Consider the following 72,089-nt stretch of genomic DNA (forward strand, 5'->3'; position numbering starts at 1 on the left):
ATGTAAACAATGCAGAATAGGGACACTGAGCATAAAGTTTTACTGTGGAACAAAGAGACAACCCACAAAGTTACTTCTTCAAATCACCAACATAGTTATTTTTTCCAATATAATTCATTTTTCTAATGGCTCTACAGAAAACAAAATGAATTTTTTTCCATAAAGATGATAATACAGCAGGGACATAAGACGTTCTAAGCTTACTATGTCCACGTATATTTACAGTAAAGAGTCAACAATCCTTTTTACAGCTTAAATAGAAGCATGCTTTTCTATCCATAAATAACACTAATCATCCATTCAAGCACATTAAGCACTTCTGATATCTCATGCACTAGGCAGGGAGGCAACGAGTCCACAGTGAAGCTGAAGAGACAATATGTAACATCTCCTTTCTTTAGTAATAAGGCCATCTGCATAAATTCTGCTGGACTTCCAGAAGAGAAGCTCCCAAACCCAGGTCCTAAAGATTAGCTGGCAGAGATGTTCAGCAGCTAATATGAAATGAGGTTTTTATTGTTGTTGCCTTCACTCAGAAAATGAAGTTAATGGATAGAATTTCCTCTTATTAAAGTATTTTCATGCTCTATGGATAACAGTTTAGTGGTAGAACACTTGCGAGCATGTGTGAGGTCCTGGGCTGTAGAAGTACCACACCAAATATTGTTTTCCTCAGTATTGAAAAAAAAAAGACTTAAACACAAACATTTGCATTAGTAAACTGCTTAACACATGCAATGAAGTTAATTATGTGAGTATTCCACGGCATTCTCTAAGCTTTACCTGAAAAGGTCTGTGCATTTTTAGAATACAGATACATTTTGGTCCTGAGTGATCTTAGAAGACAACAATGCCATATTTTCTGAGATAAAAGTTAGCAATTTGTATGACTTTAGTACTATTAGTAACTAATGGCCCATCATTAATAAAATCTCAAAATGATATTCACTGTATGATTCCTGTTAAAGAATGAAGGCAAATTTGTAATAAAGTCTAAAAAATTTCTAAAAATTGATTTAAAAGATTTAGGCGCTTAAGAGAACTAATGTTCTGAAAAAGGTAACCTTATGCAGTACCTTACTTCAGGAGGGAGGTATATATCTGGCTATTAATGAATGAATCATTGCCTTTTGTTACCTCTAATGTGTGTGTTTCATGAAATATGCTTTTTTCATGACAGAAACAGTATGTGCATATATATTCTTAAGACAAAAGCTTCACATCAGTCAGCTGGCTTTCTGAATTTCCCAGGGCTGAACTGCTACCCCACAAGACCAACTATGGTTCTTTAGAGCTCAAAAGTCTCTTTCTAAATTCTGGGAAATCTTTGTTTGTGCAGCCATTCTCACTAGACTACCAAGTTGTTTGTGTACTCAAGAGGTAGCTTAGGGGGAGATGGAAAGCAAAGATTATTAGGTGTTTAATCCTGCCAACAGAGAGAAACATACTAGGTGCTGGTGAGGACAGAGTATGGCTCAGGGTTCAATGTTCTTGCAGCATAAAGGAAGGAAGAGGTCTACCCTGGAAGAGTTCTAAGCTGCAAAGCTCTAGGAAGTAGGAAGTAGATTTGCTGAAGTTCTGTGGTGATCTGTTAGAGGATTTAGTTTAGTTCTCAAGTTCACCTCTAACTGCCTGAGCTCACATGCTGCTATGGGAGATTTTTCCTGCAGCATACTCTATATAACAAGGCTAGGATGTTGTAAGGGTGTGGACCTACACTATGAAAAAGGTAATACTTGTGCAGCAAACTGTCTTATTATAACACAGGCCTTATCTACTGTTCATTTACTTGGTATCACTTCTTTTTGCTTCCATGTTAGCAGATAGTTTCATAGAATTGTAATCAGAGTGTAGAATAACACCATTAAACTTTAAAATACTTTTCAAACAAGATAAAAACAAGAGTTATAAAACCAAGAGCACCTGCTCTATATTCCATTTAACCAAGGTCTAGCCTCCCTCAATCACTGATGTGTGTGTGTGTGTGTGTGTGTGTGTGTGTGTGTGTCTACACATGCCTGCTTGTACGCATGCCTGCCTACAAGCGTGTGCGACAGGGTCTTGCTATGTGGCCAGTGCTGGTCTGTAACCCAACTATATAGCTAAAGATGATGGCCTTGAATTCATGATCTTTTAAGTAGCCTACCAAACACATACAGTAAAGTATTGGAATTATAGGTGTGCACCACTACATCATCTTAATTGCACTTTTTCAGTACATTTTACCTGGATAGGCAAGTTGGTTTCAAATACTAGTAGAATGACACGACGCATCGACATGCCTACAAGCACACGCTTTTCTGCTTTTCCTTTTTACTATTTCAAATGCTATATAGTCATACAAAAATGGAAATTTGCATGAATGAATTTTCACTTGTTTACAAATTATTCAACAAACATTCAGAGTTTTCACATTCAATCTTTCAGAGTAGAATGTAGTCAGGAATTATGTTTTTCATTTCCTCCATTTGTCTTTTACAGAGTTTTTGGATTCTCTAGATATTAGGAGCTCAAAGAGGTTGGCCAAGATGTTTTAAGGAAACACTTTACATTTCATACCTAGTAAGAATTTCAATGGCAACAGATATTACCATGTAGCTATACTTTTTAATTCTGTTGGATAAGAGCAAATATTACCGTGCTGTAACCATCCAGAGTCCCAGTGTCACATTGGCAGCCAAAAGTACACTGCCACCAAGCAGGATGAAAAATCCTATTAGATCTTTGACATCGTTGTCTCCAATCACTGAAGTCAGGGTAGCATCCAGGAAAGAGTTTAAAATCCATTGACCGTCCAGGGCAAAGCAGGGCACTGCATTAACAATAGCCAGGGCTCCAGAAAGAGAAATCAGGTATCTGGGTAACAATCAGTTAAGGAGCTAGCTCTGAGATACAAGTGGAAATCATCTTTTAAGAAGTCAGAAGACACTGGACCAGTAGGCGAAATTACTGTAGGTTTCTCTATTTTAAGTCTGTAACATTCTTTCTTATTCCCTTCCCCCAATAAAAAACCAAAACTAAACAATGCAACAACAACAACAACAACAACAACAACAACAACAAGAACAACAGAAGAAACCCAAAGCAAACCAAAAGAAAACACTTAAAGCTGGGCAGTGGTGGCCTTTAATCCCAGCACTCAGGAGGCAGAGGCATTTAGAGGCCAGCCTGGTCTGCAGATCTAATTACGGGACAGCCAGGGCTACATAGAAAAGCCACTGTTTCCAAAAACAAAACAAAACACCCACCACTACCACCACCAAAAAACCAAAACATGAGAAGCCAAACAAAACAAAATCCAAAACATTCTTTTCTTTTTTTTTTTTTTCCGAGCTGGGGACCAAACCCAGGGCCTTGCACTTGCTAGGCAAGCGCTTTACCACTGAGCTAAATCCCCAACTCCCATAACATTCTTTCTTATACCTCGATTTTTAAAACTTTCTGTAGAAAAGCAAACTACAAAAAGACAGACTAACAAATCTACAATGGATTTCTAAGAAGTTATGCTTTTGTAATCCTTTAATGATACAACAAAGAAAGGAATGCGAAGGACTAAAAAATAAAGGAAAAAAGTGCCCAAATCTTAGGTTTTTGTGCACACCAGGCAATGTTCTTGCACTGAACTATAATACTAGCCCCCAAATTAGTATTTTAAATTTTGAGACTGGATCTTGCTGCACAGGCTGGTGATAATCTTGTTTTCAGCCTCCCAAGTGATAGGATTATAAGCATGCACCAATACACCAGTCCCAAATTTACTTCAAATATATTTATTTTTATTTATTTGTATATATGTGCTTGTGTAAATGTGCACCAAATGTGTGCAGAAACCCATGGAGGTCAGAACAGATGTTGGATACACTGGAACTGGCAGTACAGATAGTTGTAAGCCACTATGTGAATGCTGGAAGTAGAACCTGGGACCTCTGGGAGAGCAGTTAGTGCTCTTAATTGCTGAGCCATTTCTTCAGTACCCAAAACTTACTTTTAAAAAGGTATTTACTCTATTATTTATTTGTGTGTGTGCATGTACACGTATGTGGGTACCTGTGTAGGCCCTATCTTCTGGAGCTGGAATTATAGGGACTGTGAACTACTCAATGTAGGTGTTGGAAACCAAACTCAGATCCTGTGAAAGAACAGCAAGTGCTTTTAAATAAGGAGTCATCTCTCCAACCCACAAAATTACTTTTGATAGCACATTTTATTTTATATTAAGTAATAACATTTTTTGACTCTTGGGCTTTGTTGAATTTTACTATAATCTATAAGATTTTCTGTGACAAAGTCACAGACAAGGTACAATCTTGATTATACATACTGTTCAGTAACTGGTTATTTATTTTGTTGGAAATAGGGAAAAAAAATACTGGTAAAGACCAAAGAAGTGTTTTTCTTTTAGTTTGCTCTTTTATAATGGAAATTGGGGCTGTAGAGATGGCTCAGCGGTTAAGAACACCGGGTGCTCTTCCAGAGGTCCTGAGTTCAATTCCCAGCCACCACATCTTTACGGCCATCTTTAATGGGATCTGATACCCTCTTCTACTGAGTCTGAAAACAGCTACAATGTCCTTATATATAATAAATAAATAACATCTTTCAAAAAAAGGAAATTGATTTGTTCTTCCTTAGGCAGTCCTCCCTCAGAACAGTTCAGTAGGTTTCTGTGTGTGTGAGACTTACCCTTCAGTTGCTGAGATTTTTTAATAAGCTTAAGTTGGGCAGAATCTATCACCTCACAATTTAACTGAAACTTCACCATTTATAAACTTCTTATAAATTAAATTTTCAAGTTTTAAAAATTTCAAATTTTTAAATTAAATTTCAACTGGTTTCTCTTGCAGAGGATCTGGGTTCGATTCAAGTACCCACATGACAGCTCACAATCATATGTGGGTACTTCATGCACATGGCAAGCAGACATACTTGAGGTGCATTGGCAGAAGACTGCCCCTTGGAATTCTGAGGAAGCTGGCAGAGCAGTGGAGACAGTGCTTCTGTGTGTGCTTCAGGCACTTCCAGGCAGCCAGGCCATTGTGATGCCAGCTGCTCTTCCTCCAAGATCCTCCTCCCTGTATCCTAATCTTTGTCTATAGCTGATGGAGTTTCCTTCACTGACTTTCCCCTCATACGTAAAACCTGACCTCTTTCATCCTTTATGCCTCTTTTTTGGTTGTAAGCAATTAAACGATAAGGCCTCTGTAATGCTCTATTCGTGGTAAAAAGGATAAAGCTACAAACGGCATACTTCTAAAGCATTTTTTCAAACCATAAAGGATACTTGACAAATGTCTCCACAATCACTGGCAGATCTATGCTTAGAAAGTTGAAACGTGGGATAAAACTTGTAATGCTCACTAAAAATGAAAAACAAGGAATAAATATTATTTATAGCACAATAAACAACAACATTATACATTCACCATATAGTCAAAAATTGTACGAGTCTATTAAAATGGCATAGCAAACCTTTCCAACATACATGCAAGAATGCTATCTACCAAATACCAGGCCTTTAATTCCATTACCTGGAGGGCAGAGGCAAAAGGATGTTTGTGAGTCTAGCCTGATCTACACAGCAAGTTCTAGGCCAGCCAGAGCTATATAGCAAGACATTTCAAAACAAAAAAGAGGGAGTGAGGAAAGAAGAGAAGCAGTTATCATCAAACATACACTAAAAATAATATAATGAAAAAACTCATGTCTTAATGTACACTTGCATTTTGAGGTTATAAGATAAAGCAGACTACATACTAATTAAACTACCAAATACAACACGTGACTTGAAAATATAAGTTATATCAAAAACATTCTTATCCTTTCAAAGAAATGTATTATAAAAATTGCATCTGTTCCAATTATTATGCTATTTAACGATTGCTTCCTTATTGCTAAGATAAAGATTAACATGAGTTAAACTCCCTGAACTCTGTGGACTCCATAACCCTGTTTTGGTTCAAAGTATCTAAAATGTATCCTGTCATTAGGTAAAACTCATAGTCCACATTGCTAAATTAAACCCAACCAGAACCATCTTTGCATTTATGGAGATTTTACTCAATAGCTGCATCCCGGAGTTACACTTACCATCCAGCAAACCAATAGACAAGGAAAATGATACAGGTGGCTTGCACTATCTAGTTAGAAAGCAAGCCACCATGCTGGGACACCTTTAATCCCACCACCTGGGAGGCAGAGGCAGAGGCAGGTGCAACTTGAGTTAGAGGCCAGGGTGGTCTACAAAGTGAGTTCCAAGATAGCTAGGGCTACACAGTGAGACCATGTCTTGACAAACAAACAACCCCAAAACTATATTTATTGTGTGGTAGTGTGTGCCTGTAGTCCTGACACTCAGGAGTCAGCCACAGGCATATCTCTATGAGTTTGAGGTAAGCCAAGTGTCTATAGCATGTTCCAGGCCAGCCAGGGCTACATGGTGAGTTTCTGTCTAAAAGCAAAGGCAAAATAAATACAGAGCAATGCTTTTTAAAGGTAACATAAGATAAAAATATTCATCTACTGATAAATGAAAAAGGAAACTATGGTCAGCCATGGATAAACCTTGAAAATATTATGTTAATGAAATAAGCAACTTGTAAATATTCAATTTATATGAAATTAGGGAATAGACACATTGATAAAACAGCCTATTAGTGGCTGCCATGGGCAAGGGATGTTGGGGAGACATAGCAAGTGATACTTACGTACCTCTGGATATACTAAAAAGTACCAAATTATATACTTTAAGTAAGCATATGTTACTTTTGAAAAATAGCAACCCAATTTTCAAAAGTAACATGGAATACTGTACAATAAAAGGAGTAGGACCATATAATAGTTCAGTATGTGGAGAAGTTATGTATTTAGAACAATCAACATGTCACTATGAAATGATTATAAAATTATTCATATTGGGCTGAGGATAAAGCTCAGGTGGTAGAGTGGTTGCCTGGGATGCATGACGCCCTAGGTTTTATCTCCAGGAACATATAAAACAGGGAGTGGTGGTGTAACCCCTATAACCCCAGCTTTCAAACAGGAGGCTCAGCAGGTCAAGACTGTCTGCAGTACAGAGAGTTTCAGGCCAGTCTTGGCTACATGAGACCCTATCTCAAAAGACAAAACATACATGTGCACTTTTATATATTCTGGTAATGACAAGAGCACACCACAGTTCCCACTGTCTTGGAGAAGTTCGATACAATCTGTGAGCTCTTGGAAAATATCTGAGAGATTATCTATCTGACTTGAGCGAAAATTATAGGGAAGAAAAAAGAAGTGTCATTTTCCATAGGCTGATTATTTTTCTTTTACTTTACTTCCACTTAATGCTTAAGAACAAGTTAATGAAATGTTGATAAGTGACCAAATTTATAATAAATGGAATCAAAGCAACTGAGCCTATATGTGATCCTAATGACATCTGCAGAACTACCCCAGTAATACTCACCTGTGTAGTGAAGGTGCAGTGGGTGCCCTACATAGAGCATATCAATCTGTGGGGGGTGTTTCACCTTTATTAACCGAGTGTGAGTTTCCAAGGATGGCACTATACAGAAGCTTGAGCTGGAGCTGCTTTTGCAATCTTTATTGCTTCTACAAACTTGAGTGGCTTCAACTGCTTTCCGGGCAGGTAGACACGTATGCTAAAAATACAGTATTAGTCAATGTGAAAAAGTAGTTATTAACAAGAAAAATCTAGCTTGTATTCCTTCATGCTTTTCTTGTCACCTAGCAGATTAGGAATGACCTTGATATTAAAACATGCTATTAATGTGTACCTACTATAAGTAAAATTTCAATACTCCATGTTCTGCTATATAGGATATCCTACCACTATGCATTTGTAGATTCTCAGATAAAATGTGGCATCTGAAACATGGAGGTTTTAATTCAGTGACACAAAGTAGATAAAGACAGAAGGTATTATAGCCTTTGTTTTAGCTTTATATATTTATTGCAATAATCATATCAGACAAGTAAGATTGTCTTTGGAATAACTTACCAAACGTTTATTAAAATTATTTCTGTAGGAAAAGCACACATCTGTGAGGCTGTGGATTGTTACAGCATTCAGTAGAACCATCTAGTCGTTTGTATGCTAAAGAGAAACACAGTACTTAGCATCAATTACATAGAAGTACACTTGTAATAAAAACTATTTTAAAAGACAAAAACAGTAAGTAGAATTTGAAAGCAACTGATAATGCAGTATCTACTTAGATAGCTACAGACTATAGTCTGATTTTATAATACTAAAAGGGTACCCAATTTGAAACAAGAAGTTGCACTTAGATGCTTGGTGTTGGTATAGCTTAGTTGTTATAGTATTTCTGTAACACACATGGAACTGTGGGGTTGAACACTGGCATCCAATAAGCCAGGCAAGTTGGCATACACACATGTTTAGAGGATTGATTTGATTCAGGATTTCACCCAACACATAGGAGGCAAAAGCAAAGGCAGAAGGACCAGATGTTTAAGGTCATCTTCAACTATGTATTGAGTTCAAGGCAAATTTGACTACATGAGATCCTATCCAAAAAAAAAAAAAAAAAAAGGAATAAGAAAAAAAAAAAAAAAAAGAGAATTGTGGGAGGGGGTGACTGGGAGGGAAGCAGTGAGAGGGATATAAAGTGAGTAAGTAAGATTAAAAAAAAATCCAACAAAAACAAAAAGGAAAGAACAAAGCAGAGGAACTTAGTAGAGGTTAGTAGTTTTCTTCATTAACTGACCCACCCACAAAACTAAAGCTAGAGTGAGTTTTAGGTTCTGTGATAGTAACTCAAGCCTCTTCCTGAAATACAGTGAAGAAAGGTCTAGCTAATTCTCAAAAGTGACCTTTGAGAATAAGCAACTCTGGCAAATGTTTCAACCTTAAAGAATCAGATTGGTAATAAAAAATAATAATAATATTTAATTAAATTAATAATAATAAGTATTATTATTTTTTTCTTGACATTTTTTATCTTTATTAACTTATTTCTTATTTACATTTCGATTATTATTCCCTTTCCCAGTTTCCTGGCCAACATCCCCCTAACCCTTCCCATTCCCTTCTTTATGGGCTTCCTCTCCCCATCCTCTCCCCATTACCACTCTCCCCACAACAATCACGTTCACTGGGGGTTCAGTCTTGGCAGGACTAAGGGCTTCCCCTTCCACTGGTGCTCTTACTAGGATATTCATTGCTACCTATGAGGTCAGAGTCCAGGGTCAGTGCATGTATAGTCTTTAGGTAGTGGCTTAGTCCCTGGAAGCTCTGGTTGCTTGGCATTGTTGTACATATGGGGTCTCGAGCCCCTTCAAGCTTTTCCAGTTCTTTCTCTGATTCCTTCAACGGGGGTCCTATTCTCAGTTCAGTGGTTTGCTGCTGGCATTCGCCTCTGTATTTGCTGTATTCTGGCTATGTCTCTCAGGAGAGATCTACATCCGGTTCCTGTCAGCCTGCACTTCTCTGATTCATCCATCTTATCTAATTGGGTGGCTGTATATGTATATGTATATGTATATGTAAATTATTATTATTTAACAGAACGCTAGATATCTAACATCTCCTAGTCATACAAAACAAAGTGCCAAGCATTACCTGTGAAATATCTTGAAGGAGGGAAGGAAAGGGGGTGAAAAGAAAAAGACAGACAGGGAAAAGGAAGAGAGTGGGAGGGATGGAGAAGCCAAAGAAGGTATGAAGGAAGGTGAAAGAATAATGAATCAAACCAAGCCTCTAAATTTGAAAACGACAGACTATGTAAAGTTTGAGAAAACAAGTGACTCAGTTTCAATAAACACATGACATTTAAAAAACGACAGGGATTGTGAGAAGTTGTAGAGATTTAAAAAGCATAACACCACAATAAAAAAAACCCTAAAGTCTAAAAACTTTACCTGGGTGGGGACTGGTGAAACAGCTCAGAGGGTAAAGATGCTTGTCACTCTACTACCAGAGCCTGATGGTCTGTGCTCCATCCCCAGAACCGACAGAAAGTTGGAAGGAGAGACACAACTTCACATGTGTGCAATACTCCCCCAACACACACAGACATATACATGCACACAATAAAGGAATGTAGAAATAAAGAAAATGTCTTATAAGAAAAGACTCATGGATATATGGAAGGTTAAATCTGAACAGAATTTGAGAGGTGACCTTTGCAAAGTTAAATAAATGTAGCAGGTTCTCAGAAGAAACTTGCTTCAGCCATTTCAACTGCTGTACAGGAAAACAAACTCAATTCTCAGGTCTTTTTAGAAGTCAAGGTAACCTCCCTGGATTTTCTGCTATACAAAATACACTAATGAACACTATCCCACATAGGTTTGGACATGTTAATATCCACACATAACTATTAGAACTGCTTCTGTTAAAGTATATTTTAGCAAAAAAGGGGAAGGGATTCTTCTAAATGTGCAGAGGGCCTTTCGTTTCCCAATATCCTTTATTTTAAATAAAAATCTGTATTAAAGGACTGGAGAGATGGCTCAGTGGTTAAGAGCACTGACTGCTCTTCCAGAGGTCCTGAGTTCAAATCCCAGCAACCACATGATGGCTCACAACCATCTGTATGGGATGTGATGCCCTCTTCTGGTGTGTCTGAATACAGCTACAGTGTAGTCATATACATTAAATAAATCTTTTAAAAAAATGGATCTCAGGTCTTTGTACACATTATGTAAATCTTCTGCCACTGAGTTATACACTCAACCTAAATAAAACTGTTTTGAGAGCAGAAAGAATTAGAAAGTAGAATTCTAAAAGTAAAATATAATATAGAAAAATTAGTTCAACAATTTATAATAAAGGAAACAAATATCCAACATACTAAGAAGAATATCTATTAATTTGCACCTATTTACTTTAGTTATTTGCTTTAAAGGAACAAAATAAATCATAGATATCTCAGGGTCAGTAATGGAAGGAACTAGTACTTGAAGCATTGTGTTATATCAAGTATATGCACACACCTCTAACTGGGAAGCTTAATTGTTGTAACGTTGATGCACTTATACAGTACCCAATTTGGGGCTCATATGCAATGGTGTCTAAACATTCGTTCCAATCTTGCACATTAGTAACAGGACAATCCTGTAGATGAGTAACAAGGTCTCCCACAAAAAGGCCTCTGGGTCCAATGGCAGGTGAGTCCTTGGGAGGAAAATCAAAGCAGACAATGTATAATAGCAAGGTATAAACAATTTTTATTAGCCCAGTAATAGACACTTCACTAATTAAAAGTCAAATCTTTTAAACAGTTTTATTATTTCTTTGACAATTTCACACAATGTATTAACTTATTCATCTCCCACCTCCCTCTAACTACCCTCTCCATGCCTCCATTCCTTACCATTCAGATGGGAGTTTTCTTCAAAGCATAATATTTTGACTAATGCATAAAATAACCCATCTCTAAATCCAAAATTTATAGCAAAACAGCTGGAATTGCATTCCCCAGTTTACCATGGTTATGAAGTTTTCACAACTTCAAAAGAAAAAAAAACCTGTTTGTTGATTATTAATATTCAAATAACAAAGCAGCAGGGTATACAAGACAGGCTTAGTATGAACCGGGTCCTGAGTTTGATCCCCTGCAGCATAAAAGGATGAAGATCAAAAGCAGTATGCGGGACTGGAGAGATAACTCTGTTTATTTCATTACCAGCACACACACAGTGGCTCACACCAGTCAGGAAATCCAATGCACTCGTCTGTCCTCCATGGGTGATAATCACACAATGGTAAACAGACACCCATGCTGGCAAAACCCCCAAACATGCACATAAAGGAAATTTAAAAAGTCAAACAGAGAAAAACCCAAACTCTAATGGAAGAAAAAAATAAGACCAACAAACTACTCTCCAATGGATGGCCCCACATCCAGAAGTCAGCACAAATTAGAGCCCATGGGTTAGCAAATTAAAAGGAAAAAAGGGAACATGAAGTTGTAGATGACAGGGAGGTTGGGGTAGATCTGGGAAGAGTTAAAGGGAGTAAATATGATCAAAATATACTATATAAACTTCTCAAAGAATAATATTTTTAAAACTAAAACAAAAAACCAACCAACTAACCAACCAAACAAACAAAAACAGGGTCTGAAGAGATGGCTCAGCAGTTAATAGCACCAGTTGCTCTTCCAGAGGTCCTGAGTTCAAATCCCAGCAACCACATGGCGGTTCAAAACCATCTGTAATGGGATCTGATGCCTTCTTCTGGGACAGAAGCATTCTAGACAGAGCATTCAGGTACATAAAACATATACATAAATAAATCTTTAAAATTAAACTGAATAAATATGTACCCAATGAATATAAACAAATGCTGTCATTTTAAACATAAATAAATCAGCCGGGTGAGGTGACATACCCCCGTAGTTTTAGCACCGAGGAAGCACAGGCAGGTAGACCTCTGTGAGTCTGAGAGTAGCTAGGGCTAAATAGTCAGACTTTGTCTCAAAATAATTTTTTAAAAGAAAAAAATCTGTGTAAGCCTCGATGGAAAAAACAAAATGAAACAGAACAGATCCAAAATTTACAGAAACAAGCTAGGGAGGCAGCGGTTGGTAAATGCTTGCTGTGCAAACATGACGACCTGATTTTGGATCTCAAGATTCCCCCTTCCCCGACACACATACACTAGTAACTCATATCTGTATTCCTAATACCTAAGAGGCAGAGACAATTAGATCCCTGGGGCTTTCTCACCAGTTATCTTAAATTGGTGATCTTCAGGTTCAGTAAGAGGCCCTATCTTAAAAATTAAGGAGGAGGACTAGAAAGATGGCTTCGTGGCTTAGAGCACAGGCTGGAAAGGCAGGAGTTTATTCCCAGTACCCATACAATGACTCACAACTCTCTGTAACTCTAATTCCAGGGGATCCAAAACCCTTTTCTGGGTTCCATGGGCAATAGTCAGGTACATGATATAGGCAAAACATCCATACACATAAAATATTACAATTTTTAAAAATAGGTAAAGGTATGATTGTGTAAACCCAGCATTGAGGAGGCAAAGGCAGGAGGATCTCTATGAGTTCCTCTATGAGTTCTCTATGAATTCAAGGCAAATCTACTCTACATACTGAGTTTCAGGACATCTAGGTATACATGGGAGACCCTGTCTCACAAATGAATAAGTATTATTTTTATTGAGAGCACTGAGGAAAACATGTGATGTCAACCTCTGGCCTCCACATGTATCAACATGCATGTGCTTTCACACCTACATACATGTATGGACCCACATGAACACAGACTATAAACATGCACAAAATAACTGCTAATTAAAATTCAAGAGAGATAGCTCAGCAGTTAGAAGCTGTTCTTGCAAAGGACCTGAGTCTGGTTCACAGCACCTAGGTCAGGTAGCTCTCAAGCAGCTCTAACTCAGCTTCAGGGAATCAAACACCTTCCTCTAGAAGGCCTTTGCTGGCACCCACATATGTGTGGCACATATAAACATCAAATAAAATTTTTACAAATTCAAGATTTTTACAAGTTCAATTTACTTTATCCTTAGTGGACAAAAACCAAAAGATAAGTTTTTATAGAAACACAGTCCCAAATGTACAGACAAAGGTAGTTTTCCCCTTGAAATGATCTTAAGACAGACTTGATAACATAGTAGCAAAGAAAATACGGAACTGGCAACAACTTAAAACTGCTACAAAATGTTTTGGATGGGTAGCCTATCATTCTTAGTAGTGCAGAAAACCAGACATAAAATAAACAGTAAAGATAAATAATGCATTTTACTAATAATCTACCTCTTTGGTATAGAACAACAACAACAATAACAAAAAACAACTTTCATCACATTAAAAAAAAACCAACACTGTTTGCAGTTGAAAGGATTGTAAATGTTACAGTAGAACATCTGAAAGAACACCCTAGGTGATTCATTATTTACCTCTGCGACTTCAGTGATAAGTACCCCAACTCCAGTGTAGTAAAAAGGCAAGAGGATTACTGGGAGGAGAACAAGAGCTAAAATACCAAGGAGAGCAAGGACAAAATTATGCCATATACCTGAAAAGAGAGAGAGCAACTGTTAAGTTCAACAGTGACAATAGAATTTGCTGGACTTCCTAACACATGGGAATCCTGCTAAGATCATAAATGGACCAGGAGTTGTGAGACAGATGGATCTACTTACTGCAGCAGACAGATGCTCACTAAGAGTCTGCCTTCTTTTCAGATACTAAAATCTGAAATGCATTTAATACTATAATTATGAGGACTATGTGATTATGGTTTAATACAAATAGAATCAACACCTTCTAACTATGCCTCCTTTATAGAATACACACTCAGTATATCTCATTAATTCAAACATATTCATGTTCTTTGACAGAAACCTCAAATTAGAAGGCAAAGTTCTTAGAGCTGGGGAAATGGTTCAGTAGGTAAAACGTTTGCAATGCAAGCATATGATCCCAAACTGAGACCTCTAGAATCTGCATAACAGTCAAGCACAGGGTCACCTATGTGTAATTTCAGCACGGAGGGTGTGTGTGTGTGTGGTGAAGACGGATATATCCTAGTGGTTCACTAGCCACCCATTCTAAAACCATGAGCTGTAAGTTCAGTGAAAGACAGTCTCACCAAGGTGGGAGGGGAGAAGATGTGGACATTTCTGGTCTCCACAGTGCATGCTTGGGTAAATGCACGCATGTGTGCGCGCACACACACACACACGCACGCACACACACGCCCCTCTACAAAGTTTTTAATTTTGGTATAAAAGAGACTTTTAATTTTAATAATGAAATCATCATGGAGAGTAACATCAGGATAATTGGTACCTTATAGAACACAAAAGAACAAATCATGAAGAATTTTTTTTGCATATAAATATGTGGATACATGTACCTGTGTGTGCATGAGTGTGGAGGTAATGAGTTGATATCAGGTATTTTCTTTAATCATTTTCCACCTTTCCCCATTCCCTTCATATTTTGAGATAGTCTCTTGCTGAACTTGGACCTCACATATTCAGCTGTCTTCATGGCCTTTTCTGTGGGTGCTGAAGATCTGAATGCAAATTGTCATGTTTATGGAACTAATACTTTACCAATTAGGCCAAATTCCCAATTCCAGGTTTAAAAGTTAAAATTTGGGGTTGGGGATTTAGCTCAGTGGTAGAGCGCTTGCCTAGCAAGCGCATGGCCCTGGGTTCAGTCCCCAGCTCCGAAAAAAAGAATAAAAAAAAAAAAAAGTTAAAATTTATGTGGTCAGATCCAGCAATCTTTTAACATCTAATTTAGAGTAATTATATATAATAATGTGTATCATGGTGCTATTTTCATACATGTATGTAATGTATTTTGATCAACTAAGATGACTCTGGGTGAAAGTGTTTTCTGTATAAACCTGAGGACCTAAATTCAGCACCGGGATCCCATGGTGGGATCCTAAAAACTGACTTCTGTAAATTGTCCTCTGACTCACAGCTCCCGTGTACATGTTCCTGCATATACACAAAGAAATTTGAAAGATTTTAAACTCTATTATCAATTTAAAATTTTAAATATTATTTTAGCGTGTGTATGCATGCTCATCTGTGCTGTAGTGTACAAGTGGAAGTCAAAGGACAATTTGTTAAGAGAAGGTTTTTGCCTTCTCCCATGAGGCATCTGATGTCTTAGGTCATGAGGCTTGGCAGCAAAAATCTTTATCCACCAAGTTGTCCAATGCCTCAGTATCAAATTGTTTATCAACAATAGTTTGATCACTTTTGATATTTTTCCATATTTAGTGTCTCATCTATCTCATGTTTTAGATCTGACACACATGAATTATACATCTATCATTTAAAATCTTTTAATTAGCCAGGTAGTGGTGATGAACAACATGGATCCCAGCACTCAGGAAGCAGAAGCAGGCAGATCTGAGTTTGAGGCCAGCTTGGTCTATAGAGTGAGTTCCAGGATAACCAGGGCTACACAGGGAAACTCAAACAAACAAAACGCTTTTTAATTATTTAATGTATGAACGAACCTGTGGAAGCCAGATATATGGGATCTCCTGAAGCTGGAACTACAGGCAGTTGCATGTGGGTGCTGGGAACTGAATTCACATCTAGAATACATGCTCTTAAGGGCTCAGCCATTTCTCCTGCCTGTAAACCTATTTGTTTATAAAGTTTCCTATTAATGATTGCTTAAGCTGCTTTTAACAGGTTTGTGATAAACAGCGTGCTTTTACTGTTTGTGTAGAGGATCTTAAGCAAGAATGCATGTGTGAGAGCAGTGCAGAGCAGACCTTAGGAAAGTAGAAAAAAAGCTCAAGCATTTCTCCACCAGGGGGCGGTGACTGCTCCTGCCAATGTTTATCCAGAAGCCAAGATGGATCTCAAAGGATTGTGGGTGAGGTAGTACTGGGGTGATTATTCATCAGACAAAAAGTGCAAACAAAAGGGAAGAAGGGAGCAAAGGACAAACATGCTGAAGTGGTTGACAAAGAAACTAAAAGATCTACCTGCAGAAAACCAAGAGACAGAAACTGAGGTTCCAGCCTCTGAAGGCCATAAAAAAAAGAGGCCATGTCTAATAAACCATGCATCATGTCTGTCTCTGTCTTCAGAGAATTTTGAAGATAGGGTTTCTCTGTGTAGTACTGGTTGTCCTGGAACTCCTTCTGTAGACCAGGCTTCAAACTTCAGAGACCCACGTGCCTCTGCCTCCTAATATTGGGATAAAAGCATGTGCTACCACCTGTGCCACCACTGCCCAGTTTTCCAGAGGGTTATTTTTATCAACTATTTTGTAAATGCAGTGTTCTAGTAGCTCTAGAAACAGCTATTAAAAAGGGGAAAATTCTACCTTATCGTATTTTTAAGTTTAAAGTATTTTTTATGCGATAAAATCGGGGTTTTTTTTGTTGTTGTTGTTGTTTGTTTGTTTTGGTACAAACAGAGTAAAGTGGGATACTGAACCAGGGAAGGTTATGACTATCTTGGGGGAGGGGATAAGAGTCTATATAGAAGGGGGCTAGTTTTTGTGCATTTCTGTCAGGAGTATTTTAAACTACTTTGAAATGTGATGTTTTTAGTAGAACATGTTTCTCAAAGACCTGCCATATTGTGTGCTTTCTGAACATCTCTAGTCATAGCTCTCTGGCTATACAGTTTCCCTAACAATTCTGATAATATGCTGTGGAAAGTAGAAAATGTGAGTGAGCATGGTACCTGTCATGTAAAATTGTGAATAAGTGGAAATGAAGATTATGACACTGTTGTGGTAGGTCCTCTAAGGAAAATTTGCCACCAAGTTTGAAGCTGGTATGTTACTAGAATAACTGCTTTAAAAGAAGCACAATACTGGGCTCTAGATTTTTGGTACATGGGTCAAGAATTGTGAACAAGCTGAAATGTCTATCTAGTGATCCTCAACCAGTAAAATCTGTCATAAAATGGGGCCCACAAAGAATTTATGTATAAGGGAATGAAAAATAATTTACATGGTTCTTCTTCCCCAAATAATATCCCATCTATTGTAAGTTTAGTCTTTGATGAAAAAAAAGTTTTCCTGCATAACCCAAGCTGGCGTTGAACTCCAAACAGAAACCAGGATATGGTTAATTGGCCCTGTTGTAGTAAATATTTCCCATTTTATAATATTACATGTTTTCTTATAGTACTTTCAAAGCTTCAAACAAAACAAAACAAAAAACCAAAACAAAACAAAACCACAGGGCCAATGATATTTCTAAACTGCTTAAGTGTTCTTGCTCCCAAGCCTGATGACCTGAGTGACATCCCCAGGTCCCATATGATAGAACAGAACAGATTCCTGTAAATTATCTTCTGATCTTTGCATTTATGCCATGGCATTCACACACACGGCCATACCCATATCTCCCCTAACTTCACTAAATAGACTATTTCAGAAAAAAAGAAAAAAAAAATCCATCTCAATATGGTGGGTCATGCCTATAATCCCAACACCTGGGAAGCTGATGTAGAATTGCTGCAAGTTACAAGCCAGCTTGGACTACATTGTGAATTTAAACCCAGCTTAGGCTACAGAGTAAGACCTTGTCTAAAACAGAACAATCAAAACCCATGAAAACCTCTAATTCATCATGCACTAAAATTTCCTTTGGACAAACTAATTCACAACACTGTCCTTCCCTATCCCTGTCACTAGTAACAGAAATATGGAATGGACAAGCCAATAAAAGTGGAGTCATATAATAGCACCGGTTTCTTGACCTTACAGATGACCTTTCCAATTGTCTTCCAGGCTTGCAGTTAGTACTGCTACCCCTCTAAATTCTGAATTTACTAATGAAGACTAACTAGGTGAAGCAGACACATTTCATTTATCTAAATAAATATTAATGATCCTGGCTGTTACTGAACGGATACTAGCAGCAGTTTTCCTTTGCCTTATTTTTAGCTACAATTCACACAAGCAAGCTATTTTTAATTCTTTAAACAGTTTTATTTTTGCTTTTTCTATAACACAAAAGTATATATCAAACATGCAATCAATTAGAAGATAAGGGTTTATGTAATCAAGCACTACTCTTAATTAATTAAAGAAATTACACTCCACAACAGCACTCTAAATAGTATTTTTTGGGGATAGAATAAAATAACTAAAAGGTGTTTAAACTGGCTAATAAAATTATGTCATCTAACGTTCTATACTGTATAATACAGATAAAAGAAACTTATACAAAATGTCTTGGTATCAAAGAATACTGCCAAACTTAAGACAGCAAACAAACCTATAAAGTTTCTTTATCAGAATTATATGAACGCATAAAACTGTCAATTCTTTAAAGACTTACAAACACCAACTCCACAGAAATCAGATATATAATTACTAAACATATTCCTAAAAGTATAAACATGAGCAGTTAGAACACACAATTTTAAAAAAAGAACACACAATTTTAAAACATAGTAAACTTAATATTTATGAGAATGCAAAGTCCCATTTTCACAAAGTTGTATAAAGAAATGTAATTTGACATGAATTTCATGAATTATTCTCCTGTCAAAACCATATTTCACAGAAAAAAAAACATTGCAAAGTAAGACAGGACATCTTAACAAAAATATGGAGCTCATGAATTAAGTCTCCTGTTGAAACCAAACTTCAAAAAACACCACTACAGAGTAAAACAGAGCATATTAGCAACATTACGTATGTTTTGAGATTCATGAGTTATCCTCATGTCAAAATCAACTTTACAATAACACTACTGCAGAGTAATACAGGGCACTTTAGGAAAATGAAGTCTGTTGAAAGCAAGTTTCATAAAAATACCATTTTAACATATGAAGTTCGTGAAATTGTCTCTTGTTGAAACCAAACTTCAAAAAAACATCATTGCAGAAGATAGGATACCTGAGCAATATGAAGTTTGTGATTTAGTCCCCTGTTGAAACCAAACTTCACAAAAAGTCACTTCACAGAATAACGTAGAACATCTTAGGAACAACAGGGCTTGTAATTTAGTCTCCTGTTGAAATCTCAAACTTCAGTGCAAAATAGCACAGATCATTTTTAGAAACAATGTGGTTCATAAATTAGTCCATCAAAAGCAAGTTCCATAAAATACCACTGCAGAATAAAACAGGTCATCTTGGGATATCTAGTTTTTGAAATAGTCTCTTGTTGAAACCAAGTTTCATAAAATTACCACTGTAGAAGATAGTGTATCTTAGGAATACGAGGTTCATAGTTTAGTCTCTTGTTGAAACCAAGTATCTCAAAAAACTCCAGCTTTAAAAGAACTCAGGCCAACTTTAGCAATATGAGGCTTGTGAATTAGTTCCCTGTTGAAACGAAACTCCCCCAAAACACCGCTATAGTATAAAATACAGCATCTTATCAACATAAAACTTTTAACTTAAGTTTTACTCTATCAAAACATAAACCTCAGATATGCATAATTCATTTGCAATAACTTTCCTAGAAACTGTTCAAACAAGGGCCATATTATTCCCAGGCACATTACTGTAAAATACTTCCCAGGCTTCAAAAGGATCTTCTGACTTCTTTTTACTGGTCATTCTTGTTCTTTACATGTGTTAAGATATGCGATTTCAGGTTTGTCGACTGGGCAAACTTCTTGTTGCAGGCATCAAATGGGCACACAAAAGGTTTGTCTCCAGTATGGATTCGCACATGTGTGCGCAAATTGAAATCGAGGGAAAAGCGTCTCCCACAGCCTTCAAAGGTACACTGGTAGGGCTTCTCTCCAGTGTGAACCAGCTGATGACGTTTCAGCTTCGAACTCTCAACAAAAGCTTTGCCACATTCTGCACAGACATGTACTCTAGGCCCATGGATGTGCAGGTGCTTTCTCATAGCAGAATTATCTTTGAACATCTTCCCACAGCCTTTATGAGAGCATGCTACCGGTCTTGGAAAGTCTCCTTTTGGCTTTTTGGGTTTCATGCTAGTAAATTCTGCCAGTTGTTTGGGATCAGAAAGATCGATGCCAGGTATTCCTTCAGGAGGAAATTTCTTTCCTGTCATATACTCAGAATAATCGGGGGTTGACTCACCAGCCTCTTCTTCAGCCACGGGATCTTCTTTTAAATTATTATCCTCCCACATGGCGAAGGGAAATTCTCCATCAAGACCATCGATTTGTATCTGCTTCTGTTCCCACTGTTTGTCACCCAGGTCAGGGTTCACGCCTTCTTCTGCACCGGCCTCGATAATGGTCGTCAAACCACAGAGATTCCCTCCATAGGGGCTGAGCTCATCTTGACCATTCTCTGCCGCCATGAAGCCAGAAAAAGTGGCAGTGGTCGGCTGGAGATAGTCGTCTTCAGTAACTGGCAAAACCATCTGGCTTTCAAATTCAGTACCGAGTAGTAGGTTGTCTGAGTCTTGGTAGTCCACCACCTCCTCTCGTGTCTGCACGATAATCATTTCCTGATCATGATCTCCATTACTCAGGTTGCTGCCCGCAAGTGGCTGCAGAGCAATAAGAGGAGAGTGGTAGTGGCCACCATGCGCCCAATCAACACCTACATCTCCATACACTTCGATGGTTTGGCTTACATTGGTTTCCAAAGAAACCGTCTCGATTTCATCGAGCGGCTGCAGCTCCACAAAATCAGCGGGAATCTCTGCGTTTTCTGTGGTGAGACACATAAGTTTCTCTGTATCTGAGGCCATGGCGGAGACCTGCGTACCGGTCCTGGGTAGCAAGCAGGTGGGAGACAGCTGTGGAGTAGAAAAAAAATCAGGGAAGAAAAAGCACGCGTTTGCGTGCTAAACAAAACAAAGCCAAAACAAGAAAAACCCCCAACCAACAAAACTACAACAACCAAAAAAATCCAAAAACAAAAACAAACCCGAGAGAGCGTGACGAAAACCGTGCGCTTCTGAGAAAAGCAGGCCGTCGTCTGAGACACTAAGGCGTTTCCGGAGACGCTTATAGGTGTTTCCGGAGGACAAGACGCATGCGTTGGGCGTGTCACTGGACATTTCACTGGGCACGCCACTGGATACGCCACTGGATACGTCACTAAACTGCGACAGACCAATCAAGAAAGCTTCTTTTGCGCATGCCTACATGATTGCGCAACTTCCTGCACGAGTTGCAGAACCTTCGCTGGGTTTCTCCAGTCCAGTTACTGACTGAATATAAGTTTCCCATCTAGGTTTACTAGAATTTTCTATATTTTACTTCAGTTGATTTCTTACCTACCCTCAGCCAGGCTGAGGGTAGATGTCAGATCTAGGAAAAAAGAAAGTCTAGTCCTTTTAAATTTTATACTTTATATCAGATCTAGGAAAAAAAGAAAGTCTATTTCCTTTAAATTTTATACTTTGTGTCTGAATAGTATACAAATATCCTACCACTGAGCTACATATTGTCAACCCCATTATAATTGTTTCTTTCCCCTTACTTAATCACAATACATACTTAAGTATAGTTTTTAAAATATTAATATATGTTAGTCTTTAGTCTTAACATGTTAGATAAGGAAAATTTCCTGAAAATAAATTTTTTTCAAAAATTTCCAATATTAATTCACCCTTGCCTTGAAATATACCATATTTTGTGCTTTATTGCAATATATAATATATATTATAATTTTTATTGTATAAATATGTTTATATAAAATAATAAAAAATAAATATATTATAAATTATATAGTTCACATATGACAATATATATAAAACATAATATATATTTATATATAAATATACATAATCTGTATTATATATAACAATTATGATATATGCTATATAATCTATAATGTGAAATATATATTATATATTATATCTCTATTATATGTATTTATATACATATAAATTTATATTATATATACATCTGTGCTATATTTTCTTAATAAAACAAAACTTAATTTCTACTAGGTATTAGAGGGCATATGTCTACTTGATCAATTCTAAAGGTGGAGGAAGAAAGAACTGGTGTTCAAGATGAGCCTAGACTATATACTGAGACCACGTGCCAAAGAAAACAACAACAACAAAAATCCAAACCCTCCACAAAAATCTATCTATGACAAACAAAAGAATGAAAAGATACTTAGAGACTTTCTGTACATGATTTTGAAAAGTTTATGCTATGATTTTTTTTTTGACTCTACTTGTGATAAAATGCATATATATATATATATATATATATATATATATATATATATATATGGAATAAAATGTGGAGAAACAACTGAGAATATTTTCTGAGTATTATGCATGCAGTATAAAGGCATTAGTATAAAAGTAAACTTTTCAAATTATGATAGTACTTTGAAAAGTTAACATTATAAAAGATATCCTAACTGTTGTGTATATCTAAACAGTTGCCTCAATATAAACATTACCAGACAAGAGTTATTGTATAAATAAGCATGGAGTTAACTATGTATTATGAGTGCATTGTACTATAATATCAAAGGAAAAGAGCTACTACAATGACATTCAGCAATTATTTAATGTTTAAAATGTGCTTTACATGACAGGTACAATTTTGACTACTATGGCATGCATCATCACACTTTATAATCTTTTCTTAAGAAAACAATTTATTGAAGATTTTGAATATTCTATCTATAAAACTTTTAAGGGGATTCTTTATCAACTTTTATAATTTCTCCTCTTTGCATTTAATAGCCTGATTAGTTAATTTCAGCTATTTTCCCATTCTTATATTCTGTTTTCTAAAAACACTTATAGATGAATAAAAAACACTAACAATTGATAAAATTTTCAGTATACCAGATATTATTCACCAATGTGAATACAGATTCTGTCAATAGCTACAATTTCCTATTTATCAGATATTATTCACCAATCTAAATATAAATTCTATCAGTAACTGTTTCTTCCTGTTCCTTAACATTTGTAGTTTTTCCAAATAACTCTTAAGATTTATCATTCTGGTTCTATAATTTTTTATATTTTGATTCTATATTTATTAATTATCCCATTATTTCTTTTTAAAAAAGATTTATTTTGCATGTGTGATTATTTTCTCTGAATATATGTACATGCATGTGTGATATTTTTGTAGGTCAAAAGATTCCCTGGACCTGGAGTTAAGGATGGTTGTAAACTGCCATGTGAGTGCAGGTCCTTTGTAAGAGCAGCAAATGCTTTTTACATTAACCTTTGAACTATCTCTGCACTCCCTACCCCATTATTCCTACCTATTTTGTACTTGCTTTCACATTTCTTAAGTTTATTGCCTTACTGACTTATTTCCATTTCAAATTGTACAACTGGATGAGGCATTGAACTTTTAATAAAGCTTTATATTTACTAAATATATTTATTATATATTAGTAAGATCATTATTATTTATGGATAATGAATCACAACTCATACAATCAAGTTATGATTAATTATTAAAACTTAATAATGGATTATAATTAAATGGATCCAATTTGTGACTAAGACAAATTTTTAAATTTTCTTTTTTTCTCTCTCTCTCTCTCTCTTTTTTTTTTTTTCGGAGCTGAGGACTGAACCCAGGAGCCTTGCGATTACTAAACAGCGCTCTACCACTGAAACTAAATTTCCTTAAATTTTCTTATTACTTAGATTTGAGATTCGTGAACATAAGAATTTCTTTATCAATTTCATGGATATTTAAAAAGAAATTATCTGTGTTCATAATATACAATATGACTTACCTATTTTTATAAAACTAATTATAAGATCCCATGCTCTTACTTAAAATTCCATTTATAGATAAATACAGTATATTTATAATTCTCTTTATACTTGTTCTATTTCATTTGGTGAATTGTTATTTCACAGAATAAGAGTCATTATTTTTGGTTGTGAGCCTAGCTTTTAACAGCTGAGCCATCTCTCCAGCCCATAGGAAGAACAGCAATATCAACCAACCATACCCGGCCAGACCCACCAGAGCTCCTGGGGACTAAAGCACCAACCAAAGAGTACACATGGACAGACCCATAGCTCCAGCCACATATGTAGTAGAGAAAGGCAGTGTCTGACATCAATAGGAGAAGCCCTTGGTCCTGTGAAGGATCATTGTCTTAAGTATAGGGGAATGCCAGGGTGTTGAGGTAGGAGTGGGTGGGTGGGAGTGGGAGCATCCTCACAGAAGCAGGGGGAGGGGGTATGGGAGAGGGGGGAAAGGAGATAACATTTGAAATGTAAATACATAAAATATCCAATTAAAATGCATTATAAATAAAAAAGTCATTAGTTTTAATGTATATTATATTCCTTATTATTAGCTGATATATTATTTGCATAGAATAGAATATTCTGCATTTTTATTTTCCAATTATTAGAGTAATTTTTAGATAGAATTTTCTAAACATCACAAGTATGATAGTTTTAAAATCTAAAGTAAGGGCTTTTTCTTTTTATAGTGCTAGGGATCAAACCCAGGGTCTCATAGATGCTATACAAGCACCCTATAGTGAAACATATATATATGTATATGTATATGTATATGTATATGTATATGTATATCTCGACCTGACATTTTAACAGTAGAGTTGATCTCATTTGTGTTTGGGGTAATTTATAATAATATAAGAAAAAATATTTTGTTTTTTTTTAAGTTGGCTTATATTTTCACTTGATAGGTCTTTTTTCTTTTGTGTGCTTCATGCTTTCATTCAATATGATCACTTGAAATGTTTAAATGTATTTTTTCATATCACTTACTGTATACTATGACACTCAAACCATAATTTCTGACTTAATCTCAAGTGTAGTCATCATATTCACTCTATAAGAAAGTAAGGGAATCTAGATTGAAGACTTGTGGCTTTTTACTTTACCCAATCCCATTTTTTTAAAGAAAAAAAAATTGAGTCATTTATATGTATGAATGTTTTGCCTACATAGCCTGTGGAGAGCAGTATATTGAATCCCCTGGGCTGTGAACCATCATGTGGGTACTGAGAACCAAATTTATGTCCTCTTCAAGAGTATCAAGAGCTCTTTACTGCTGAGCTTTCTCTAGCCCCCAATGTAAATTTTATTACATTCCATTTATTTTGTGCATGTATACATCATAGCATAAACACAGAACTCAAAGGACAACTTGTAGATGTTGGTTCTCTCCCTCCTGCCATGTAGGACCTAGGAATTGAACTGAGGTCATTAGGCTTGGCAGCAAATGTCTTTACTTACTGAACCATGTTGTTGGCCCCACCTCAATTCTTTTTTGACTCCATGTTAGTTATCTTATACCACAGTCTCCTGTTCAAAAATTCTACTTCCATACTTGCTTAGCCTTAGTTATTCCATTTAAGGAGATGTAGGATTATGGTAGACTTGACTTCTGTTCCTTTAGCTGAGATGGATCTGTTTTTCCCACAATTTCTCCCCTCCATAATTGTATATCTGTGGGTGAGTCTTTTTGTCTGATTGAACTCCAACATCAATACTTGCACACCATCTTTTTCTTCATTCTTGAATTATGGTTTATCACATGACTGGCTTTTCACGCTCTCTCTTGACTTTTGGACATTTCTTTGTATATTTCAGCTAACTTGACATTCTTCATAGTTGTGGTTTCAGGTTTTGATCATGCCTTTGCTTCAGTAAATATGAAGTGTTCCCTTCCGATTTTAATTTAAATTTTTAGTAATTTATATTGTTTTTTAAAAATTGCTTATGAGATGCTCTAATAAGCTGAATTTATTAACTAAATGTTATTTTTCATGAGACTACTACAATGAAACCACAGAAAATCAAAACTCAAACAACACATAAACATTTAAAATAATGAAATAATTATTACCTGCACAAAATATCCTTAGCTGCTGGACTGGTGATATAAGTTGCAAATGGGTGGTGAACAGATCAACAAATGCTCCAGGATAAATAATGAAGAGGAAAATTCCAAAGCCATTAAATCGAACTTGTTCCCTAAGAAAACATGTAAAAAAAATCACATTAAGAAAAAGGAATTTACTAATATTATTATATTTGTCAAGTTAATAATGATGCAATCTTAAAATATTCTATAATCCAAACCTTTAAAAATAATCTTCTTGGAGAGATAAGATATATAGAATAAAAACTAATAATCATAACTTTAAAAGTGTAATTTGGCCTAGGTTCTAGAGAATTCTGAAGAATACACTTAAAATGCCAAAACTTTAGGATTTTTCTTGAATATATAATTTGAAATTTGATTTATATAGAGAAATAGCTAATAATTCTATGAGAAATCAATGATAGAAAGTTACAGTGTACTATTAACTATTTTCAGAGGACAAAGGGGAATATATATAACTCAAATATATGATCCAAACACATTCATTTGCCTTAGTTAATATAAATAAGGCTAAAGATTTATGTAAGTATATTTCTGTTCAGCAAATACTAAGATAAGTACATTTAAAAAGAGTTAATGGTAAGATAGCCCTACCACTTCATTTCTATAAATACATATTATAGATTTAATAGTTTCCTAGGATCAAACAGATACTATAAGAAAAACATTACCTTAATAGTAAATATATAAGACAACTATATAATTCACTCTTTGTTGGTAAGGATATATAAAAAATTCATAGTTCATAATGGCAGATGGTACTATGCAGTCTGCTAGAAAATGTGATCAGTGGTTTTAGCAGCTGTAAATCTTGTGAACTATAACAGTAACCAGTCTACCAAGATTGTTATGTGGATAACTACATTTCTGATTGGATTCAGTTCTGCTCTACAGGAGGCATCATCTCGTGCTTGCTAAATCTAGGCAAAACCCTGTAGTTTGGGAAGTGTGGTGGTTTAATAAGAATGAACACCATAAGCTCATAAATTTAAGTGCTTAGTCACCAGGGAGTAGAACTGTTTAAAAGGATTAGAAGGACTACGGGGTGTTGGGGTAGGTGTTGATTAGCTGGAGGAAGTGTGTCACTGGGAATAGACTTTAAGGTTTCAAAAACCCATGCTGGGCCCAGTCTCTTTTTCTCTGCCTGCCTACCTGCTGATCAGGATAAAAAGTTCTCAGCTACTGGTCCAGTTCCATGCCTGTTGGCATGTTCCGTGCCATGATGATAACAGACTAAATCTCTGAAACTGTAAGCAAGCCCCCAATTAAATGCTTTCTTCTATAAGAGTTGCTTTGGTCATGGTCTCTTCAAAGCAATAGAACAGTGACTATGGCAGGAGGTCATACACCATAGGGGAGAATCTACTATTATTGTTTTGCTAAATAGACATAGAATTAACCTGCTTTCTAAATAATTTATCTTTATATCCATATAATAGTGATACTTCATCCATTATCAAAAAAGCTTTTCTATTCATTTTTTTTTTTTTTTTTTTTTTGGGCAGCGGATGGCCCTTAATACAGAGATTCACAACTGGTCAAAGTACAGAGAATAAGAAAATATGGAGTGTTCACCCAAATATGGGGCATCTCAAACACCCATTTCCTTGAGGCTCAGAGAAACATTGTGGAAGAGGAGGCGAAAGATTTAAGAGTCAGTTTGGGAAGGACTGCTGCAAAACACTTTCAGGCGTGCTTGGCCAGTACAATCGTGAACTCACAACAGCTATGGTTTCCTGCAGAAGGCCATAAGATCAAATCAGTCAACAGTATATCATGGATGGGGGAGAAGTGCTTGAGGCATTTCCCCAATTTAGAAGTTACTGGGAGCTGAGGGTTTCTGGGAGATTGCCAGTGCTCCAGTGGATGGCACTACATCCATGCAGATCGCAGATAGCACTAACTTGACTTAGAGGGTTACTAAGTGGTAAGGGGAGAACTTGAAAGGGAGATATGAGGATCTGAAAGGAATTGGAGGCAACGAATAGGGAACAGATATGATCAAAATACATTATATACATAGGTAAAACTCAAAGAATAAATAGAAAGTATTAAAAAGTTATCTAATTATTTCACAAACATACTATAAAATATGAAAATACAAATAATGTTTGTAGAACAAAACCTTAAAGGTTACATGTGAAAGCAAAACTGTTTTTGATTTTTATAAAAGGTAACTGGGGTTGGTGAGATTGCTCATTTAATAAAGATGCTTCCTAGAATCGAACTTAGGATCTGACATCCTAAGTTCGATTCTAGCAAGACACTTGATAGGAGAGAAATGATTCCTGAAAATTATTCTCTAATCTCCACATGTGTGCCACATGTATACATCCTCTTACATGCGCATACACATGCCAGATTTTTTTAAAGGTAACTGCCTCTTTAAACCAGTAGTGTACACATCAAATATGCTGTTACAATGAATGTCTACTTGCTGTAGCTAAATTTGTTTCATATACAACAGGAAAAGTAATGATTAATCTTCTCAGAACAGTGATTTGCCTTCTCCCTGATCCATGCACACAAAAGATAAAATATCCCTGTCTGTATATTTCTGATTATTGCAGACTTGTTATGGGGTATCGGGGAAGCAGGGACCACACTTGCCTTCTTCAAGTAGAAAGATACATTCAGGTGTCAACCACCAACACAGCACAGCACAACACAGCACAGCACAGCAAAGTAAGTCCTTGGTCTCATCTTCTTAATCTCCCACCTGGGATTCTAGGTAGGCTTAGATATCACTGAACCCAGCACTTCTAGGTTTTTTCTGTTCTACCCAATATAGGACAAGAGCAGAAGCAGGAAATTGTTTCAGCTGGATAAGATAAGGCCATGCATAGTGGCACATGCTTTATTACCTAATACTTGGAAGACTGAGGCAGGAAGACCCTGAGTATGAGGTTAGCCTGGGTTAGAGAACTCTTTCTTTCCTACTACTCGCTCCCCCCAAAAACATTTTGAGGCAGTGGCAAACGGTTAAATTCAGGGGACGCTAGAGGATGGGGCAGTCGATAAAGAAACTTTCTATCAATCATATGACCTGAGTTTGATCTCTGGGACCCACATGGTGGAAGGAGAAAAAACAACTCCAACAAGTTCTCTGACTTCTACAAGTATGCAACATCAACATCATGTGTGTGCACATGCATGCATGCACAAACATACACACACATACATAATTAAATAATGTAATTTTTAAAATAAAAAGACTAGAGGAAAACCTTGAGGCACTGGGGTTATAATCATGCTGGCATAAAGCAAAGGACAGAAAGACATAGAATACAAATGACTACATCACTAAAAGGGCATATCAGTGATATATTGATTTTTTTAAAAGAGAAGCTTCCTCAACATAATAAATGGTGGGTATACATTGAATAATATCTACAGAAGACAAAAAAAACTCATCAAAACACAGGATTTTATTTAGTCCTCTTAAATGAAAAGCTTCTTAGAATGTAGTAGAAAAGAAAAAGTTAGGTCTAATTACCTAATGGCTGCTATACCGTGTCCAATTTCATGTACAACACCACTAATGAGGACTGCAGCGAAGAAGTAAGTCAGCTGATTGACAGGTAAATTTATACCAGGAACCTGTTTATAGACATAATATAGCAATGATTATCAGTGTGGGTACAGGAGAGTCCCATTTGTATACCAAGAGGCATGATCTTCACTGTCTTAAAGCTGAAACCTCTAAACTTAGTATTCTATGATCTAAAAAGTATTATGACCATTAATGATCAAATTTTACTTCTACCTTAAAGAAAAAGCAATGCTTTGTTTTAACCTATGTAATTTCTGCAAATCAGACATGCTATCAGTTTAAAGGAAAGAGAAAGAACTATATTAAAAACTTACATCTCTAGAGTCCCAAGAACTTGGCCATGGGAAAGAATGAGGGTGCCCTGAGTGTCAGAGAAAGCAGGGTGATGACATTGATCTGTCCTTAATTTAAGGGTTGGAGTCTCAATTTGAGAACTCTCAAAATCATTAGTCCTAGCTAGCAGTAGTGGTGCACACCTTTAATATCAGCATTCAGGTGGCAGAAACAGGTAGATCTCCAAGTTTGAGGCCAGACTGTTCTATAAAGTGAGTTAGTTATAGGACAGCCAGAGACACAGAGAGACCCTGTACAAGAGTTCTTAGTCCTATCTCTAAACTGTTATTACAAGATTTCAAAAGCTCATACTGAGTCATAAGGCAAATGAGTGAGGCTATCTTTAATACTCACAACTTATTAAGAGGAAATAAAATGTAATGGAAGCTGTTCTAACAAAATGCCTGGTCAGTGTTGGCACACCATGCCCTTCATTCCTCTTACCCTATCAATTTATTTCTCAGAAAAATAGAAGTGAAGATGCACACATTAATGCAATATAGACACATGGACATATGAAGAAGCAAGAGTAGTTCTTGTATTCTAAAAATGTTGTGCATACAGATATCAGTGCATGCATAAGGAAAGAATTCTCTTATCCAACCTGACCAGTAAAACTTTGATAGCCAAGAGAGCCCTATAAGGTAAATTTTTTGTCAAGGTGGGAACCTGAACACATGTGTCTTGGAGTTTTACTGCTGTGAACAGACACCATGACTAAGGCAACTCTTATAAGAACAACATTTAATTGGGGCTGGCTTAGAGGTATCAAGGTAGAAGCATCGCAGCATCCAGGCAGGCATGGTGCAGGAGAAGCTGAGAGTTCTACATCTTTATCTGCAGGCCTCTTAGAGAAGACTGACTTCCAGGGAGCTAGGACTAGGGTATTAAAGCCCATGTCCAAAGTGACACACCTAGTTCAACAAGGCCGCATCTCCTAATAGTGTGACTCCCTAGTCCAAGAATATGCAAACCATTACATTCCACTCCCTGGCCCCCATAGGCTTGTTCAAACCTGAGTCTATGGGGGCCAAACCAAAACATAGCATAATTCAAAATGCATTTAGTCCAACTCTATATAGTAGTCTCAAAAATGTTAAGTCCAAAGTTTAAGGTCTCTTCTGAGATTCATCCAATCACTTAACTATAATCCCCAAAGCAAGACAGGAAACCAGCTGGGCAGACTCCAAACTGCTGCATCTCCATGTCTGATGTCAAAAGCTGTCTTCAGATATCTAACTCCTTGAATGCAGCAAACTTCTTTCTCCTAGGCTGGTTCCACTCCGTTAACAGCTTTCCTTAGCAGCAGACCATGGCTCTGGCATCTAGAATATTTTGTAGTCTCCAAGGCAACTTCAATGTTACAGCTTCTTGTTTCAATGTAGGCAACGTCAATGCTACAGCTTCTTGTTTCAATGTAGGCAACTTCAATGCTACAGCTTCTTGTTTCAATGTAGGCAACTTCAATGCTACAGCTTGTTTCAAATGTAGGCAAATCCAATGTTACAGCTTCTTGTTTCAATGTAGGCAACTTCGATGTTACAGCTTCGTATTTTAATGTCTGGGATCCACACCTGCTCTTCTGGGCTACTCCAAAGGACTGACATCAGTTCTCTAGCTCTGCCCTCTGTAGCACTCTAAGCTCGGGTTCATCTACTCCACTGCTGCTGCTATTCTTGGTGATCTTCCCATGGTACTGGCATCTCTAGTACACTGGGGCCTTCTGCTGCAAACAGGCTTCACCAATAGCCTTTCATAGGCTCTCTTCATGGTTTCAAGCCTCAACTCCTTTTCCTGACTCCTTCAGTCCTGGGCTGTCAACTGCAACTGAGGCTGCACCTTCACCAATGGCCTTCCATGGCCTCTCACAGTGCCAAGCTTCTGCTGTTCTTCATGATGCCTTCAGGCCTTCAAAACCAGTACCACCTGGGTAACTCTCTCACATTACCAAGTACAACTACAGCATGAAGAACAACCTTGGTTATCTCTGGAACACAGCTTCTTTTTTAAGCACACTGTAGCTGTCTTCAGACACACCAGAAGGCGGCATCAGATCCCATTACAGATGGTTGGGAGCCATCATGTGGTTGCTGGGATTTGAACTCAGAACCCCTCTGGAAGAAACAGTCAGTGCTCTTAACCACTGAGGGCTATCCAGCCCTGGAACCCAGCTTCTTTGTGCTCTCAGAAAACAATTCCCAAAAGATTTCACCTCAGTGATGCTGGTGTCTTCTTAATCACTGTTAATTTCTTAGCTCCAGTAACCAGAATCAACTGTCCCAGTGGTCCCTTCTATTTTTCACTCTTAAGCCAGAGCCACGTGGCTGACGCTTCTGAGTTCTGCTACCTGCTGGGCCTGGAACACGTCCCCCTTGTTCTATTACATTATCACTAGCTTTCTGTTTTCCAACTCCTTCACTGCCTAAGCTTTGTGGTCCTGGATCTTGCTCTGTAGATTAACCTTGAACTCAGAGATATGCATGCATGCCTCCTGGGATTAAAAGTGTATACTACCATACCTGGATTTAAGCTTTTCTTCACCTAGAAATTGCTCATTCCCAGGCTGGCCTTGGACCATCCTGGTCTACCTATTGAGTATTGCTAGTCACCAGTTCTACAAAGTGAGACTCTCCAAACCAAAAAACAGATACTTGTATACATAAGTCCAAATATTTGAGAGAATAAATTCTTAGGTAAGCACAGTAATTATTGGAGGTCCAGCTCTGTTTGTTAACTCAAGCTAAATAATCTTGAGAAGCTGGTATATATTATCTCTCAGTACTTCAACCTCATCTTAGAATAGAAATAATCACATTTACATAAAATATAATTTTGAGGATAAAATAAGTTAATTTTTGTCCATTACCATTATGCCCTAGAGAAGGTAATAATGTTCTTAGAAGATTTTGATACTGTTTTGTTAGGGTTTCTATTTCTATGATGAAACCCAATGACCAAAAAGAAAGCTGGGGAGGAAAAGAGTTTTGCTTACACTTCCATATCACTGTTCCTTATCAAGGGAAGTCAGGGCAGGAATACAAACAATGGCAGGATCCTGGAGGCTGCTTATTAGTTTGCTTCTCATGGCTTACTCAGTCTACTCTTTTATAGAACCCAGGACAACAAGCCCAGGGAAAGCACCACCCACAATGGGCTGGGCCCTCCCCTATCAATCACTAATTCAGAAAATACCTTTCAGCTGGATCTCATGGAGGCATTTTCTCAACTGAGGCTCCTTCCTCTTTGATGACCCCAGTTTATGACAAGTTCACACACACACACAGAACCAGCACGACTGACCCCTTGTCATCATGACACAAATCCGTCACTATTAAGGCACAACTTTTCCTTTCTTATTCATCTCCATGATCTCACATTAAAATCATAAATAAATTTAAAAGTCTCACAATTTTTATAAAAACAAACATTAAAATTTCAGTCTCTTTAAAATATTCAATCTCTCTAAAAATCTGAAATCTCTTTTAAAAGTCCAAAGACTTTTAGCTGTGGACTCCTATAAAAGTCAAAATTAAACTAAATACTGTCTTCATCAGGGAAGAATCAAGGCACAGTCAAAATCAAATCAAAGCCAAACAAAACCCTGAATGCATAAACAATAGTGTCCAATGTTGGATCCACTCATGATCCTCTGGGCTCATCCAAAGACTTGGGTCAGTGCCTCTGCTCCACCCACTGCGGCACACACAGCTTGTCTTCTGGGCTCTGGCTGGCGCCACACTGCTATTGCTCTTGGTGGTCATCTCGGTGGTAGTGGAATCTCCAAAACTGTGGGGGTCCTCTGCTGCAACTGGGCTGCATTTTCATGAATAGCGTCTTATATGCTCTCTTCATGGTGCCAAGCCTCAAATTCTCTGTATGACTCCATCAAGCCTGGGCCTTCAACTGTCATGGAAGCTGCACCTTCACCAATGGCTTCTCACAGTGCCAAGTCTCAGCTGCTCTCCATGAACCTTTCATGCCTTCGAAGCCAGATCTACCTGGGTGACTTACACTATACCAGGCTCAACTGCCAGTGTAAGGTTCAAGATTGGTCATCTCTGGAATACAGCTTCTGTCTGCTGACTCTCAGGAAACAGCTCCCAGAGGATTTCACCCCAACAATGCTAGTCTCTTCTTATTCAATGCCAAATTCTCAGCTCCAGCATAGTAGCATCAAGTATCCGAGTAATGCAAAAGGTTTCACACTAGTAGTGCTGGTATCTTGTTACCAACAGCTGATTCTTCAGCCCCAGCTAACCAGAACACAGGATTTTAAATTAAAATAGCAAACAGCCTGGATAGTCTTTTAAACTTCCCTCTGATATTTCACAAGCCATCCTCTGTACTGTTCTCTCAACACTCTTATCTTCCAAGCTTCTAAAGAACTGAGTTCTCAACACTCAGTGGCTTTTTTTTTAGCTCAAAGTTCCAAAGTCCTTCCACAATCCCAAAAACACGGTTGGCTCTGTCACAGCAATACTCCCACAATCCTGGTACCTTTGTCTTAGGGTTTCTATTGCTATAATGAAGCACCATGACCAAAAAGCAAGTTGAGGATGAAAGGGGTTTTTTTGGCTTATATATTCAGATCACTGCTCATCACTGAAGGAAGTTAGGACAGGAACTCAAGCAGGGCAGGAACCTGGAGGTAGGAACTGATGCAGAGGCCATGGAGGGATGCTGCTTACTGGCTCACTCCCCTGGCTTGCCCAGCCTACTTTCCCATAAAACTCAGGATGGGCTGGACCCTCTTCCAATGATGACTAGTTGATACAATGATTTATAACTGGTTCTCATTGAGGCGTTTTCTCAATGGAGGTTCCCTCCTTTCAGATAACTCCTGCTTGTGTCAAGTTAACATAAGACTAGTCAGCACAGATAAATCTTATCACGCTGCTCTCTTAAAAACAGATAGCTATAACTTTAGGCAAGCTCATTTTATTCAAATCTACAATCTGAGTAGTCTTTTCATGGATTTTTCTTGATATACTGACATATTTGTTATTTTATTTGAAATAGGCTGATATGTAAGTTGGTAAGGAGACTAGCTTGATGTTAAAGTTACAGTGATCCTCTTGCTTCTGCCTCCCGAGTACTGGGACTATAGACATGCACTACCATGTGCAGCTGAATTTCTCTTTCTCAACAACCTGTTAACTATAATTCAAACACTAGCAGTACATGTCACTGATCCTTTGTAATGCATCTGAGAAATGTGTCCTCCAGTTTATTTGCCATATCATCTTACTTTGCTTTTAGTTTTTTTTTCTCCCACAATGTCAGTATTTATTTTATAATAACAAATGTACATGGTATGGTCATTTTAATGGCAGAAATTTGCCATATATTCTTGTTTTCCTTGCTAACTTGCCTAGGCAAGCAAATGTGTTTTTATTTCATTCTTTTTTTCCCATTTTTTAAAAAATTGGATATTTTATGTATTTACATTTCAAATGTTATCCCCTCTCCCAGTTTCCCATCTGGAAACCCCCTATCCCGTCTCTCCATCCCATGCTTCTATGAGGGTGCTCACCCACCCACTCCCTCCCACCTCCCTGCCCTGCCATTCCCCTATAGTTGGGAATTGAGCCTTCACAGGAAAAAGGGCCTCTCCTCCTACTGATGCTGGACAATGCCATCCTCTACTACATATGTGGCTGGAGCCATGAGTGGCTCCATGTGTATCCTTTGGTTGGTGGTTTAGGACCTGGGAGCTCTGGGTGTGTCTGGTTGGTTGATATTGTTGTTCTTCCTACAGAGATGCAAACCCCTTCAGCTCCTTCAGTCCTTTTTTAACTCCTCTACTGGGACCCTGTTCTCAATTCAATGGTTGGCTGTGAGCATCTGCCTCTCAGCAGAGCCTCTCAGAAGACAGCTATATCAGGCTCTTGTCACCATGTACTCTTAGGGGTATCAAATCTATGAATATTCAACATTTCCTAGAACAACAGGACTGCATGTAACTGTAAACCATGGACCCTGGGTGATGATGGTCCATTAGCTTAGATTTACCATCAGTAACAAGTGGATCAGTTTAGTTGGGAGTAGCTGTGTTTTGTGAGAAGTACATAGTAAATCTCTGTATTTCCTCTCAATATTGCTATAAACTTAAACCTGCTCTAAAAATAACATATTCAAAAATCAAAATAAGAACAAAGACATACTGTTTACCCTTACATAAAAACATTCTATAGTTTTGATGTTAATTTTATGTCTTCTTCATTTCATGCTCATGTAAATTAACCTATGTTTTCTTTTTCTTTCAAGAACCTTTGCAAACTAAAGTTTCAGACTATGGTTTTGGACTCCACAGGAGGTGAGCTTCACTTTTTAAGCCTCACAATCAAAGAGAGATCTCAGTTATTTTCTACATTCCAATGATTCTGAGTGTCCATTCTCTGATTATGAGACTCATTTTCATGATCAACATTTTAAATGTCTCTGTGATATCTTGTTATCTGAATTCTCTTTATTCAGATTTTACTGAGCAACTTTTTCTTCCCACAAATATCAGTGTCCCATTTCTCCTTCCCCATGCTGGGTAAAATACCTGTTCGGTTTAGTTCTTCCTTTTCCTGATACCTCTTTAAATGTATTCCCTTATGATTAGCTCTCATCTTGATGTGCCAGTGTGGGGGGGATACCCAGGAACACCTCCACTCTCTCAGAGGAAAAGGGGAGGGGAGAAGGGTAGGGACTGGTGGGGTAGGAGGGGGCTGAGAGCAAGGACAGGGATCAGGATGCAATGTGAATTAAAAAAAAAAAGACTAGCTCTCAAACATATCATCTAGTTCACAAAGCAACCTGCACTAAAGCACAGTTCACTTTATTTCAAATAACTCACATAATATTATGTAACCAGCTCTTTGTTCTTTCTCTACACTGTCTTCTGGATACACAATAAGAAGGAAAAAAGGTAAGAGTCTGAGTTTGTGACTGACTATAGTCACAGATGGCAGGTCTTATTGGCTGGCAGCAGTACAAGATGACCATCTGTCTCTGACATGATTGCAAAGTATTAGACGTACCAGAACACTGAATGCAGAACACTCTTTCAACCACACACAGCGCCAGGGTTATGGGAATTAATATGCAATAAGGCTGCAGGAAATTAGAGACTAAACCAGAAGTATGTTCCTTAAGCTCTGAGGGTTTATATCAAAGGCAAAAGCCAAGGGCATTCTTAAAATTATACACAAATACACATAGTAGTAGACTATGGGGCTTCTGGCCTTAATTGTAGGCACAAGTCACCTAGTATTTTTTATGAATAGTAAGCAAACTGAGAAGAAAAGAGAAGAATTTGTCTACGTGACAATTTACAGTTAGAACTTGATCAGGCAGACAGGCTAATAATGATCAGATTTTCTAAAAATGGCCTTCCTTCCCTCTTCTTTCTTGAAAACAACTACTTGTAGAACCAAGAGTCATCCTTAAACTCTCCCTGTACCCTGAAGCTTCACATTAAATCAATCACTATCTGAGAAGCATAATGGAAAACCATGCGCCTCATTCTGTTTTTCCCAGTTTGAAACTGAGAACTTCATCTGCACAGACACTGTGTTTTGATCAAATCCTCCAACTCCCTCTTTATCCCGCTACCACTTTTCCCCCTCAACTCCATCTGTTCTTTTGTTAACCCATCAAATCTTCTTAGTGTTGCCACTGAGTGCATGGTGTAGACAATCTTCTTTGTGGGTAGCCTCTCAGGAGCCTCCATTCTCTGACACAAACCTAGTTTAGATCCTTATTACTTCTAACAAGGATCATTCCATCTGAACTCTTAAATGATCTCCCCATCTTTCACCTAACTTACTTTGGTCCATTTTGCATAGAATTCTAATCCATAGGTAAAACAGAATCTTTCTACAAAGGTCTTTCATGGCCTAGATTCTACGAATATCTCCCATTTCCTACTTGTCATACTGTTCTCTTATAATATGCCTACCTCCTAAACTTTCACCATATTCCTCATAGGAATGGGCCAAAATTATGTATACTTCCTTGAATGAACCTTCTACACTCACCTCCCTCCTTCCTTTCCCCTCTTCTCTCTCTCCATCCCTCACCATCAAATTGAACTTAGGGCCTAATGCATGCTAGCCAAGTGCTCTATCATAAAGTTATGCTTCCCAATACCTTTTTTCCCCTTTGGTAAGTTTCTCACTAAGTTGTCCATGTTGACCTTGAACTTGCTTTGTAGCTAAGGTAAGCCTTCAACTTATTCCTCTCTCAATCTCCCTAGTAGTTGGGATTATAAGCTTGTACCACTAGGCCTGGCTTTTCTTTGCCATTCTAAAGGAGTAAAACATAATTTATATAGATTGTATTCACTAATGATGAATACACTATTTACTAACTGTGGTCCTGGGCAAATAATGTAATATCTTTGGGCCTTTGCTTTCTTATCCTGTAGCTGGGGAGAACAAAATAAACTTTGTGACTCTATCCTGCACTTTGGCCATTTGATGAGAGAACAAAATAAAATACATACAGAAACCTCACATGGGAAACACCGCCTATGTTCCCTAGGAATTTATGATTATTAGGATACTTCTTATTATGCTCCATGTATCAGTGGTCCCTCTATTCCTGAAATGCTCAGTTTTCCTCAAGTCTCATCTTTCATTTCCAGGCTGGGTGAACTGCCCTCATCCTGCTCTCTCTTCCTTTCCTAGGACCAGGTACACCTTATACTTCTTTGGTTACCACAACACTTTATTTAATGTCCAATCAAATAAAAATCATGGCATCTCATCTTCTAGACTGAAAATTCCATGAATATGAGCACTGGGTTTTGTTATCCAGGTAACTGGGACCCTGCGCATGGCCAGTAGGCAGGACACACTCATGAAATGTTTACTGAAGAAATAAATCCTGTCTTATGGAGGAGCTTCACCTAACAAATCATCTCAACCTCTAAGAAAGAGGTGTGACCATCTTTATTACTCTCGGTAAATCACTTGTAAGGTTTTTCACATTTGCCCAACTTAGCAGAAGTCATGCTGCATCAGATACCTCAAACTAACAGAAGAAAAAAAGTAGGGAAGCATTTAACACATGGCACTGGAGAAAATTTCCTGAACAAAACACCCAATGGCTTATGCTCTAAGATCAAGAATTGACAAGTGGGATCTCATAAAACTACAAAGCTTCTGTAAGGCAAAGGACACTGTGGTTAGGACAAAACAGCAACCAACAGATTGGGAAAAGATCTTTACCAATCCTACAACAGATAGAGGCCTTATATCCAAAATATACAAAGAACCCAAGAAGTTAGACCGCAGGGAGACAAATAACCCTATTAAAATTGGGGTTCAGAGCTAAACAAAAAGAATTCACAGCTGAGGAATGCCGAATGGCTGAGAAAGCATACAAAAGGGAAATGTTCAACATCTTTAGTCATAAGGGAAATGAATCAAAACAACCCTGAGATTTCCTGCCCAGTGAGAATGGCTAATAAAAAAACTCAGGTGACAGCAAATGCTGGTGAGGATGTGGAGAAAGAGGAACACTCCATTGTTGGTGGGATTGCAGACTGGTACAACCATTCTGGAAATCAGTCTGGATGTTCCTCAGAAAATTGGACATTGAACTACCTGAGGACCCAGCTATACCTCTCTTGGGCATATACCCAAAAGATGCCCCAACAAAGACATGCTCCACTATGTTCAAAGCAGCCTTATTTATAATAGCCAGAAGATGCAAAGAACCCAGATGCCCTTGAACAGAGGAATGGATACAGAAAATGTGGTATATCTACACAATAGAATATTAATCAGCTATCAAAAACAATGACTTTATGAAATTCATAGGCAAATGGACGGAACTGGAAAATATCATCCTGAGTGAGGTAACCTAATCACAGAAAAACACACATGGTATGCACTCATTGATAAGTGGATATTAGCCCAAATGCTTGAATTACCCTAGATGCACAGAACACATGAAACTCAAGAAGGATGATCAAAATGCGAATGCTTCACTCCTTCTTTAAAAGGGGAACAAGAATACCTTTGGTAGGGAATAGGGAGGCAAAGTTTAGAACAGAGGCAGAAGGAACACCCATTCAAAGCCTGCCCATGTGGCCCATACATATACAGCCACCAAACTAGATAAGATGGATGAAACTAAAGAAATTGCAGGCCGAGTAGGAACTTGATGTAGATCTCTCTTGAGACACAGTCAGAATACAGCAAACACAGAGGCGTATGCCAGCAGCAAACCACTGAACTAAGAACAGGACCCCTGCTGAAGGAATCTTAGAAAGGACTGAAGATCTTGAGGCTTTAGACCCCATATGAACAACAAATGCCAACCAACTGGAGCTTCCAGGGACTAAGCCTACCCAAAAAGACTATACATAGACTGGACCCTGGCCCAAACTGCATAGGTAGCAATGAATAGCCTAGTAAGATTACACAAGTGGAAGGGGCCCTTGGTCCTGCTAAGACTGAACCCCCAGTGAATGATTGATTGGGGGAGGGGTGCTAATGGGAGGATGGGGAGGGAAGCCCTTATAGAAGGGGAGGAGGATGTTGGCCCGGAAACTGGGAAAGGGAATAACAATCGAAATGTAAATAAGAAATACTCAAGTTAATAAAGATTAAAAAAAAAAAAAAGAAAAAATCTGTTCCTAACCATTGAATGTCCTCTAAATAAGAACATTATTAAAAACAACACTCATATCTCATGGGACAGAAACTGCAAGTATAAAGATGTGAAGTAGAAATAAATCAATAAAAGTTGAAAATTTGTGAAGCAAAAGTGAGCCAATGTTGGGCACTCTTGCAAACTGAAGATGTAGGGGCTGGAGCTCAGGAGTAGAGCACTTGGCTAACATACATGATGTTGTACTTTCAGGTTCCAGGACTGCCAAAAAATAAGATATAAGCCCACACATGTGCTTTAAAGGAAGAATTACTATAAAAGCTTACAACCAAAGGAATAAATCCTAGCATAATTTTTACATTACATCACACAAGGTGGAGACTAGAGAGACAGATCAGTAGTTAAGAACCCTTACTGCTTTTGCAGAGGACCCAGATTTGGTTCCCAGCATCCATATGGTGGCATACAACTGTCTGCAACTACAGTTCTAGGGAATTCAGTGCCCCCTTTTGTCTCTTGTGGATCCCACACATAGACATAGTGCACATATAAGCAGGTAAAAAAATCACAAAAAAAAATCTTAAAAAAAAATCACAATGTGGGTGTAGTGACTCATATCTGAGATCTCAGCAGGTGTGAGACTGAGGTATGGCAATCTCAATGATGAGGACAGACTAGGCTACATACCAAATACTAGGTACCCCAGCTTATAGAATGAGATCCAGTTTCAAAGAAATCCCAGTGATCATTCAAAATGGCTTTATACTTTTAGCTCCCTAACACCAGCCTTATACTTTTAGAACTAAAAGAAGATTTAAATTCTGGAACCATGAAAAGGACAGGGGGAGTATTGTGTGTGGTTAAGATGCCTTACTTGTAACAGAGATTTGAGGTCCTTACATCCTTACTCTTGAAAGAAATACATTATATCTCAAGAAGACAACTTTTGAGCTAAGGGGATTTTGGTCTTGACTTTATCCATTTATTCTCTGCTCCAGTTATTACCACTGCCATCAAATATTGTGACAATTTCTATCAATCTTGTATTAAAGGTTTTTGATTTAGTGTGTAATCTGAAAAATTATGAGGCATTTTACTTTAATGTCTAATTTATGCATCTTAGCTATACTAGTCAGAAAAATATTTGTGTTTGAGCAGCTGTTTAAGGCAAAAAAGAGTGTACTTACCACAACTTGCAACACCTGATCATTGTGAAGAGAGGAGGAGGAGGAAGAAGAAGAGGAAGAAGAAGAGGAAGAGGGAAGAGGAAGAAGAGGAAGTATAAGGAGGAGGGAGAATCAGCCATCATTTGTGCTAAAGTCTGCATCAGTGTTTTCCAAGGAGAAAAAAAGAGCTGAACATGGCAATCACACCAAACACCATTCCAAAATTGAACCTGGCAACAAGAACAAAAACAAGCATGTAAGTATACAGTTCTTCACAATGCATGGACTAAGTAAGCAGTCTGTAGCTTTTAAACAATTGCTAAAAAAGACAAATAGCTCAGCCTTGTTTCCTTACCTAAACTGATTGACTCAAGCAATTCTACCAAACTATATACTCTGACACCCGTAAAAGCTAAATACATTGCCAATTTTTCAAAAGGGGCTGAGGGGCGAGGGGTTCCTCTCTGTTTGTGCATGCATTGTAGCCCTGCTTTCCTTGTGTTTAATGTAGTTAGAAATGCTTTTCACGTTAGGGCACTCACTTATTTTACATCCATTCTACTATCTGCATCTTATTTATCTCACTTTAGCTTTGTGATAAATTAGTTTAAATATCAAAGGAGGCAAATGGAATAGTTTGGTTACTCTGTTGTTTCAATAATTAAAATTACTCTTATGGCTGGGACTGATCTGTTATTTTTTTCATAAAGTTCTGTTGTGAAATTTAAGGTAGTAGAACTGTTTGTAATAATCTTTTTTGTTTTAATGTTCATAGAATTAAGTAATACCTTATTTTCAATTTTTAGTTATTTTTTTCATTCGATTTTATTAGTCTTTTCAAAGAACCAAATTTTAGGTTTGCCTATTTTTATTACTGTATCCTTTCTGGCTTTTTGATTATTTAATTGTTTACATTTAGCTTAAATACATTTGGAGCTTGCTTTACATTTATGTGTGAGTTCACATATGTACTTTTAAAACTCTTACAGTGTTTCTTTAATTCTGAATTATAATTTTGTCTCCATTTATAATGTTAAAATTGATAACACAACTCCAACCGAAAATCTAGAAAATATTTAGAAAGCAGAAAGAAAATTCAGAGGATGTTAAAGTATCAACTGTGTCATATTTCCAAGGCAATCACGGATGTCATTGAAAGCGGACATTTTCCATATTTTGGACTTTCAGATGAAAAGCTCTAAAAGAGAAAATGAAAAGTTGTAAAAGTAGCCACAGGATCTGAAGTGCCTTTTCTGTTTTGCATTTTTCTTTTCTTCTCTTTATTATTTTATTTAATTAAGATAATATATACATTGAGACAAGTCTCTTTATGTACCCGAGTGGCCCAGAACTTGCTATGTTGTCCAAGCTTCCCTTAAATTATCAATGTTCCTGCCTCAGACTTCAGAGTGCTGGGATCCTTAGAGGAATGTGCTGCTGCTCCTACTTGGAGCTTCATTTTTTAACAAAAAGTAGTTTAGAGCACATTACTCGCTAGCCGCAAATTCTCAGTTAAGAACCTGTTATGGGGAGTTGGAGAGATGGCTCAGAGGTTAAGAGTACTGGCTGCTCTTGCAGAGGCCCAGATTCAGTCCCTAATACCACATACTGGTTCACAACTGCCACTGTAGTTTCAGGGGGATTTGAGACCTTCCTGGTGCCTGAGAGCATTGCATGCAGGTGGTGCCTAGCAAAACAAATGATGAAAAATAAAAATAAATGCATCTTTTTAAAACAGAAATTGTTAGGATACAAAGTGTCCCTGAAAGACCATGGAAAATATAAAAGAATAAATTTTCATAAGTGTCTCATTCATTCATGCATGCATTCATTCATTCACTCAATTTAGATTTCAGTCCTCTAGAAGAATAGCAAATGCTCTTAACTGCTGAACCATCTTTCCAGTCTCCCTCATTTTATGTTTTGTTCAATTGAGACGAGGTTCTCATGTAGCTCAGACTGGCCTCAAACTTGAAATCTAACTTAGAATGGCTTTAAAACTCCTGGTACTTCTGGGACAACAGATGTGTACCACTATGCTCAGGTGCCATGGTTTTTAATGTATGAAAAAGCACAATGATACAATTCCATATATATATGTGTATATATATACATATATATGCTCAATAGATCCAAAATGATGGAAATTGTTAATAAGCTATCTCTGATGATTATAATTTAATTTCTAATTTAGCCCAAAATTGAAGATGAAAAGTACCATTGGTAAAGTATCCTTGCTTTCCGCCGTCCCCAACTGTAAAAGGCACGATTAAAAATTGAAGTTTGCCATCTTATATGAAAAGGAGAGATGCTCAATCCATTGTTTTCCAGCCAGTCTTCATAAGAATGTTTAAAATACACAGATGACTAAGAGAAAGAAAAGTTCAGCATCACTCAAATTTGAAGAGCAGACTTATAACATAAGAAAACAAAGAAATAAATAAAATAAAGAAAATAAAGACTTTCTAAAAGAAATCAAGATGTTAGTGGTGCAAATGTTTATAATATTTTTTGAGATAGTTTCGCATAACCCAGGCTGGCCTCCAGCTTTCACATAGCGGAGGATGAGCTTGAACTTATCATCCTAACTCCACCTCCCAAGTACTGAGATTACAGGCATTTGACACTATGACCACTTTATGCAGCGCTGAAGGTTCATCCCAGGACTTCGTGTATGCTCGGCAAGCACTCCACAAACTGAGCTACAATTCTAGTCCCACCCAAATGTTTGGAACCTAACCCAGCCTACCCAGTTAGTTAGAGACCTTTAATACTTTGCAGGGGGAAAAAGTGAGGTTTTAAGATTGTAAACATTTGATCTATAACCCAAAAGTGAAATCTGGCTTATATCCTCTAATTTACGAATAGGTTTTAAAATTTTAAGGGATGATTTAAAAAAAGAAAAAACAACAACAACTGCTGGGGATAGTGGTTATGATGGTTACTTGCCTAGATACTGTGACAAAACGGCAGCTTTGGGAAAGATTTCATTTCACTCACTCACAGTTCCAGCGTATACCCCATCAGGGAGCAGAAGATACTGCACTGGAGCTTGAGGAGGTAGGTGGTTGAGGCAGCTGGGTCACATTATATCCATAGTCAGTGAGGCAGAGGAAATGAAAGCTCGTGTTAGTCCTTTCTTTTTTTTTTTTTTTTATCTAGTTCCGGGCCTCACCCCATAGAAAAAGTACCTCCCACATTTAGCGTGGGTTTTCTTCCTCAATTATCTTAAACTAGATAATCCCTTGCAGCCACATAGACAGAGAATTGTTTCCATGGTGATTCTAAATCCCAGTAAATCCACAATCAAAAGTAGCCAGCACAGTGGAGTATGCCTGTAATCCTACCACTACGCAGAAGTGATGGAGAAGGAAAAAAGGCACAAGTGGCTCTGCAAGTTTCCAGCCAGCATATTTGGCACGGCGGGGTCTGGGCCAGCCAGACACACAGAGAAATGCTATCACCCTGTCTTCTCCAAATAGGAAACAAAACCGAAGAATATGTGACAAAGATCCTGTGACCCATAAAGCTTAAAATACTTACTATTCAATAGAGAAGAGCATTGAGAGAAAGGAGGTCCAGTGACAGGCCCAAACTGGGATCCAGCTCAAGCGGAGGCCCGGGGCCCTGACACTGTTACTGACGCTGTGGTGTACTTGCAGACAGGAGCCTAGCATGGCTGCCCTCTGAGAGGCCCAACAAGCAGCTGAAAGACCCAGATACAGGTACTAGCACCCAACTAATGGACAGAAGATGGGGACCCCTGTGGTTGAATTGGGGAAAAACTGGAAGAAGCTGAGGAGGATGGCAGTTACATGGGAAGACCAGCAGTCTCAACTGACCTGGACCCCAGAGATCTCTCAGACACCGAGAGCCACCAACCAGGCAGCATACACCAGCTGATATGAGGTCCCCTGACACATATACAGCAGAGCACTGCCTGGTCTGGCCTTACTGAGAGAAGATACACCTAACCTTCGAGAGACTTGAGGCCCCAGGGGAGTGGGGAGGTCTGGTGAGGTGGGGGCATCCTCTTGGAGATGGGGGGGGTATGGGATGGGAAGCAGTGGGGGAGCATACCAGGAGGGGGATGAAGTCTGGACTGTAAAAAAAAGTAAAGAAAAATACATAAATTAAAAAAATACAATTCCAACCCTTAAAAAAATCCTGACCTTGACAGGTGGTGGAGACACACACCTTTAAAGCCAGCATTTTGGGAGGTAGAGGCAGGCAGATCTCTGAGTTCAAGGCTAGCCTGGTCTACAGAGTGAGTTCCAGGGCAGCCAGGAACCCTATCTCAAAAAACCCCAAACCACCACCAACAACAACAATCCTGACCTCTGCTTAGAATCATAAAACCCCTAAGAAACATGTATATCAAAACTTCAAGACACATATAATTTTAAACTGTCTACTAGCCAACTTTTAAAAAGGAAAGATTCATTTTCATATCTGTGTAATCTGCAAATATCCAAGCTATCATTTTAATGGGTAATCAATGTAAGAACATTGAGACATTTATTTCTAGTATTCTTTGAAATGTGGTGTCAAAATTATACTCATAGCATATCTCTGTTCAGACAAGCTTTTGTAAATGCTAGATAGCCATAGACATCTAATAACTACCACAGTGAGTGGCACAGCTTATTTCATTGCCACAGACAGGAAATGGGTCTTTTGAGATAATTTTTAGACTCTGAGTGGACTCAAGAGAAGAGGTACTTTACTTTCAATCAATATTTTCTACTTTTAACTAAGCAAGCCTCAAGTTAAACTAGACAAAACTAGAAAATTTACCTAATGTCCTCTCCGTCTCAGTAGAAGCTCTTAAATTTCCCCACGGGTTACAGTGATGGCTGGCTTATAAACAGCACAAAGTTCTTAGAGTTGAAGTCAGCTTGGCTAAAAGTAGATCTAAATAACAAGGGAGTTACAGAAAGCAATTGAAGTACTGTCATATAATCCAATAGCCATCTGTATGAAAAACGCATTTGTCCTAGAAGGCTATTTGAGGTCTTTTCCATCAAAAAGAAATGGCCTCAGTCTGAATGCCAGTGTCCACAATTGTCTCTACTGTCTTCGGATGGCACTTTAAGCCTGCCTGTTTTCTAGGACTTGAAAAGGCGACTGACACACCTGTGCAGCAGAGGTTTACTGGGCTACAAAAACCAAGGGTAAGACAGCAGACCAAGAGAAGGGGAAGGTTCTGAAAAGTCAAGATCTCAGGCACTGGAGAGAGGGCTCAGCCAGTAAAAACAGTGGCTTTTCTTCCAGAGGACTCAGGTTTAAATCCCAGCACTCACATGGTGGCTAAGAACCATTCATAATTCCAGTTCCAGGGGACCCTAAGACCTCTGCTGGCCCCTGAGGGCACTGAATGCATGTAGTGTGCATGTACATAGAAGCAGACAAAACAGTCATATATTCCACCATTCTCAGTGCCATTACTCAGGAATTGGTGCTTTTATGAAGACAGAGGAGGCTCCAGAAATTAAAGTCATATCCTTATCATTCACTTACTTGACCTGAGACTGACTGTACGAGTTTGATGAGTTCTATTTATCTGGGATTTTTTTAACATAAGAAACAGGAAGAAATCATGTGGCTTTTTCTTTTGAGCCCAATCACCAAATCACTGCGGCCTGTGCTGCTAAGCAGTAAAATCAAGTCCACTGCACTAGTGATTCTCAAACAAATGTGCACGGAAATGATCAGGGGACCTTGTTAAGCTGCATACTGTGATTCTACAGGTCAGAGGTGAGACCCAAGAGCCTGCCATTCTAAGTGTCCAGATCATCCAAGAGTTGTTGGTCCTTGAACCTCAGATACAGTATATTATGTGGATAAATAATATAACCCTCTCCGTAAATTCAGGTGATCCTTCCAGTTGTTATCCCTATTTAAAGACAAGAAATGGAGGCACAGGTAGCAATCTGCCTCAGGTCACAAAGGTTAGGAAGTGGCAGAGCCTAGCTCTCCTAAAGACTACACTTCATAGTCTGGCATTCAATGTTTAAATATGACATAGAAGCCCAGGCGCCATTTGATTTTATTGTTTTCTAAGACAAAATGTCATGAGGTATTTGGTTTAAAAGAACACAAACATGAAGGTTTGACTATTTATGATTGTGATTTTCAAACCCTTGGGAATTTCTAGGCTCGTATTCCCCACCCCCATTCCCGTCTAAGGGTGTCTGAAACATGTGCTCAGACAACTCTTGAAATTTCTTCTTACGATTCCCAATTCCAACACCCACAACACTCAAATAAACGCACCGTATGCCCAGGGTGTGTGTAGTCACTGTGGAAAAGGAAGTGTAGGGTGTAAATAGAACTTGAGTAACCGAAAATGTGACTATCTAAATTCTCGCTACTTAAGCATGCTACTTTAAAGCGTGGTCTGCAGGTCCTTTGATCTGCAGGACTGAGGACTAGCTGGAAATATAAGGTCTGGCTTTCTTCCCCAGACCGACGAAAATCAGAATCTGAATTTAAGCCGGAACCACGGATGCTCCTGTGTACTTTCGAATTTGACACCAGTGATTTAAGTCACGATTTGATTTCGAGTTATCATAATACTAGCAGCGTCTCACGGGCCCTAACCTTAGAGCAAATAAGGAAAACAACGCCTTTTCTTAAGCGGATATTTTAGTTTCTTCCCTCCTTCGAGCCGTGCCTCCCAAGCCCGCCAGACTCCTCCCGGGAAGGAGCCAAAAGCTGCAGGGACCCGGTGCCCGCAATGCGGCGGTGGCACGGGCCGCCACACCCCTCCCGCAACCTGCCCTACTTTATTTACTCCGCCGGACGGATGCGCCACGCGGTAGAGTGCACGTAGACACCAAGGACGGAGCGGGTTGCAGCCCGCCGAGTTAACTCGGCCGGGGAAGAGAAAAGGCCTTGGGCAACACAGGACCATGCGCACCAGCCCTGGACTCCACCGGCTGGGGCCTTAGGCCTGAGGCCCTCACCTTCAACACCAAGTCGGCCAGGTAGACGGCAGTCCAACCACCCACCACAACCACTACCAGCGACACCGGAATCATAGTAGCAGCGGACGGACGGCGGGCCCCAGCGTCCTCCTCCTGCGATCCACAATCAGCCGCCTGCACGGAGCCTTACAGCTCCAGCATCCGCTCAGGAACCAAATTGCTACCGGGTTCTTTGTTCCGGTAGTTACGTTTTGCTCCGGACTCTTCCGGTGAGGACACTCCCACAGTTTGTGCATGCCGGAAAATGCGCGCGGGTTTCTTTACTTAGGACACCCGGGCTTCGTCGTGTTAGAAGCTCCTGGCCGCCAGGGTTCTAGTGGTTCTTTAAGTTTGACCCTCTCTGCGGTCTGCTCTCCTTTCTCACTGATTTTCATCTCCGGTTTGTTGTGTATTTCATATAGCAGGGGTTTGGGGTGATTAGAAGTACCGAAACATACCCACATTTAAATTAGTCATGTCTCTTTCTAACTTGTGTTTATAACGCAACGTCGTAAAGAAAAGAAAAAGAAAAGAAATGTTATGTGTTTCGATTAAGGTACAGACAGAGATTTAGTTATCAAAACACCAAAACGAACAACTGAGGCCTCCATTACGACGTGTTTGTTTGTTCTTATAAGTGACTTGAATTTTTTAATGGAGCTGAATATGTTATAAATGTTTACATTGAAGTACCCTGTAAATTCATAACTTTTTATATTTTCTTAGTGTTGTGTTAACCTTTGAGAATTTCTGAGGTGTAAATGCTAGCTAGCTGGATACTTATAAAAATCACTACTTGGAAACATGTTTATTTTATGCTTTAAATTTTAATTTATAGTAGTAAATTGTACATAATTAAACCTTTTAATCCCTCTAACAAAAATTGACAGGCATTTGGCCAAAATGGAATGTTAAAATTATACTTACTGCTCAAAATTTCAAAACTAAATAAACATGATTTATCTCCAGGGGTTGGGGATTTAGCTCAGTGGTAGAGCGCTTGCCTAGCAAGCGAAAGGCCCTGGGTTCGGTCCCCAGCTCTGAAAAAAAAAGAAAAAAAAAGTAAAAAAAAATTATCTCCATATTATTTTCCAAATGTCCTTTATATAAATGTGTCAGATTTTGTACTTCTAAATTTCTAAGTCTATTGGTACACTGTTATATTTTGATTTGGCCTTTGTTTGCTTAATATAATGGCTCTTTAGTTTTAATCTTGTTTCTTCCTGGGAGGAGACCATGAATCATGAAAAAGTTTCTTTTTTGTTAGCTTGGAGCTTTGTCTTGACTATTCACTGGGACAAAATGCAAGCTACTGCAAGGCTATCTGATAACCCAAAATGTGGAGGAAATGAGTTGATTGTGATTTTCTGTTCCCAGCTCAAAGATTGAGTTATACATCTTAGTTGATTTTCCTACCAGGAGCCCAGCAGTCAAAACAAAGCATTGAATTGCATCCTGCTGGTTGCTAGAATTTAGCAGTAGTGGAAGCCAGCTGGTGTCAGCAGAAGAGGCAGGATAGGAGACAGAATGACAAGGAAGGAAGCCCCCGATTAAAAGAGATCAAGTTATTTTTCAGCAAAATAAACCTGTGGCTTAATTGACAAAGCATTTTGGATTTCTGTCAAGGAAACTGTATTAAATAAAGGACACATAACTGAGATTTTATTCATAGAATTTTCATTTCTTATGATATTATTAGAGGGACGTCAAATAAGTATTTTGGCTGAGTGCAAACAGCTGCATATTAATAGTTAAAATTGATACTTAACTGAAACAGTGTCACTATATTCTAACTTTGGAGGCAAATATGCATGAAATATACATTTTTAAAAATGGTATAATTTTAAATTAAAGCATTGGTATTCAATTAGTCATTGAATAATGTATTCATATTTTCAAAGGATGCTATATAGTGTGACTATCATTTTTATTTTCCATTAAAATATTAGTATTCAAAATTGAAGGTTTGGTATTACATGCATAAATATTTATTTCTCATCAGTTTAAGCTGATCATTTGCTTCTGGGGTTATTATTCTTTACATTTCTAATACTACATTTTACCAACCAGAATTAATTATTGTGTGCTATTGGGACAAACCCTAAAATTCAGTGGATTTGCTTACTTTTTAAATATTTATTTTTAATTATGAGTATGTGTGTTTGCAGATGCTATTAGAGGCCAGAAGTGTATCCCCAGGAATTGGAGTTACAGTTTGTGAGCCATTCAACATGTGTGCTGAGAATCGAACTCAGGACCTCTATAAGAATACTGTATACACTTAACCACGGAACCATCACTGTAGCCTGACACCCCTGCCACCAGATTTAAATAGCAAACATTTTTATGATTTGGTTGTACTACATTGTTAATCTGCTCATTGAGATAAGACCACCACTATAATTTACAGCCAAATTTGGAAAAGATTTAATTAAATATTGGCCAGGTTGATGGACTCTGGCCAGGTCCATTTCTGGGTTCCCAGAAAATGGCCATGATTCACATTTTGCAAGAGCTTAAAAAGGCCAAACCCATAATTCATCACATTTCTTATCAGGTCCAGTCAGAAGCAAGCATACATTCTGGAATTTATTCTTAACTGTCTTAACTGCAAACAGAACCCTTAACCTGCATGGTATATTTTTCCTGGTTTGGTCTCCCATTATTTTGCAAAGTGTGTTGTTCTTGTTCCTGTTTTGGTCTACAGAACATATCTGTCATGACATGCCAGGTTACACAGATGAAAATAGAAATTGAGTGAAGACTATAATTTTATCATGTCAATGGTTCTAGATGAGGCCTAGGATTCATGGGGTGAGGGAAGGGGTGACTGGGGACTCCACTGCTGGCAGTGAAACGTGAAGAGTCCAGATAGGCATGTTACTTTCCTTCATGCTTTATTAGTACAGACTAGTCAAGAACAGAGGGAACCTAATCCTGTGGGAATCTAGAGGTTGAGAATCAGCCAACTAGGTTCTCACTTAAACTAAAGGGGTAAGGAGGAGAATAGCAGGTAGAAACTGCCTGACCTTGACCCTGCCATCATGAAATACTTATTAGTATTCATGCTGCTATAAAAATTGTTAAACTTTCCTTCTGTTGAAGAAGAATTGACTGGGCTAGATATTCATCTTCAGAAGCAGTCCCACATGGAAGCTTTAATTACTAGGTGGATATTTTCTGAACCGTTTTTAGAAGGAAGTCTTATTCTAACTTTTCTCCCTTTCCCCTTTGCTTGTACTGAGTGCTTTACAGCCAATTGAATACAATTTGTCCAAGTTTGTTTTACAGATTTCACAGTGCAACAGTATAATTGACCTTCAAGAAGCCGGTGATATTGGTCTTTCCACAATTTTTTCTTTCTTTCTTTCTTTCTTTCTTTCTTTCTTTCTTTCTTTCTTTCTTTCTTTCTTTCTTTCTTTCTTTCTTTTTTGTGTTTTGTTTTTGAGACAGGGTTTCTCTGTGCATTCCTGGAACTGACCCTGTAGACCAGGCTGGCCTTGAACTCAGATCTACCTGCCCTCGCCTCCCTAGTGCTGGGATTAAAGGCTTGCACAGCTTCTATTTATTACTATGATAAGAAAGACACTATGGCCAAGGTAACATTTAAAAGAAACTTTACTTTGGGGGCTCATGTTTTCACAGGGTTAGAGTCCATGATCATCATGGTGGGGAGCAGGGTAGCAGGCAGGTATGGTGCTGGAGTAGTAGCTAAGTCCTTACGTCTTGAGATAACAACCACAAGGCAGAGAGAACCATACTATATGGCATAGGCTTTTGAAAGCCTTCCCTGAGTGACATTCTAACATGTCATACCTTCTAATTTTTCCCAAACATCTCCTCCAACTGGGAACCAAATATTCAAATATATGAGCCTTTGGTAGCCATTCTCCTTAAACTACCACAACTATCATGAAGCAAAGTTGTATGTTAGGAAGAGATTTTTAAGCATGTTGTGGGGAAGGCATAATAGAGGTACACAGGAAAAGGGGAAGACAGCCAATTATAGGTGAGGAGAGTCCCATTATGTGTTTTTATAATAATACTACAAATGATTGTGGTAGAGATGTGTGTGAGTGTGTAAAGGTGTGGGTTCATGCATGACTTGGTGCATATGTCGGGATTCTGGCCTTTTCTTCTTGTTTGAGGTGGTCTGATATTGTTTGTCCCTGTGTATGCCAGGCTATCTAGCCTTCAAGCTTTGGGAAATGGGTCCACCAGCTTTGGGGGATTCTCCAGTCTATTTCCCACATCACCATAGGAGCTCTAGGGTTACAGACTAGTGCTTTATCCACTGAATGATCTCCTCACCTTCCATAAAAAATTCTTAGTTGAAAATAATCTCTACATAAAAAGTACATTGTCTCCTACTATGGAGATGATGGTTCAGTTGGTAAAAGTGCCCTCCATGCAAGCATGGGGGCCTGAGTTTGGATCTCTAGCACCGATGTAAAAGCCTGCTTGTCTGACTGAACTCCAGTGTTGGGGGAGCAGAGGTAGATGGCTTTCCGGAGTGAGCTCCAGGTTCAGAGAAAGACCCTGTTGCACACAAAAAAGGTGGAAGAGTGATTGAAGAGTCCACATGAATACACACATGTACACACATATGTTACAGGATATTTGAAACTGTTTCTAGTTAGGATGTGGCTCAGCCCTTAGCACACACATTTAATCCCTCTGGTTGGAATACAGACACACCCTAAGTACTCACCTTTAATCCTAAACAATGAAGGTAAAGTTGTAGAAGGAAGCAGCCATGTTTGAAAGGGAAGTCTACTTGAGAGGCAGACAAAGTGATGAATCAGAGAAAGATTTGACAGATTAGAATATGCCCAAATCTCAGGAGGAGAGGAAAGGGAAGTTACTTAAGGGAGAGATAGACAGTACAGAAGGAAGAGAGTACAGAAGAGCTTTGTGGAGAACAGTACAGTAGAGTTGAGAGGGAGAATAGAGCAGAACAGAGAGGAAAGGAGACAGTTTACTGGGACATTCATCAGAGATAATGTTCAGGAGAAAGAACAAGCTGTGACACAGAAGATAGAACAAGCTAGCGAAAGGGAAGGAGCCAAGAAGATTGAACAGATTGCCAAAGTTAGTATTCTCCGCCCACAGAGCAATTCAGGAGAGGCTAAAGAGAAGCAAGATTGAATGATCAGCTGGGAGGAGTTTGAGCCAGAACAGCTGAGTTGACCAAACAGCCTAAGATCAGAAAGAACTAAAATGGGTGAACATATCCAGCAGTAATTCTCAGAGGCTAAAAACATTCTAGGCCTAGATTAGATTGTATGGAGGCTAGAAGATTCCAGAACTAAGACTAGGTTAGCAGACAAAGGCAGTAAGCCTCCCAGACAACAATTACATCAGGAGAATAAAAGTTACTTTTGTACACATAGTACACATATGAACATGCATACATATGTGTACCACATATACAAATTTAAATAAATTAAGCAAAGGAACACTATTTCTATGTATGGAATATACACCACAAATTTTGTTTGGAATTCTTGACTTGAATGGCAAAAGTCTCCAACAAGATTCTGGAATAAGTGGCTCCTTTTCCTTCCCATGTCTCCTTAATTTCTCCCATCTTTTTCTTCTGCTTAAGTAGCTGTCTTCATCATTGAAAAAGGACACTGAGATGAGGGCAGCTCTTATAAAGGAAAGCATTTAACTGTAGGTTTGCTTACATTTTGGAGGTTAGTCCATTATCACTGAAAGGTAAAAGTTTTAAAGTTGCTCCCCTAGACACAAAGTTTAAAGCAGAAGAAAAAAAAACCAGGTTAGGCCCCAGAATTGTATGTTCCAAGAAGCCTCTCCTAGGGCTATAGAATGGGCCAGCTCATTGGCCAGCTCAACAGCTTTCTCCCAGAAACTAGCTGACCATAAATCTTAGAGAACAATCTTGAGAAGCAGGAAGCAACTTCTCCTAGGAACTAGTGGACCATGAAGTTAAATAATCTGAGAAGCAGGAGACAGCTTCTCCCAGGAAAGCAATCTTGAAAACAGAGGGTTTTCCTTGTGATTTTTTCACTGTTATTCCACACACTTTCCAGTGATCATCCCTGCCCCCTCGGGTTGTGGTTCTCCCTTTAAATACCTCTTCTCCCAGCCTCTGGGGGCCGAACTCCACTGCCCCTGCCTGGGATACAAGTCTCGACCCCAGTGCACTGGTTGCTATCGATAAACCTCATGTGATTACAGCAAAGATGGTCTTGTGTGAGTTCTTGGGGGGTCATGTCATCCCGAGACTTGAGTAAGGGTCTCCCCACTCCGGGGGTCTTTCATCACCATGACAGGGAACATGGTGACGTGGAACAGACATGGAGCTGCAGAAGTAGCTAAGAGTTCTATTTCGTGATCTGTAGGAGTCAGGCAGAGAGAAAATGGCCACTCCAATGACACACCTCCAACAAGGTCACATCTAATTCTAACTCTTTCAAAGAGTTCTGCTCTCTGGTGAATAAGCATTCAAATATATGAGTCTATGAGGCTATCCTTATTCAAACCACCACAGTAGCATATATGGATCTGTGTTAAAGGGAGACATTACTATATATGTTAGGGCATATTTCTGTAGAAGTCTAGATATTCTTGGGTTCTAAGGCAGGAAAAGATTGTTAAATACTATAAGTGTAATACTATGGAATGATATCAGGAATGTGCTATTGGCTAATGCTATGTTGTGTGCTCATCACAGTGCTTTTAATGTTTTTTTAAATTACATTTACTTGTACATGTTTATGTGTGTATGTTTGTCCCATCACATGTGTGTGGAGGTCAGAGGACAACTTTGGGGATTTAGCCTCTAAAGTAAGTTTGATACTCAGATCCTACAAGGTAGTAGAAGAGAACATCTCCTGAGTGCTGTCCTCTGACCTCCACATTTGTGCATGCATTTAAACACACACACACACACACACACACACACACACACAAATGCACTCATCACAATACATACCCATACACAAGGAGACACACAAAGTGAATGAATACATATTTAAAGTTAATTTCAGTTTCCTGTTATATTTCTTTATGGTGAACTTAGAAAGAGATGAACCCAGGATGGTTAGATGGCTTAGTGGTAAAGGATCTTGCTCCCAGGCATAAGGATCTGTGTTTAAGTCTCAGATCCTACATGGAGATTTAGCCTCATAACTCACATGAAGGTAGGAGAGAATCAGTTTCCACAAGTTGTGGGATGTATTACTACAAGGTAACTCCACCAGAGAACACATATGGACACTCATAAAGCCAAATAGAAAGTCTGTATTGTCAGCTAGTGACTGTACAGGGAATTTGCCCAAATCTTGCAACAGTTAGCAAATCAAGTTTAAAAGCTCAAGAACAGTTAGCAAATATCAAAATTACAAAAGCCAAAAAGCAAGGTTGGTACCTTTAGGGACTTTCCTGGATCCTGGACTATGGACTGGGTCTTTGATGGATTAAGCTTTTGTTCCCATTTTGGCAGGTGTCAGGCGTAAGTGCTGGGTTCTAAGGTCAGAATAGTGGCTCCAACATGGTGTCATTTGTTGCTAAGGTCTGAGACCTTTTAAAGTATATGCTGCTATGGCGTATAGGTGCCCATTCCTGTAAGAATTAAAATGTAATGAAAAAAATTTAAGTCTATTCATTAAAATAAGAGAAAGGAAGAAACAGGAGGGAACCTGATAGAAAAGCAAAGATTTAGTAAAAATCTAAGTCAACCCTTGGATTAAGATGGGAAACAGGAAGAGATGAAGGAAGGAATCTGTGTAGTAATCAGAGTGTTTTGAGGTTTGATCACAAATAGTTACTGTGTCCACTATGAGGGAGTTAGGTAGAAGAAAAAGCTAACTTTAGGATACTTGCCATTTATTGCGCTTTAAAAAAAAATTGGCCTTTCAGAGACTTGATGTGCCAGGGTTGGAGGGTTACCCAGGGGGAACCTCACCCTCTCAGACGAGGAGGGGAGGGGAGGGGGAAGGGTTTCAGTGAGGGGTGTTGGAGATGCCCAGGGCCTTGCACATGCTCAGCAAATATTCTACCATAGAGCTTCTCTCCCAGATAACTATTCATTTAACAGGATGCTTGTCTTATTTTACCCAGTACTTGTGTTTTGTAGTAGGAGAGCTTTCATATGATGCAAACTGGTATGTGGCCAAACAGAGAATTCCTACAGAAGCCTAGAAAGTATGTAAACATGGACGAAGAGTCTCAGCCTCCCACATTGCTTTATGATTGAACCAGAGAGCCTTGGAAGATCTGAACGCCTTCAGGTAATCCTAATGTGTAGTTCCACTTAAGAATTATTGCAAGAGAGTGTAAAAAACGTGGCTTGTTTGAGAAGACTGTTATTCATGATATACTGTAAGATAATTTTTGAAATACTAGTTTACATAGCAAAAAAATCTTTGCTTTGAATATACAAAGAGGAAATGCTTTCACTACACATGATTGCCTTTCTGGTGGTTATTTTTACAGCTAGTTGGATACAGAAGATTTTGTTGGAAGTATATAACATTACATAGAAGACAATTCCATTTTCTCAAAAGATAAGAAAAAATAGATGATTAGGTCAGCTTTCTTGCATGAAAAAAAACTTTGGGCCAAATTTTTTGCTGAGATCTAAAAAACATTTTCAACCTTTTTGTATCATTTGATCTGATTTGATGAAATCAGTATCATTGAAGGTGACCTTTGACAGTTTTAGCTGAATGGACAATTATTCAGTAGCATTTAGTTGTGTGAGTGATAACTGAATAAGTAGATGGAAAACCTCTAAGTGCCAACTGAAGCTGCTTGCCAAGCTGCAGTTCTCAAGTCCATTAAAATGGAGTGAATGAAATGTTCTTTGTAAATATGCATAAAATATTATACAATATTTACACAGAAAATATGCCATGATTTGAATAATTTTTTCTTTCCAAAATTCATGCCAGAATTTTATTGGTATTGTGGCAATTCAGAGAGGTAATTGGGCCAAGAGGGCTCTGCTATTTCAATGAGGGAATATTCAACTATATTATTTTTACTTTCTAGCTCTTCTTTCTTTCATGGTAGAGTGCAGCAAGACCCTTACCATGAGACTGGAGAGATAACAGAAGCCCTTGGTGCTCTTACAGAAGACCCAGATCAGGTTCCCAACACCCACGTGGTGCCCCAGAAGCTTCATGGAACCCAAGTATTAGTCACAAACAACAGTGTTGGAGCTACTTCAGGGTGTACAGTGCCTTTCTGTGCACTGTCCTATAGAAGTTTCCTGTGGATCTCCCAAATCCCTGACACTTCACACTGGAAGTCAGGGTAAGAATATCTAAGACCATTTTAATATTAATGTCCTCTTTCTTTGATCTAATTTCATAAACCTTAAGTTACCTTCTGGTAATTAAGTATCCTCTATGACTTGTCTGAAGAAAAAAATGTACTATGTAATACAAATGTAAATGCAGATCTGAATTAAAAGGTACCCATTCTCATGGTATTTTAGTGAAAATTAATCATGAAGCACACTGGCAATGATCATTTGGTCTCTGGTGGGTCAATATGAATCATGATCTCTGAAATGCAGTTAATAGATTTGTAGCAACCAGGAGCTATATTTAGACCGGGGTGAATTCTTCAAGGTAAATGGCCTGCACTTTGGTTCAGATTCCCTGTCCAGTATTTTTCCAGTCTGGACTGCTTTCATTATGATGCCCATAACTGACAGCTGGGAGTTTTTAATCTTATTTTGATTGTGGTAGAATGAATACATGAAAATAAATGAAGCTGGACTGAACTGTTAAAGGAAATGTTGAACTGTAGTGTCCTAAAGATTTTGTTTATTTTAGTTTTAGAGGAAAATGTATTTTTATTTTAAAAACACATAGATTCTGTACCAGAAGAATGCTAAAAAGGAATCAGTATTTTGTTTTTGTTCTGCATCCTTTACTATACACATTCTCTGTTATTTCTTTGTAGATGGAAAAAGCCAGCTTCAATTTGGTGCCCACATCTTCTCCAGCTGGTCTTCTTAGATTCAGTCTGTTCTCTGTGTATACAAAAATAAATATTTAACTTTTCTTTTCAGGTCAGTAGGTTTGATTCACTGAGACTTGGAGCAGCGGCATAAGACCCCAGGGTTCTTCCGTTCAATGGTATTAGATCCAAGGCTTCTGGTTAGGTTTAAATCTAGTATATTACTTTCAGTCTTGGGCCTACACCGAAGAAACAACTACCTGAAGTATATCCTTGTTGTAGAAGATCTCAGAAGCGGCACTCATGCAGTGTGGTCCAAGAATCACTGAAGAATGATACTCCAGACTTTAATAGTATGCAAAGGCAATGAGCATTTATTTAGCTAAATTTCCTGCATGCAAGGTTTCTCCCCATTTGGGAATGGAGACCCCTGGTGGACTCCTAGGCCCAGCTTTTATTGTCAGAGGAATTGTAGGGAGGGGTATGTGCCTTTTCACCTTGTGTGGTTGGCTCTATCTCTAGAAGTCGGACTGATTTTACAATTGGTTAGGCTGTGAGTCTTCGCAGGGGGTTGCCTACTCATTCTACCTACTTATTCTTACTTCAGGCCAGATGACAAGAAGTCCTCAGATTGGCTGCCCACATCAGTGGTTTACTGACTAACTTCAGGTGCCCCAAAGGCTATTTGATCCCCTGAAGCTGGAGTTACAGGCAGTTGTGAGTTGCCTGTGTGGATCCTAGGAATCATGCATTTTTCAAAGGCTTCTCTGCCTTCTGCTGTTGTTTTTGAACAAAATCTGAAACATTCAGTGTTGCCAATAAAGGTTCCAGAGCCAGATCCTCAGGTGAAAGCCTGCTAGCTCAGAGAGGCAGTGAAAACGCCCAGTTGGCCTTCCTCCACAGCAGATGTCCCAGAAGGAAAAAGTAACTTTTCCTTCTCCAAGCCACCTCAAAACCCCCTCAAACTCGATGTCCATCCCTTCTACTTCCTGTGTGTGTCTGACTTCCTCTTACTCTCTGTTTTTTTCTTTGTCCACTTCCTGTCAACTGGTTGCTTGCTCTGCCTCTTGACCTATGGTTGACTTTATTAAGTTCTGTTTACAATAAACAGAAAACTCTTGGATAAAAGGTGTATGCTAGGACTGAGCCTTACCACAACTAGGAACAGGTTTTTCCAGTAAACAACACCACAGGGGTCTCAGTGTGATCAAAAATCCTGCAACACTCTGCAAGAGTAGGATACGCTCCTAACTACTGAGCTACCTCTTAAACCCCACAATTTGATTTTGTTACGAGATTGCACAGTTGTGGATTAGGAGCTCTGTACATGACCGTGTTGTTATATCTCAATGTTAAAAGGCTGGACATGATGACTGGGGCATTAGTGAGGCCCATCTTTGGGTGTATCTGTGAGAGCATTTTCGTGGAGGATTAATAGAGGCTAGAAGACCCGCCCTCAATGTGAGGAGCCCCATTTCACAGGCTGGGGTCCTGGAATGAATATGCAGGGAAAATGAGTTTCAACTGAACCCCAGCATTCCTTTTCTGTGCTTCCTAGTCTTTCTAGATATGAGTAAACAGCCTCCAGCCCCTCTGCCACCGCCTTGACTTTCTCCCACTGCCTGCCACAATGGACGGCAGCCTAAAAGATCAAAATAAGTCTTCTCTCAGTTATTTGGTATACTATCAAGAAAGAGAATTAATATAGTAATCATAATAACATAAAGCAAATTCAGTATAGTTTTAAAAAGGCACGTGAGTGTGGGCTCTCCAAATAGTGTACTATACTCAACTCTTTTTACAGACTGTAGGTAATCAAAATCTTAGAAAGCAAAAATTTTAAATAATGGGAAAATACTTTAGTCCAATCAACTTTTCTTTTCCTTGATGTTATAGTCAAGCCCTAAACTGCTCACAATCTGCCCTGCCCCTATTTGTTTTTCGTTTCTTTTTAAATCTCTCCTTTTATTTTCTTTTTGAGAAAGTCTTCCTATACAGTTCAGGCTGGTCTTGAACTTACTATGGAGGCTACTCCTCCGGCCTCCACTTTAAGTGTGCTAGGATTATAGGTATATGCCTCCATGTCCAGCAACCCGTTTTTTATCTCATGCACTCACTGTCTGTCTGCATTGCCTTCTCCTTACACGATCCTTCTGGGGAGGTTGTCTTGGAGTTCCAACAGGACAATGTGCTTACTATCTTCTTCAAGCCTTCACATCTACTGTTTCCTTGTTCTAGTCCACTCTTTCAACCTCTCTGTTCTGGCAGCTCCTCACTGCAGAATCTCCGTGGAGCCTGGTCAGCAGTACAGACATTAGCTGTTACATTTTAGCTCCTTCTCTGTTCTGCTGAAACTCCAGCCCTTGATATCATCAGAGCCCTGGTTACAAAGGCACTGTGTTTTCCTGTCTAATCGACTGCCTCTCCCTAGATGGATCTTTCTGAGGTTGGGAATATGATACTATTTCACTGCCTTGTCTCCATCCCCAATGTAGTGCCTTGCATATAGGAGTACTCATTTTGTTTTTATTTAATGAACAGGTGGGGGAGGGAATCCAAGAATATAGTTTGGTTTTATAATCTGTTCAAAGAAATTTATTTCGAGAAGTCTACTTTATAGAAATGTCTTCAAGTCTTATGAAAACATGATATATGCATAAACCACGCATTTTTCAAAAGCTTCTCTGCTTTCTGCTGTTTATTTTCATTATACAAATCTTTCTTCTGTTAGGCTTTTGTGGTCCACAAACTACATTTGAAGGCAGCCTACAGATTATCCTTATAGTCTGAAGAGAGACTTTTTCCTGTGGCTATAATAAGAACCTGATTGCTAATGTTTGCAGCAATTTAAAGGATACATCATGAATAATGATCAGCTCTTACGGCTGACTAAATGCCAAGGGAAAACAGCATGTCCCCCAAGAGCTTGTGGCAGGTTCTGTCTTTGTAGGCTATAGCGCTCCAAGTTATTTGTTTATAGCCAGAAGACTAATTGTTAATCAATGTGTTTCTGAGTGAAAAAGAGACCCAGATGTTACATGCTAATTTTCTTTTTTTTCGAGTGTGTCAATTTATGCAATTCTAGCTTGAAGGCTGAAAGAGTCAATCAGTCACACCTGACTAGCTGCTCTGCATGAAAATATGAACAATAATGTTTTCTCTCTGGAATTTGAGGAAGAAAATCTCATTAGAACAGGAGCTGTTCTGAGTCCCCAGTAAAGTGCAGAGAAGAAGGCCAATTGATTAAGGATTAGAAAGTGATTGGTTGTTGTGTGAAGAAGTTGGTGGAGTGTTGGGAGGAAAAGAGTAATGGAAGGGACCCAAATTTTTCCAGGGTCCCGGCATATGGATTTGTTTACTTCTGAAGGTAATTGCCAGCTGAGGTTCAAATTCTTGCATCTCATTTCAGATTTGAATGATGGAGAAATTATTCTTTTTTTTATAAGAAATTGAATTCAAGTTGTATAGACTTAAAATGTTGATGCTTGTAATTGGCTAGATTTATGGATACAGGATTTCACAATTAGATTCTCATTTAGGAAAAAGCACCTTACTTTATTTAGAAAATTAGTCATCAATTAGTCAAAGTGGATTTGCTTCTGAGGCCTAAACTATGGATTCATTTCATGTAAATGTTTTCTAGGAGCTAGATTCTTGAATTGAAAGAGAAACATAGGCCAACATAATAACATATTTAACGAACTGCACAAAAGAACCTGGAAAATTCCATCCTGGCCAAACATTAAAACAGGAATCACTATTAAAGGAGCAGAATGATTTCCATTTCCCCCACGAAGCCCCAATCATTGTAGGTTATCATATACAGAGTAGGACATTTACTTATTTTTCATTTTCTGAATTTCTTCTTGTATAATGCCAGATTCCTTAAAACTTTTGTCTGACTTGTCTGATTTAAAGCTATTTAGCAACATGGAATCAGTTGTTTCTCACATGAGATCAGAAATCCCTTTGGGTAGAGTACGTGTGTTCATGTGTATGTTGAGCTGCTAAAGCAGTTATGAAGAGAGTTTATAAAGTACACTTCAAAGTCATGAGCAGGGATGTGGATTTATGATTAGTCTCTTCCCAAATGTATATACCTCATTCTTTGCCACCCTTTATTTCTCAATGATTTCAAAAGTTGCCATGGAATTTTCAACACAGGTGCTTGAATGTAATAATGGCCTTAGGGTCTCCTCCTTTGCACATTTTGTTACCTACTTGGAGGGTGAATTTCTCAAAAGCGGGAGTTGTTCCATAGCCAGATATAGGAGAATAAACAGGGCCCAGCCTAGGTAAAGAGTCAGGGTGTTTCAGAAGACAGAATCTATAGGATATATAGATAGATAGATGACAGGGTTTATTAGGGTCAATAATTTTTATGATTATACATGCTAAGGAGTTGTTTCTCAATGCAGGCCTCCTGCAAGCTCTAGACTTGAGGATGCCTGAAAGCTTTGGGACTTATGGTGAAGTTATCAGTTTGAGGCCAAAGTTTCTAGAAACTGATCATGAGGGGATTCATGGCAAGCTATTAGTATACATTTTGGTATATAAAGGCCAGAGAATATGGAGCTTTGTTGTCCAAGGGCAGAAAAAGAGTGTATCCCAGGTTAAGGAGACAGATAACATTTCTCCTGTTTTAGGGTTTTACTGCTGTGAGCAGACACCATGACCAAGGCAATTCTTATAAGGCCAACATTTTATTGAGGCTGGCTTACAGGTTCAGAGGTTCAGTTCATTATCATCAAGGCAGGAACATGGCAGCTTCCAGGTAGGCATAGTGCAGGAGGAGCTGAGAGTTCTACATCTTGATCTGAAGGTTGCTTATACAATACTGGCTTCTAGGCAGCTAGGCTGAGGGTCTTAAAGCCCACAGACACAGTGACACACCTACTCCAGTGTAAGGTCCTGTAGGACAGTTAACGAGGGTGCTGCGGGTACCTGGAAGAGAATGGGGGACAAGAGACATGAAGAAAGACGCCAAGACAATTTTATTTTTTCCCAAGGCTGAATTTATACCATAACATGGGTAATAGAGGGAGGGTGGAAGTAAGAAACATTTATCCAGGCCAAGGACACAATATTCGTGTGGTCAGGGAATCGGCTGATGTTGACAGGATGTCAGAACGGTCACAGGTTTGTCATATCTATTAGTTATCAGGATGTTGGTTTTTCAGAATGGTTACAGGTCATCACATGTATTTCTCAGCAAGGTCAGAGCTTTATCATATCATTCATCCTGACCACCAGATTTGTATTAGTCTTCTGTAGCTGGCTGGGGATTTTCCATGAACCCAGTCATACTTAATTCTAACCATAATAATAACATTAACAATGGAGGGCTTCAAGGGCATTGCTCCCAACACTCCAGCAGGGCCACAACTTCTAATAGTGTTACTCCCCGGGTCCAGCATCTACAAACTATCACATTCTCTTTTGTTATGAATCTAGGTTCCCAGGTTTTTGTACAATATTTACTTATATTGAAAGCAGATCTCAACTTCATTCATTTACAAATCTCTGGGGAAAAAAAACCCTTACAGATACACCAATACACAATGATTCACCAGTTCTCTTGGTATTTTCAATCAAGTTGACACCTAAAATTAATACCATGCAAGAAAGGGATGGGAGTGGATGCTGGTGTCTGTAATGGGATGAAAAGAACTAGAAGATAATGAACTGGCAGATGAAAAGTGGCTTCTCTATACAACATTTTCAAAATCTAAGGGAGAAGTCTGAAAGCTTTGGAAACTTATGGTGAAACTATCAGTTTGAAGCCAGTGCCCCTAGAAACTGATGATGAAGGGGAAGGAATTTTCATGGGGAGATGATCTGCTGACCATGCTTTCATCCCCATCCCAACCCAGCGTTACTTTTTCTAGGGTTTTCTCTTAACTAGTGATGCTGCTAACAACCTTACCCTAGTATTCTTTTAAATGAATGTAAGCCCAGATGGCTCTCTAGGAATTCCCAGCACTTTTAGCTAATAGGGAGAAATATATATGGACAGCTATAATTGAGAAAGTAAAGTATGTCCCCCCCAACCAGCTGAGCTATAGCTCTAAAAATACAACTCAAACCTACATTTTGCCATGCATCAACTTAGAGGGCTGAAGAGATGGCTCAGCGGATAAGAGCACTGTCTGCTCTTCCAGAGGTCATGAGTTCTATTGCCAGCAACCACATGGTGGCTCACAACCATTTGTAATGGGATCTGATGCCCTCTTCTGGTGTGTCAGTGACAGGATGCTCATAAGCATTAAATGAATAAATCTAAAAAAAACAAAAAACAAAAAAAAACTTAGAGCAGCCAGTTCTGAAATAGGGAACCTGTTACTTTAAGCTTGCTGATTGGTCTCTTCCTAGTTAGGCTTTCCAATATTCTCTAAGAGTTCAAAATAGACTTAACAATATTCTGAATATGTTTAGATCCCCCCCAGGTATAGCTGTAATCATTTGGTCCATGCTGCCAGCTGTTTCATATTGTTGCTGTAACATGCCTGCCAGTCATTGACGCAGAAAAATGACTCAAAGCAAGGTCAAGCTAATCGTGTGTGTGTGTGTGTGTGTGTGTGTGTGTGTGTGTGTGTGTGTGGTTTCAGTCTTCATAGCTGACAAGGATGTTTGAGTCATAGCCTCAGCCCTGAATTCTGAACTATGGCTCTGATTGATCAGTCTTAGTTGAGCATTCAATAAACCTTCCCCTTATCCTAAATAATCCTAATAAACCCAGATATATTTAAAAAAATAAACCTTCCCTGTCTGACTGAGATCAGTATTTTTGTGTAGTTTGTGGGCAACTCCTGGACCCCAACAGAGAAAAGAACCATTAAGAGCTTGGTGAAGGTATGGATGTCTAGAAAAGAGATAGGGACTCTGTGGGCATCCTTATGCACTTGGATGCACTCCTATTTTCTGCTGAGAGGAGAGGAAGCTAACCCAGGCAAATTCCCCACATCCCTGAAGCGTAGCTATACCTTTCTGTGTAGGAAGCAGCTCACATCTTTGGGAAACATTGACTCTATAGTAGCTTGGAGCTTGTGCTTATGTATCATAGGCCCAAGTCTGTAGTCATGCCGACCCTTGGGGCTTGCACTGACCTTGGTGACCACAGGTGACATAAGAACCCCTTACATCAACAAATTTTGTTAGAATCATTTAGTAAGATGTGTTTTTAAGTAAACCATTTATATTTTCTGTACCTTTCCAGAAGACAGGATATCAGACACAGCAGAGCATTAATTGTATACCCAGAGCCTGTCAAGTGGCTTTTGTTTGAAGGCTAGCACATTGCTACTCTGTATTTTCCGCCCAATGTGCTGCACTATTGGTAGCAATATATGGTCAGTGGTTACCCAAAACTAACGGATTGGCAGTGCTTGGCATTGCCGAATACAATATCCTCAAGAAGTAAGACTTCATCTAATAAATTCAAGAGTCCCTTGGCTTGTTTGGTAAGTGTTTCTAAGGTGGTAGATTCTGGGCATGCTAGATTATCCTCATTTATACAACAGATTTTACCTGTGAGTAATTGAAATTATTTTTTATATATTTAAAGAACTATTTATTTGTGTGCATGCATATGAGCATGTGCATGCCAATGACTTGTGTGGAGGTCAGAGGACAACTTGCAAGATTTGGTTCTCTCCTTCCACTAAGTGTGTTATAGGAATAGAACCTTGCTCCCAAGGCTTGGTTACATGTTTATTTACCCACTGAGTCTTCTCACTGGCCTGAGAAATGATTTCTACCAACCTAGTACTGACTTGATCCAGGCATGCTTAGCTTCCAAGATCAGATTAGATCTGTCAAGTTCAAGATGGTATGTGCACAGATGAGAATTATTTCTAATACCCCTTCAGTGAACATAAAAGCCCTAGGTTTGATCCTCAGCAAAATAAACAACCACACAAAAACCCAGCAAATATTTAGCTGCTACATTTGCATAGCTACCCCAGAATGTGAACTACTGGGCTGAATCCTTTAATGCTATTTATCTATTTCTAGATTACAGTTGAAAATATATTCTCACTGGCTTAACAATTTTTTTTGTTTGCCTGTGGGATGTTGCTGGGGATCAAACAATTGGCCTTGCCCATGCTTGGAAAGTACGGTAACACTGAACTATATCTTCATTTGAACATTTTATGATAATTTCTGCCCTTAAAAGTACCCATAAAGAAAGTATGAATAACATTAAAGGAAGTGAAATAGCTCACCAAAACTATTCCATCTTAGAGTAAAAGAGTATATATGTGAGTAAGAAGCTAAGGGGGGGGACTCTCAAATGACATTTCTGGGTTGTTACTTGTCCGAATGAAGCTTTACCTAGAAGAGCACTAGAGATAGCTTTCAAGGCTGAAGAAGGACAAAGGACTATGTCTTAGATCTATTGCCATGAAGAAGTGCCATGACCAAGGCAACTCTTATAAGATGAAAGTATTTATTTGGGACTGGCTTACAGTTTCAGAGGTTTAGTTCATTATCGTCATGGCAGCATGCAAACACAAAGGCATGATGCCTTAGAAATAGCTGAGAGTTCCACATCCTGATCAATAGGTAGAGGAAGGGACACTGGGCTTGGCATGGGCTTTTGAAAAGTCAAAGCACACTCCCAGTGGCACAGTTCTTCCAACAAGTCCATACTTACCACAAGGCCACATTCCTTTTTTTCTAATTGGATTTTTTAAATTTACATTTCAAGTTTTATTCCCTTTCTCAGTATTCCGTACATAAGCCCCATATCCCGTCCTCCTCTCCTTCTACTATAAGGGTGTTCCCCATCCCCAACTACCCTCCCCTTCCAGCCTCCTCAACTTAACACTCCCCTACCCTGGGGGGGGGGTGTCCAGCCTTGGCAGGACCAAGGGCTTTTCCTCTCATTGGTGCCCAACAAGGCCATCCTCTGTTACATATGCAGCTGGAGCCATGGATCTGTCCATGTGTACTCTTTGGGTAGTGGGAGCTCCGGTTGGTTGGCATTGTTGTTCTTATGGGGTTGCAAGCCCCTTCAGCTCTTTCAATTCTTTCTATAACTCCTCCACTGGAGACCCCATTCTCAGTTCAATGGTTTGCTGATAGCATTCACTTCTGTATTTGACATGATCTAGCTTTGTCTCTCAGGAGACATCTATATCAGACTCCTGTCAGCATGCGCTTGTTTGCTTCATCAATGTTATCTAGGTTTGGTGGCTGTATATATATATGGGCTGGATCCCCAGGTGGGGCAGGTTCTGAATGTCCATTCCTTCAGTCTCTGCTTCAAACTTTCTTCATATCTCCTCCTATGAACATTTTTGTTCCCCCTTTTAAGGAGGACTGAAGCATCTGCACTTTGGTTATCCTTCTTCTTCAGCTTCATGTGGTCTGTGGATTGTATTTTGGGTAATTCGAGATTTTGGGCTAATATCCACTTATCAATGGTGTATACCATGTGTGTTTTTCTGTGATTGGGTTACCTCACTCAGTATGATATTTTCTAGTTCCATCCATTTGCCCATGGATTTCATGAAGTCACTGTTTTTGATAGCTGAGTAATATTCCATTGTGTAGATATACCACATTTTCTGTATCCATTCCTCTGTTGAAGGGCATCTGGGTTCTTTCCAGCTTCTGGCTATTATAAATAAGGCTGCGATGAACATAGTGGAGCACGTGTCTTTTTTATATGTTGGGGCATCTTTTGGTTATATGCCCAAGAGAGATATAGCTGGATCCTCAGGCAGTTCAATGTCCAATTTTTTGAGGAACCTCCAGACTGATTTCCAGAGTGGTTATACCAGCTTGCAATCCCATCAACAATGGAGGAGTGTTCCTCTTTCTCCACATCCTCACTAGTATCTGCTGTCACCTGTTTTTTATCTTAACCATTCTGTCTGGTGTGAGGTGAAATCTCAGGGTTGTTTTGATTTGCATTTCCCTGATGACTAAGGATGTTGAACATTTCTTTAGATATTTCTCAGACATTCGATAAACCTCAGCTGAGAATTCTTTGTTTAGTTCTGTACCCCATTTTAAATAAGGTTATTTGGCTCTCTGGAGTCTAACTTCATGAGTTCTTTGTGTATTTTGGATATAAGCCCTCTATCACTTGTAGGATTGGTAAAGATCTTTTCCCAGTCTGTTGGTTGCTGTTTTGTCCTAACAACAGTGTCCTTTGCCTTACAGAAGCTTTGTAGTTTTATGAGGTTCCATTGTTGATTCTTGATCTTAGAGCATAAGCCAATGGTGTTTTGTTCAGGAAATTTCCCCCAGTGCCCATGTGTTCGAGATGCTTCCCCACTTTTTCTTCTATTAGTTTGAGTGTATCTGGTTTGATGTGGAGGTCCTTGATCCACTTGAACTTTGTACAGGGCAATGAGAATGGTTCAATTTGCATTCTTCTACATGCTGACCACCGGTTGAACCAGCACCTTTTGTTGAAAATGTTATCTTTGTTCTACTGGATGATTTTAGGTCTTTTGTCAAATATCACGTGACCATAGGTGTATGGGTTCATTTCTGGGTCTTCAGTTCTATTCCATTGATCATCTGCCTGTCTTGGTACCAATACCATACAGTTTTTATCATTATTGATTCGTAATACTGCTTGAAGTCAGGAATGGTGATTTCCCCAGAAGTTCTTTTATTGTTGAGGATAGGTTTTGCTATCCTGGGTTTTTTGTTATTCCAAATGAATTTGCAAATTGCTCTGTCTAACTCTATGAAGAATTGAGTTGGAATTTTGATGGGGATTACATTGAATCTGTAGATTGCTTTTGGCAAAGTGGCCATTTTTAAAATATTGATTCTGCCAATCCATGAGCATGGGAGGTCTTTTTATCTTATGAGATCTTCTTCAATTTCTTTCTTCAGAGACTTGAAGTTCTTGTCATACAGATCTTTCACTGCTTGGTTAGAGTCACACTGAGGTATTTTATATTATTTGGGAATATTGCAAAGGGTGTCCTTTTCTAATTTCTTTCTCAGCTCGTTTATCCTTTGAGTAGGGGAAGGCTACTGGTTTGTTTGAGTTAATTTTATACCCAGCCACTTTGCTGAAGTTGTTTATCAGGTTTAGTAGTTCTCTGTTGGAACTTTTGGGTCACTTACGTATACTATCATATCATTGCAAATAGTGATATTTTAACTTCTTCCTTTCCAATCTCTATCGCTTTGAACTCCTTTTGTTGTCTGATTCCTCTGGCTAGGACTTAGTGAACTATGTTGAATAAGTAGGGAGAGAGTGGCCAGCCTTGTCTAGTCCCTGATTTTAGTGGGATTGCTTCAAGTTTCTCTCTATTTAGTTTGATGTTTACTACTGGTTTGTTATACTTTGCTTTTACTATGTTTAAGTATGGGCCTTGAATTCCTGATCTTTCCAAGACTTTTACTCTGAAGGAGTTTTTCATTTTGTCAAATGCTTTCTCAGTATTTAATGAGATGATCATGTGTTTTTTTCTTTGAGATTGTTTATATAGTGGATTACGTTGATGGATTTCTGTATATTGAACCATCCCTGGATCTCTGGGATCAAGCCTACTTAATCATGGTGAATGATCGTCTTCATGTGTCCTTAGATGTGGTTTTCAAGATGTTTATTGAATATTTTTTGTGTCGATATTCACAAGGAAAATTGGTGTGAAATTCTCTTTCTTTGTTGGGTCTTTGTGGGTTTTAGGTATAAGCATAATTGTGACTTCATAGAAGGAATTGGTTAGTGCTCCTTCTGTTTCTATATTGTGGAATCGTTTAGACAGTGTTAGTATTAGGTCTTCTATGAAGATCTGAAAGAATTCTGCACTAAACCCATCTGATCCTGGGCTTTTTTTGGTTGGGAGACTTTTAATGACTGCGTCTATTTCTTTCGGAGTTATGGGACTGTTTAGATGGTTTATCTGGTCCTGATTCAACTTTGGTTCCTGCTATGTGTCTAGAAGATTGTCCATTTAATCCAGATTTTCCAGTTTTGTTTGATATAGGTTTTTGTAGTAGGATATGATGAATTTTTTAAAAATTTCTTCAGATTCTGATATGTCTCCCCTTTCACTTCTGATTTCGTTAACTTAAATACACTCTCTGTGCCCTCCCGTTATTCTGGCTAAGCGTTTATCTAGCTTGTTGATTTTCTCAAAGAACTAGCTCCTGGTTTTGTTGATTCTTTGTATAGTTCTTTTTGTTTTTACTTGGTTGATTTCAGCCCCGAGTTTTATTATTTACTGCCTTCTACTCCTCTGGGGTGTATTTGCTTCTTTTTGTTCTAGAGCTTTTAGGTGTGCTGTCAAGCTGCTAATGTATGCTCACTCCTGTTTCTTTTAGGAGGCACCCAGAGCCATGAGTTTTCCTCTTAGCACTGCTTTCATTGTGTCCCATAAGTTTGGGTATTTTGTGCCTTCATTTTCATTAAATTCTAAAATGTCTTTAATTTCTTTCATTATTTCTTCCTTGACCAAGTTATCATTGAGCAGAACATTGTTTAGCTTCCATGTATATGTGGGCTTACTGCCATTTTTGTTGTTATCGAAGACCAGCCTTAGCCTGTGGTGATCTGATAGGAGGCATGGGATTATTTCAGTTTCCTTGTATCTGTTGAGGCATGTTTTGTGAATGATTATATGGTCAATTTTGGAGAAAGTACCATGAGGTGCTGAGAAGTAGTTATATCCTTTTGTTTTAGGATAGAATGTTCTATAAATATCTGTTAAGTCCATTTGGTTCATGACTTCTCTTAGTCTGTCTATGTCTCTGTTTAATTTCTGTTTCCATTGATGAGAGTGGGGTGTTGAAATCTCCTACTATTATTTTGTGAGGTGCAAAGTGTGCTTTGAGCTTTAATAAGGTTTCTTTTATGTATGTAGGTGCCCTTGCATTTGGAGCATAGATATTCAGGTTAGAGAGTTCATCTTGGTGGATTTTTTCACATTCCTAATCCTTCTATACTTTCAAAGAGTTCCACTTCATAGTGACTAAGAATTCAAATTTATGAGCCTGTGGTACCATTCTATTCAAGCCATCACAGAGTACTTTCTTACTGCCTCCTGTATCTATGATCATCAGCCCTCAAATGACCAGTCACTTTGTCAGCAGCAGTTAGGTTCTACCAATCATTGGTCCTAACATTCCAGGTGGTATTTATTCTTATTACTTAAAAATGTACAGGAGAATTGATTATGACATTTCCATACACACATATGTTGTACTTTCTCCTCCATCACTCCTTTAATTTCATGTCTTTTTCCCCCTAACTACCACATATGGGAG

The 72,089-nt window shown here is 38.5% G+C and overlaps 2 protein-coding genes across 2 annotated transcripts; both read right to left on the reverse strand.

The window, feature by feature from the left end:
• Positions 1-2,587: 2,587 nt before the first annotated feature.
• Mbtps2 (membrane bound transcription factor peptidase, site 2) lies at positions 2,588-49,223 on the reverse strand. The gene is given in 15 exon segments (XM_032889661.1): positions 2,588-2,856; positions 5,282-5,357; positions 7,451-7,646; positions 8,006-8,059; positions 8,061-8,101; positions 10,966-11,146; positions 13,907-14,025; positions 26,236-26,363; positions 29,771-29,874; positions 41,959-42,031; positions 42,033-42,055; positions 42,057-42,106; positions 42,109-42,167; positions 44,156-44,304; positions 48,906-49,223. Coding segments are annotated over 15 exon segments (1,551 nt in total). The 5' UTR covers positions 48,981-49,223; the 3' UTR covers positions 2,588-2,633.
• Positions 18,422-26,344, reverse strand: Yy2 (YY2 transcription factor). The gene is made up of 2 exons (XM_032889662.1): positions 26,236-26,344; positions 18,422-21,194 (listed from the first exon to the last, which is right to left on the reverse strand). The coding sequence occupies exon 2, from the start codon at positions 21,144-21,146 to the stop codon at positions 20,016-20,018; it is 1,131 nt and encodes a 376-aa protein (XP_032745553.1). The 5' UTR covers positions 21,147-21,194; positions 26,236-26,344; the 3' UTR covers positions 18,422-20,015.
• Positions 49,224-72,089: the final 22,866 nt, after the last annotated feature.

Source organism: Rattus rattus, chromosome X (assembly GCF_011064425.1).
Source record: "Rattus rattus isolate New Zealand chromosome X, Rrattus_CSIRO_v1, whole genome shotgun sequence".
NCBI classification, from domain to species: domain Eukaryota; kingdom Metazoa; phylum Chordata; class Mammalia; order Rodentia; family Muridae; genus Rattus; species Rattus rattus.

Excerpts from the sequence above, each read along its gene's own strand:
- Yy2 (XM_032889662.1), bottom strand. The coding sequence starts at position 21,146 with ATGGCCTCAGATACAGAGAAACTTATGTGTCTCACCACAGAAAACGCA.